General features: G+C 43.1%; 2 protein-coding genes across 6 annotated transcripts; one reads left to right on the top strand and one right to left on the bottom strand.

Annotated features, from left to right (window-relative positions):
* Positions 1-379: 379 nt before the first annotated feature.
* LOC141964681 (growth hormone secretagogue receptor type 1-like) lies at positions 380-6,845 on the top strand. 2 transcript variants are annotated; one of them, XM_074915361.1, is made up of 4 exons: positions 380-2,406; positions 3,817-4,558; positions 4,819-4,905; positions 6,705-6,845. In XM_074915361.1, exons 1-2 carry the CDS (start codon positions 1,650-1,652, stop codon positions 4,122-4,124), a joined length of 1,065 nt encoding a protein of 354 aa, XP_074771462.1. In that variant the 5' UTR covers positions 380-1,649; the 3' UTR covers positions 4,125-4,558; positions 4,819-4,905; positions 6,705-6,845. The 2 variants fall into 2 exon arrangements, with proteins under 2 accessions (XP_074771462.1, XP_074771461.1); XM_074915360.1 differs by having other exon boundaries at positions 3,817-4,905.
* Positions 4,945-55,174, bottom strand: LOC141964680 (fibronectin type-III domain-containing protein 3a-like). 4 transcript variants are annotated; one of them, XM_074915355.1, is made up of 27 exons: positions 55,097-55,174; positions 49,852-49,955; positions 36,561-36,699; positions 30,935-31,010; positions 29,647-29,723; positions 25,548-25,782; positions 24,002-24,274; positions 22,584-22,639; positions 21,248-21,402; positions 20,915-20,974; positions 19,098-19,236; positions 17,978-18,031; positions 17,136-17,257; positions 16,870-17,044; positions 16,546-16,632; positions 16,112-16,250; positions 15,487-15,555; positions 15,169-15,287; positions 14,959-15,064; positions 14,169-14,344; positions 13,309-13,422; positions 12,675-12,824; positions 12,031-12,311; positions 11,124-11,336; positions 9,597-9,763; positions 8,528-8,649; positions 4,945-7,511 (listed from the first exon to the last, which is right to left on the bottom strand). In XM_074915355.1, the coding sequence occupies exons 3-27, from the start codon at positions 36,654-36,656 to the stop codon at positions 7,194-7,196; spliced, it is 3,579 nt and encodes a 1,192-aa protein (XP_074771456.1). In that variant the 5' UTR covers positions 36,657-36,699; positions 49,852-49,955; positions 55,097-55,174; the 3' UTR covers positions 4,945-7,193. The 4 variants fall into 4 exon arrangements, with proteins under 4 accessions (XP_074771456.1, XP_074771457.1, XP_074771458.1 ...); XM_074915356.1 differs by having other exon boundaries at positions 36,561-36,696; XM_074915357.1 differs by lacking the exon at positions 49,852-49,955 and having other exon boundaries at positions 36,561-36,696; positions 55,097-55,161.
* Positions 55,175-60,948: the final 5,774 nt, after the last annotated feature.

The raw sequence follows: 60,948 nt of genomic DNA, 5'->3' as shown, positions 1-60,948 counted from the left end.
TCATTTACATGTTAAACATTGGGAATCTCTTCTTAGATGGGTTTTGTTGAGGTCTTTTAAGGTGCAGCGAAGCCCTGCCACACAGACTGCTTGTCTTTTTTCAAGGTGTTCAGGTGCTTAAATCTCTTGGAAAAAAAACCTCAAAAAGCAGTGCTTCTGCCTCTTGGAAATGGCAGCAGAAATCTCCCTAACGCTGGAACCAAGGCTCTGTCAACACAATGCAGCGACTGTGTTCAGTGCTGACCTTTTGAGCCCAAATCCCACACTCTTTGACTCCAAAAGCCTGTCTTTTGAATAATCCTTCAGACAGGAAAAACTGCGAAGAGCTCCGAAGAGACCGGGGGGCATGGTGTTTTATTTTGTATGGGGTACCCCGCTCTCTTCTGCCAGCACCTCACTTCGCAGGTGATGGAGGCGTTTCCGTGGCTGGACCATCCCTCGGGTGAACCGAGCGCCGCAGGCAGCCCCCCGCTGCCAAGCGTCCCCGCTCTCTCCTGCAGTTCACCTCCAGCTCCCCAGGGCTGAGTTTTATCCCCTGGTGCTGGCCCCTTTTCCCCTCGCCTCCCCCGCCATGGTGCTTTCCAGCTCGTCATCTCTGATCTTTTCTGAAGTGGAAAGTAAATCAGGGCGAAGTGTCAGACTGTCTCATTTTGAAGACTGATGGTCAAATGAAGGCTTTCCCGTCCTATCGCAATAATGGCATTAAAGCACCCGCGGTAGAAATTTCTCACTCGGTGGCATATGGTGGGGAGGAGCTCAAGGGGGAAAGGCCCTAAGTAAACACTGAATGATGGAAAATTATGTAACCAGCCCAAATGGGCTAATTAAATTTCCAGTATCGAAGAACTCTTCTACCCTCCTTGGTAACTACAGGCACTTTTTGCAGGCTAAGGAGAAAAGCAGAGTGTGGGGGGGTGGGTATTTAGTGCCCCATTAGCGGTGTGTAGGTGGAGGGAGGAAGATGGATGACCACAGAATGGGCAACGGCCCCAAAAACTCAAGCGGCCCCCGCCGATTAGCTCAGAAACCGCGGAACTCCAGCACCCCGGGGACCTCCGGCAAAACGTGGGGACCCGCCAGCCAGCCGCCCGCTCCTCGGCCGGGCCGCGCCCGGACACCGCTGCAGCCTCGAGGTTTCTCCTGGCAGCACCGGGCGGCTCCGAGAGGCTGTTCCCATCCTGCTCCCGTCGGGAGGAGGCGTCTCTTCGCGGGTCCTCCGTCGTCGGGCCGCATCCCGCGGCCAGACCTGGCTCCCTGCGCTTTGTGGGATCCACGGGACGCGAAAGGAAATGTGAAAAACGGCCCTTCTCCAAACACTGCGCAGCTGAGGGTAAATCTCAGCACGGCAAATATTTTATAACGGACAATATTTTTAAAAGCTTGTGCCTGGCGAATGCTGGATGTGTGACTCTCATACTCCTTTGCTTCTTGTAAAACAGACTCATCGGCGCTTGGGTATTTATCTTCATCGGCCACATGGGTATGAATGTTAATTTTTTAACTGATCCCATCAGAATTGTTGCGTAGATGGTCGGTGCTTGTGTGCTCGCGTCCAACGTGTCTCTCTCTCTCCCTCTCTCTTACCGTCACCTGGGTTTCTGTTGAGGTGGAAAACGAAGCCAGCCCTGCCCTTGCCTTTCAAACCAGACATGGGCTCCCGCTCGAATCACAGCTATTTCAGGAATGACACGGCCTCCTCTGAAGATCAGTCTTTTTCTCTGTTTGATGTCCATATTTTGGTGCCCGTGACTATAATTTCCATCGTCCTGTTTTTCATGGGGGTTTCGGGGAATTTGATAACGATCGTTATCTTCAGACGCTCGCAGGAGATGAGGACGACAGTGAACATGTACCTGTCCAGCATGGCACTGTCGGACACGCTCATTTTCCTTGGCCTGCCTTCGGACCTCTACCGCCTTTGGAAATACAAACCCTACATATTTGGGGATTTTCTCTGCAAATTCTTCATTTACCTGAGCGAAACGTGCACGTACTGCACCATCCTGCACATCACCACGGTCAGCGTGGAGAGGTACTTCGCCATCTGCTTTCCCCTGAAAGCCAAAGCCACCGTCACCAAATACCGGGTGAAACGGGTCATCCTGGCGCTGTGGGGCTGCTCCCTCCTCACCGCCGGGCCCATCCTCTTCCTCTTCGGGGTGGAACACCCCCAGGGCAGCGTGCCGCAGGAGAGCCGGGAGTGCAGGTCCATCGAGCGCGTGGCCCGCACGGGGCTGCTCGAGGCGATGACCTGGGTCTCCACCGTTTATTTCTTCCTGCCCGTGCTGTGCCTGACGCTGCTCTATGGACTCATCTGCAAGAGGCTCCGGCGGAGCGGGCAGCGGCTGCCGGGCTGCCAGGCCACGGGCAGGAGAAGGGCCCACACGCAGACTGTCAAAATGCTGGGTAAGGGTGGTTTTGAAACAACTACAACTCCCTGCCAGGAGGGGGCAGAGAGGGGGGGTGAGTCTCTGGAGCCAAGGCCCCAGCGCCAGGCCCCGAGGGAATGGCCTCAAGCTGCCCAGGGCAGGGTCAGGCTGGCTCTGAGGAAGGATTTCTGTGCAGAAGGGGCTGTTGGGCGTTGGAATGGGCTGCCCAGGGCAGGGGGGAGTCCCCGGGATCCCTGGAGGGGTTGAAGAGTCGGGCTGAGCCAGCGCTGAGGGATCTGGGGAAGTTGGGAAGGGTCAGGGGGAGGGTCATGGTTGGGCTGGAGGAGCTGCGAGGGCTTTTCCAACCCGGATGGTTCTGGGATTCTGTGAAACCCAACCTGAAGAGCTGCCACCCCCTTTAATCCCTCTCATGGGGCGTATGGCGACACGGGGGGCTGATGGAGAGGAGATGCAAAGCACGCAGGGTTACACCGATTTCAAATCAATGGGTTTACCCTTAATTTGTGTTCCTGGCTCTTTGTGGTAAGAAGGGGAGTCCCTGACTGCCGGCTCTTTGGGCAGGGAAGCAGCTCAGCGTGGCTTCTCATTGTTTTGAGATCACATTCCTCGTGTGTATCCCCCCATGCCCGACCCTTAAATCTCCAATTTAAAGAAACTGGAAAATTCCGTGACTTAAAACTAGGCACCTCCCCTGCTGCGGCAAGGAAAGGTTTTAAAGCAATTTCCCCTGCGAAATTTCTCAAGTTTAGTGACTATGGCTTCGTCTGGGATGGCAGCAACCCACCTGGGCTGGGCTTACCCAGCCATGACCTTCATCCCGTGCCAGGCTGTCTGCCTGAGTGCAGACACATGACCAGGCAGGTTTGGGTCACCCCCCTTCCTCCTCATCCCTCCGCCCGCTCCCTCCCAAACTGCCCCCCCCAAATCCTCAGCAGGGAAGCAGCAGCACCCACAACTGCAGATACCCACAGTAAAACATAGCACAGCTATCCCGGGCGTTTCCTGCTGTTTTACTTGCTTATCACATGCTCTGCTCTCCCCTCCTCTTCCTCAGTGCCTCCTCCCCTTCCCCTTGGCTCCCCTTTTCCTCCCCGATGCTGCAGGAGGCCGGTGGCAACGCAGATTTTCAGGGCAGTAAAATTGAAGCACAGGGCTACTTTGCCCCCACCTGATTTGATTCCTTTGTCTCTGCTGGAAAACGTGGGCTTAGAGAGCCCTATTTAATTGCAAATAATTAATTTTGTGTGCAACCTTAAATCCTCGTTGCTTGAGATTACCAGTAAGCACAGCATAAACGTAGCTGGGCAAGGCAGGAGGTTCTGTCCTCGCTGGGTTAAGCTTAACAAGCTCCTGCCTTGGCCCTTAAATAGTTTAGAGGCAGAATAAGCCTCTCGAGGTGACTGGGGTGTGTTTTCTCCCTCTTCAGCTGCCGTAGTCTTGGCCTTCGTGCTGTGTTGGCTCCCGTTCCACGTCGGCCGCATCCTCTTTGCGCAGAGCGAACTCCTCCTGTACGACCTGACGCAGTACTTCAACCTCGTCGCCATGCTGCTCTTCTACCTGGGCGCCTCCATAAACCCCATCCTTTACAACGTCATGTCACGCAAATACAGGCGAGCCATGAGCACCATCCTGCACCACGACCGAACTCGGCGCTGCAGGAGCCTGACCAGGAGGGAAAAAGTTTCTTCCGAAGGCACCGAACTCGGTTCTTTCACGTCAACCGCCCAGCGCTGACTCAGTTCTCACAACCCAGGTGTTTTGCCAGCTGTGGTGCGGATTAAAAACCCAGACTGACTCTGCGTGTGGAGACTGGAACAAGTTTTAAGCCTGGCCTTTTGGCTTTCCTCACACTCGGTTTCCTGAGATAGGTTTGAACCATTTTAGGACCATTTTAGGAGGGTTGGGGTCAATTCACATTAATCCCGCCCAGAGGGGCAGGCTGAGCTCTTCTCTTCAGTGAGCTCACCAACCCCGCTGTCAGGCTGAACCGTCCACAAGGCTCTGCTGAAGGGGTTTGTCTCCGTCTTTGAGGACTTTTGTGTTAATCGCAGACCTGTGAAATGGAACTCAAGTGACTTTCTTCCCCCAGAAGCCGAGAGCGCGCGAGCAGAGGGGAAAACCAGGCAGCTGTTTGCTCTCAGCCAGCGTTAAGAAACGCCGCCCGTGAGGTACTTGCAAGGAAAGCGATAAGCTGTGACTCACTGCGGGACTGCGAATGCGTTTTCCCTTCTTCCTCGAGGCCAATTTATCGCTCACAAAGTCCCTTCCCTCATTTCCCGCCCTTGTTTTTATTCAGTGCAGCAGCTGAGCCTGAGCCCTCCCCACCGGTCAGGAAAGGGCTCGGGGAACGGCTGACGCAGCTCTGGGGAAAGAGAAAGAGGAGGGTGTGTCAGGCACTGAGGTTCTCACAAAATAATTTTTCTTCCAGAAGGATTTTAAAACGGCTCTTACTGACCTGTAGTAACAAGGCTAAAGCACGTTCACCCAGAATTCCAGACCAAACGGCCGCTCGCCAGTAAGTAAAACCCACAAAAACCACACAACAGCCCCGTGGTCAAATTTGAATACATTTGTATTATTTATTGGCTGTATTAAATATATTATCTATTTGATAGTTACAATTTAGTAATACAATGCATGGCAGCTTTAACATAAGTTTGAGATACCTCAAAATTACAATACAAGGAAACTGCAGATACCTAAATACATTAATGCCACGAGGGTCTATCACTCTGGAATGGAGAACAGCTGCATTGCAGGGGGCTTGCCCGGATATTTGCTGGAAATGTGACTATTTTGTGGCGATTGCAAAAGACCTTTCACTTTTTAGGAGTCATGACTTGTTAGTATTTACTCTGCAATCCTAATTCATCTTTTAAAATTACCGGAAATATTATTGCCAGATAAACCTCTACAAAGTTCGTTCTAAGAGTTAAAGAAATAACCCTTTGGCAATAGAGATTTGCTGAAGGCAGTCTTATTTGCTAAAAGTAGACTAAGAAGAGAAATAAAAGACAGATTGTAAACTCTTCTGCAAACTAAAGACTAGTATCTGTATAAAACTCTTTCCAACACTGGAGGGAGACATTTCTATGATATAATAAATGATTAACTTAAAAGTTCTGCTACAAGTAGAACAATACATTCAAACATACATTTTTCCAGGACTTTTAATCAAAATAAATAGAGTACAAAATGAAGAGTACATTTTGAAAAGATTAATTTCAGATTGCACCATAAATCTACTTTTAAGAGTATTAAGAGATACTATGTCATAATTTAGGTTTTTCCACATCTGAAATACAACACAATGCCTCAAACTATAACGCAACATTATTCATCAACTGCCATAGGAGAAAGACCCTTAAAGTGATTAATTACTGGAAATACTTAGCCTGTAGCACTATCACATCCAACATTCCACGTACAAGTGCATTGCTCTGATGTAGATAAAGTGTAGCCATAGTCTTTGCAAAATACGCTAAATCTACCTTTCTGTGGCGTATTCCAAATGCTGTCGGGGCAGACCCGGTCTGAAACGCGTTTGAAATTTGTGAGTTCCAGCTTTCAAAACATTGGCTATAAAAGAGACAGCTGTCAGACTCATCTTCAGGTATTCACAAGCAGATTTTACAAGAACAGTCAAATGTAGTGCACAGTGTCCACAAAAAAACACCCTCCCCACCACCACCCTCCCCGGACAAACAGGACGAGTTTCAGAAAAGTTCCTGGCAGGCTGAACATTCCCATCTAGAAATCAACGGAATGTGAAGCTGCTACCCCTGGGATAGCAAGTCATTTAAAACATTGTATAAATGTTATCTAAAAAGAGTTCTTCCATGTACAATTTGATAATTCAGATTAAGTTAGAAGGGCATCCAAAAGCAGTCTGAATTTTTTTTTTATTATTTTTAGGTTAATAATAGTACAAAAACATTTGCTCAGTTTGAGCCAAATAGTGTAACATTTATCATAAATGCACTCTTTCTCCTTAAAGACACTACCTGTGCTTTCCTGAAAACAACTGCGAAGATTTCATCAGGAGCACAGGAAATTACTTTTCTCTCAGGCACTGAGAGTGAAATGTGGATTGGGCCGACAGCAGAAAGCATTTCATTCAGAAATGTACACTAGGAACGGGGCCTTTTCTGCCGTGTCACGTACGAGCGCCTCTGCCGTACGTACAGTCTGGATTAAAAGTCTAAAAACGCTGGCACCCTCTAACACTTGAAATGACTATTACTGAATCCGAAATATTAAAATAACTGTAAAGTAGTAATATCACTAAGTCAATATTCTGCTTTCCTCCTACAGTATAGTAAATGTGGTATGCTCTAGTAATGTTCTGCTCGAAGCGGAAGCGGTTGTGCTGCTGTATTTCCTGGATACCAAACTACAACAAATACCCGATGAAATCTGCGGATCGACTACCACTGCTCTGGTTGGACTTGAAGGGACTCGTCCCATCCACGCCTTCTCTCCCCCACTGCCCAGAGGGCCCCCGCTTTGAATGTGGGGGGAGGAAGAGTGTGCACACCCACCGGTGGGCACGGTAAGGCAGTTGTTTTTTGCTGTTTTATTAACAGCTAACCCTGATTACAGAGGACCCAGGATTACCCTTTCTACAAGAAATCTGTGTTCAGTATTTGGAAAGGATCTGCCAACCCAGCCTCACTGTTAGCCAGCAGCAAAAGTGGAAACGCACGTAACTATACGTTCCCAGCTAGGATTTTAATTAGAACTAACCATAAATACCCGAAATAGCTTCTGTACAAAAAGCTGAGGACTGAACCAGGCTCTCGTCTACTTGATTACAAAGTACTGGATAACGACAGCAAAGAGAATGGCCACCACGGCAAAGCCGCAGAGCAGAACGATGGCGATGAAGCGCTCCTCGCGCAGCGTCTTCCTCGTCTCCGCCAGCTCCGTCGTCAGGTCGGCGCAGGGTGGAACCAGCTCTTGCTTCTGAGATGAGAACACCGTGCTGGGACTGTAGGGTCCGTACAGTTCCGGGGAGCCAGCAGAGTCCTGGCACTGCCGGCCGGCGCAGACTCTGATCCGGTACTCACAGTTTGTCTGCAGGCTCGTGAGGCGGAAGGAGGTCTCTGGTCCCTTGTACACCTGGGTGGGGGGAGAGAACCAGCTTACGCAGGATTCCTCTCACAAACCGTGGGTGACCCTTCCCCTTCTGCTTTATGAACTCAACTCACAGAATCCCAGAACCATCCGGGTTGGAAAAGCCCTTGCAGCTCCTCCAGCCCAACCATGACCCTCCCCCTGACCGTTCCCAACTCCCCCAGATCCCTCAGCGCTGGCTCAGCCCGACTCTTCAACCCCTCCAGGGATCCCGGGGACTCCCCCCTGCCCTGGGCAGCCCATTCCAACGCCCAACAGCCCCTTCTGCACAGAAATCCTTCCTCAGAGCCAGCCTGACCCTGCCCTGGGCAGCTTGAGGCCGTTCCCTCGGGGCCTGGCACTGGGGCCTTGGCTCCAGAGACTCATCCCCCCTCTCTGCCCCCTCCTGGCAGGGAGTTGCAGAGGGTCTCTTCAAACCAACTTAATAAAAATCTCAGCTTTTAATTCTGAAGAATTTAGGATGTTGTTCTCCTGTCAATAAGCCCAAACCTTCCTGCCAAGCCCCACACTGACACACCTGGACTGTGAAGCTCAAAAAAAAAAAAAAATAAAAAAAAATCTGTGCAACTACAGTTCTGTACCGCTCCCCCCAAACGTGGGGCAAGCGCCATCTAAGACTTAACCAAAACCGTGCAATTTAAGAATCAGAAGAGCCCAGAGAAGAGATAAAGCAGCGTTACCCCACTTCTAGAGAACCCACTCCCCCCACAGCACAAGCAGAGGCTCAAGAGGGAACCCGAGCTCTGCGATCCTTCAGCCGGGGCCGCGCAGGGGTGGACCCTGCCCTGGGAAACGTAAAGTCTCACCGAGAGAAACTGCCCGAGGTGGAAAATGGACCACCCTGGCAGTCAGGATTGTCAATAGTCCCTTCCCCAAACAAACAGCACCCCTGGCACTATCACCACCAAACAGAACCTCAACCTTCAAGTAGAACCATCTTTTTGTGCAGTAATTTTTCTAAGCAAAAAGCCCTCGAGTTTATTTTGTGAAATAAAAGGTACCTGATCAAACTCTCTCCCAGCAGCGAGCTGAAGGATGTAAACAATGGAATCTCCTTTCATGGGTGGTAAAGGTTCCCATGTGATTTCATAAGTGTTTTCTTCCAGCTGGTTTGCTTTGGGTGCTGGGAAAAAAAAAAAAAAAAGTGATTTGTTGGTATTTTAGAAAAAGAGAACAATGGTCTCTACAAGTGGTGTTCTTTTTTCAATCAGAAGGTCCAAAATGGTCAATTATTACAGTGATTCATTTTCACAGTTAATGTGGCACAGGGGCACCGGTTTCAGTGACAAGGAAGTTCTCCTGCTCCGGCCTGAAGTACACTTTGTTTTTGCACTTTTTCCATTTAGAATGTTTCAGCCCCAATGCAAGTGCCTGGGCAGTAAATCAAAAAGCTTAAGGTTTTTCCAATGTATTGGTTAACAAGGTGGAGAAAAGTGTCATTCCTAGAGGTAACAGTCATTCCAATGATTTTAAGCAATTAAGGTTTGTTTCATTCTCCTTTTTCTTTGCTGTATTTCATGACATAAGCTTAAAAAAATGATCACTCTATTATTTGTAGGTTACACTTGTCTTTTCAAGCTGGCATCTAATGCTTGTACTGGTGAGCAAGCACTTTGAATCACTGCAGAAAACAGCATTTATGTCTGGGTATCTCCAGATTTTACAAGTGTTATAAACAATCAGTGAATTTTCCTGCAGGAAATCAGCATTCTGATCCGATCTTCAGAATGACTTTCCCTAATGGCAACCTTTAATGTTCGTATTAGAAACTGTGGGTCAGAGGAATGTATTTGTGTTTCTCATTTACCTACGGGCTGTTGTAACTGCTATCAAGTGATAGATAACCCTGAAAAATGACTTTCCAGTTGCAAGAGGGTAGAGGAAATCCCCCCTGCACGCTGGTCCTGCCCCAGCAGAGCCTCTTACACCCAGAGAAAGCCCCTCAGGGCTGGGTGCTGTTCCCCATCCCACAAAGGCCCGGGCAGGGCGCTGGGCTGGGGGGGCCAGGTCCCAGCGATGGCTGTAGCAGGGCAGGGGCTCGCAGCCGTCCCTGGCGCAGCGTGAACTCACCTTTCAGAGACGCGGGCGGAGACTTGGTTGTAGTGAAAGCGTAAACTTCAGAAAACCCTCCCTCTCCAGCATCGTTATACGCCTGGATTTTAAAATAGTACGTAGTGGATTCGCTGAGCCGCTGTACCTTGTATGTGTGACAAGGACCGTTATAAACAGTAACAAACCTGGAAGAAAAACACAGAGTACGCACAAATTACACATCTGTACGTCGCTACAAATCCTACACAGAACACTTTCACCTCTAACTCCAGAACAAAACACTGACGCTACGTGGCGGGTGCTCCAGGCTCCTCCACACGATGATTTTAGGTGGTTTGAGCTCTGCTGCAGTCATCAGCAGGTCAGGCCGTGCCCTCAGTCAGCACCACATGCACCTCACCCTGTGTGAGGCTTAATTCAGCCTCGGGAAGTGTTCGGAGGGCCTGGCTGGGCACTGAGCTACAGCCACAGGCAGGCTGCTGCTGACACGACTGCTCTCTTGATCTGAATCAAGAGAATAAACCTGGTACGTACCAAAGCAGTCGGAATTTCAAATTAAAAAACAGCCGTCAACCCCATGTTTTGTATCTGCAAACTGGACTTCGGTTTAGTTTCCAAAAAATAAAAAAATAGCCACAAAGGAAGATGGTAAGATATTACTATTTATTTAAATAGTATTTGCTGTTTACAAGCAAATACTAGTGCAACAGCATCAGGAGCATTTCTGGTTGAAAGACTGGATGCAAAAATATGAACCAAGGGGCAAATTTTGAGGTGCCCAAATGTCTTAGCTGGCTGAACAGGAGCCAGCAGTGTGCCCGGGTGGCCAAGGAGGCCAATGGCATCCTGGCTTGTGTCAGCACTGGCGTGGCCAGCAGGGACAGGGAAGGGATCTGAGCCCTGGGCTCGGCACTGGGGAGGCCGCCCCTCGGGGAGTGGGTTCAGTGTTGGGCCCCTCACCCCAAAAAGGCCATTGAATGACTCGAGCGTGGCCAGAGAAGGGCAACGGAGCTGGGGCAGGGTCTGGAGCACAGGTCTGCTGGGGAGCGGCTGGGGGAACTGGGGGGGTTCAGTCTGGAGAAGAGGAGGCTGAGGGGAGACCTCCTGGCCCTCTGCAACTCCCTGCCAGGAGGGGGCAGAGAGGGGGGATGAGTCTCTGGAGCCAAGGCCCCAGCGCCAGGCCCCGAGGGAATGGCCTCAAGCTGCCCAGGGCAGGGTCAGGCTGGCTCTGAGGAAGGATTTCTGTGCAGAAGGGGCTGTTGGGCGTTGGAATGGGCTGCCCAGGGCAGGGGGGAGTCCCCGGGATCCCTGGAGGGGTTGAAGAGTCGGGCTGAGCCAGCGCTGAGGGATCTGGGGGAGTTGGGAATGGTCAGGGGGAGGGTCATGGTTGGGCTGGAGGAGCTGCAGGGGCTTTTCCAACCCGGATGGTTCTGGGATTCTGTGAATTGCTAGTGCAAACAGAAGTATGAAGAATGCTGAAAACGTCTTAAAAAGCTGATACAAAATTGTAAAGCAACAACATCCTTCATGTTCTGATTATCTCACCTGCCAAACCTGTCCTCCATCTGCAAGTTGAATTGCGTCGGGTTGGTAATTAAAGCTCTGCTCGGACCTTCACCCCATTTAAGTTTAAGGCTCTGGTAGCTGAAGACCACACATTCAAGGTGAGGAGGGTCAGGAGGTAGTGGTTTCGTTTTGGCTTTAATGGAATGACTGAACGGCCCAACTCCAAAGCTGTTTATGGCCTGTATTCTGATCCTAGAAAAGGGAGGAGAGCAGCTACGTGGTTAACTTACCAAGGGCCGGAAAAACCGCGAGGTAATAAAGCGAGAGGTAAAATTTGTAAAGAATAATCTCCAAACAATAAAGCAATTAAAATGCAGTTAGGAATTAACTATAAGAATAATCTACTTCAAAACAAGTCAACATAATTACGTTGTTTTCAACATAATGAAGCTTTGGTGTTTCTCAGTATTGTTCAGGTTTATTCTGCTCAGTGAACAAGCTCCTCCACATCAACCCAAACCGTTTGCCTCCCACGGACGCTGCAGATCCATAATCTGAGCTCAGCTTAAACCAAGACTAAGCATCAACACTTGGACAGCTGCTCTACTCTCACCCCTCCAGTCACCCTCTTTTGGCAAGATACTGACCATCCTATTTCATGCATTGCTTCAGAATAAAAAAATTCTCAACTCAGAACATTTAGAATAAAGCGTTGGCTTTGAGACAGAAGTTAATCCTAACATAGCAATCTTAACTCTTGCCACTAAACCATCACAGTTTGATTCTGGATAGGATGATTTTATTTTGTTTTTTCGAAGCTGCAGAGTGAATTAGGCAAATAATCTGCAAGCTGAATGAAAAATTGCTCTAAAAAGGTAAAAGGCTACCCTCAAAGCTATTGAAAAACCTACAAATGTGGTTTCAGAATAAGATGATTAATTATTACCTGTACAGAGTGTCAGGCAGCAGGTTCTCAAGAACATGGCTTGTACTTCTTCCCACAGTGACGAGCTGCTTTTCTCCATATTCTATATTATATCCAGTGATCTCTGACCCATGACAACACGGTTCCTCCCACTGAATTGCAAGGCACGTTGATAAAGGAAGAGAAATTTCCATTTGATCTTCTTCAAGTAAATGCAGAACGGCCACTGCTGCAGGCACCGACGCGGGGGTCGTCACCACGCCGGTCTCACCGAACAACCCCGCTCCAGCCACGTTCACAGCCTGAGAGACACCACGGATTGTCTGCTGAGTCTATGTTTCAATAACCACGGTCACCACACCACATCGTGCGGCCTTCTACATGTTATTAAAGGCAGTTTGGAAGAGAAGGGAAAGCTTCCCACATAAAATGTAAATACGGCCAAAATGTCTGGTGTTTAACGCAGCGCTAGGTCTAGATTTCATTTCTAGAAACATGTAGTTAGGAGGGACGAGGGAGAGGGGAAAGACTTTTTACCAGTTACCTTCGATATTGCATTACTAGGTGACAGCAGGTAATTTTATTCATCTCTAGCTGAACTTTTTCTTCCAACTGTACGTAGTTGTTCCTTTGCTTAGGAACACGTGACCAATGGCTGTTCATACCTGGACTCTGCAGTAGTATGTGGTTGCAGGTGTCAGACCTTTTACTTCATAGCTCTGGCCCGGGCCGGTGTAAACGATGTGCATCGCTCCTTCCACCTGTCCCCAGTCCAGCCTGTACTCGCTGACCTCTGCGCCGTTGCAGGCCGGGCTCTGGGGGTTTAAGGGATAAATTTACCTTCAGCTACTGCACACAGGCACATCCACCACCCCGCTGTGATCTCCTGTCACACCCGACGGAGGCACTGGAGGAGAAGCACTGGGGCTGAAACCCGAGGTCTCCTCCCCCACAGCCAAGGGCAGGATTTTGAGTTCAGCTTGTTAAAAGGTTTCCATCTAGACACATGGCTGTAACACCGACCAGAATTCTGAATGACTCACCATCTCTTACCACTTGGATGAACTAAATATATGATAGTTACCATACCATGAGGAGGATTCAACGTCACTTTATTTAGTTAAAATGGAAATTCACAGCTGACAAAATTCACAAAACCAACGTAAACCCCTATAAAGAAATGGGCTTCAAATATTCCACCTCAGCATTTTTTATTTCTCCCATTTCTGTGTGTCATACACGTGTCGCTACAACTCCAAAATATTCATTTGCGTATTATTGAGAATCACGAGCACCTACCTCCCAGGAAACTACAGCACAAGTTGCACTTTTACAAGTTATCAGGGGTTTGCAACATTGATCAGGGGGTCCTGGAGCCGTGGAGATCTCTGCTTTGTCGGAGTGTGGGCCAAACTGCAAGAAAGTATAAAGCAAAAACTGATGTAGAAACTCACAAGGCTGAAGAAAACAAATTATTTTTAACTTGATAGAGAAATAAATAGAAGAGTTCAGCGCTTAGTTTCACAGCAGCATTTAAAATTCCTTTCAGGCAGTTTATAATCTGGCCCCGTGCCTACAGGATATCTGTAATCCTCCCACTGCTACGGTTTTGTAACTCCTCCTTCCCCTCTAGTCAGGATCTGGCTTCCAGAAGCAGCTGGGTACTGTTTCAGAACGACTTTTATGCAACCAACATTTATCCCAACCTTGTCCAAACCTGGCATTATTTGAACACACCCCTCTCTACACAATACCCTTCCCACACCACCCATCTGCAGAGGCTACGCCAATTGCAAAATGTAAGGCAATTTCTGGAGGCACAAACTTTTAAGTGGCTATTTCACAGCCAGAAATGGAGGGTTTAGACTGCAAAGAAATGACTAAAAGTAGTAAGAGAATGTCTAGCACTAACTTGGGACGAGTTACCTTAAGTACCAACAGTAATGACAACAGAAATGCAACGCACAGTGAACGTCCCCTTAGTCAGGGACATTCTGTCCTTCCTTCAGCCCTAATTTAATGAATCTTCTTCAAATTATCTTTTTTTATGCTGTAAGAAATTTTGTTCCTTCAACAGAACTAGGACAGGACACAGAAGCTACAAAATATCTTGTGTTAAAAAAAAAAAAAAGAATGGATCTTGTTAGCACCGTGGTTACCCCAACTCTGTTTGCTGCCCGTATCCAGAAGCAGTACGTCCTCCCTGGAAGCAGATTGGTTACTACACATTCAGATGCCGGACCCTGGTACACTTGTCTGCGTTCTTCTTGGTCAGAGTTTGCCATCTCTACAATATATTCTGTAATGTCAGAACCTCCATCTACAGCTGGTGGGCCTAGGAAATAAAAAGAGGTTTTGTTTTTTTTTTTTCCTCTACTTATTTCACGAAGCACTTTTTATGTTGACAGTCTCTAATAAACCTTCTCAAGCTAAAAGGTGAGTCAGATGGGTTCTGAAAGCTAAGAGTGCTGGCTTTTATCCTATGTCTGAGCAGAAACACTTTATGAAACTTGCTTTTTTCCCCCTCAGATACTGATAGATTAGTTTAAGATGGCATTCATCAGTTTTTTCCAGATATTTTTCACAAATTTCCTTCAAAGAACACTGTATCTTTGTTGGGTTTTTTTTTTCATTATCTCCCTTACCAAGATAAAAATAAGGAAAGGAGGGCTGATTCTTGAATTGCCAGACACGTGTCAGCAGTGAGGTCGCCACCAAGCTCTCACTGGAAGCCATTTATGTCTGCTTAGGTCTCACCACATGGTTGCACACGCGCATGTCACCGTATCAGGGTGGTTCACAAGCTTTAAAAACCCAAATCACTAAGGACACGGACTACATCTGCATGTTTTTATTTTTTTTCCCCTGTGGAGAGTTCTACAGATTTTTCATTTGTGTTACGACTTTGAAAATCAGAAAAGTCTTTTGCTCAGAAACGCTGGCACTTACCCCACTGTAAAGTGATTTCCTTGGGCTTGGCTTTGCCTGCCAGGCACGGAGCATGACATGGTCCAGGGGGAACAGCTGATGTTGTAACAGTCGTAACATCAGAAGCCTAGCAGCAACACACATTATTTTAGAGTAGAAACACAAACAATGTTTCACTCAAACATGAAGAGAAATGGTTGTCAGGAGCAGATTTATTCTCATGTTTCTCACCTGGCTTTCGCCTCCTTTAGTGACACAATAAACTCTCATTCTGTACGAGGTGCCGGGCTTGAGGTGATCACAGACGTGTTCTCTCTGTGAACCACTGTAAAGGGTGTCCCATTTACTTCCTGAGGGAAGGATGAAAATACGCTACAAAACTTTTGCAAAAATCAACTCTGAAAATTCTCTCACACAACTATTAATAGTCAAGGCACAGAATCTAATATCAAAGATTACCCAGGAACAGGCACAACCCAACAGACACACATGAAGGCACTGAATGAGCGAGCACACAAGCTGAGCGAGTACTTAGAGATGGCTGCTTACCAACCGATGTGTCCGAGATTTCCAGAAAGTATTTAGAAATGTCGGATCCTCCGTTATCTTTGGGTGGTTCTGAAAGAAATCAATGCCTTAAAAGAAATTCTAGGAGATTTAAAACCAATGCGTTATTCCGTTACGAGCTTTTTCACAGACCGTATTAATTCACTATAGAATACATCCAAGTAGAAAGCTCGATTCAAACAGGAACAGAAAACTGTGTACTTCTATGTTCACAATTTGTTTTCCAGAACACTATTTTTTTTCTATTGTTCATCATGATTATGTCAGGAAGAGTAACTAGGAAAGTACTGCCAGCTTCAGGCATCACCTCTCATTTTTTTTAAGAGCACAGGGGAATTCTTTAAGCATTGCAGTAAATCTAGAGGCCGTTACAACAGCCAATAGCACTGTCTGCTTCTCAAAAACAAATAAACTAAAACATAACTTTTGTACTACAGCCCCAAAACAAACCAAGCTGCAATTTTTTTTGGTAATGTTAAGTGTTTTTCCTGTGATAAGGACAGCTCATGAGCCTGAGCTCGCCTCCAGTTTCCAGCCTGCCCTGCTGAGCCCCTGCAGGTACACAGGGGTGTAAGGAGCACCCCAACACGGCGTAAAGGTAACCTACCCCACGTAACCTTCACGCTGTGCGAGTGGATCTTGCCCTTGACAGCCGGTTTACTCGGTGGCCCAGGTCTGTCAGGATTGGTGCTGTGCTCGACCACCTCACTAGGGCTGCTTTTTCCTTCACTGTTGTAGGCAAAGAGCTGGAATGAATGGAATAGGTAATAAACGTTTTGTTTCATGGCAAGTAATAGCATAGTGATTTACAAAATTCTTCTGTGAAAAAAAACAAAACAAAACTGCAAGACAAGACAACAATTTAAAAGAAAACAAAATTAGCTACTGCAAAAAAATCTGGTTTGGATGATGATTCCACCAAAACCTAATGTAACAACAAAAGTACTGCAGGTCATTCTCTGCTGTCTCCATAGAAAGCGTCTTAGCTGTATGAAAGCATATACAGTCAGAGTTAAGTTAGGAACAAAATATAGTACAAACCCTAAACTTATAGGATGTACTCCTCCTCAGGTTTCTTAAAGTGCATGAGAGTTCATCTCCATTGTACTGTGGTTGGAAACCATAACCCTGTAAAGGGGGAAAAGTAAGAACACACACAGTCACTAATTTTCCACAAGAAAACAGAAAACAGATCACATTTTTTTTTTTTTAGCTTGAACTTCATCTTTGTTGCATGAATACATGCAATACGTGCCAACTGTTGGGAGTATTTTGCAGCATTTTATTTGAAAGTAAAACACAGAGTTCATGTTTTATTTAAGCACTATCAGGCTTTTTGCAGAACTAAGAAAACCCAGCACTTACAGAACCTTCTTCTTCCACGTCTAAAGTGTAAGTGAGAGAGTCATCTGAAGACACCCCGTTTGGGGGGCTCCACTTCACCGACAGCCAGGTCACTCCTGCTTCAACCAGCACCGGGGGCGACGGGGCTGGTGGGACAATTCCTGCTGTATAGTAGGTCACCGTCTCGCTGAACCCACTGGAAAAGTTGGGGTTTTATTAAAAAATGTTAATGATGGCAGACATCGCCGATGAGAAAAATCAATGATACAACACACTGAGTTCATTACCTCATTCCAATATCATTTTTAGCAGCTAATCTGAGCGAATATTTTGTTGAAGGAGAGAGTTTGGTAAGTTTATACTGCTTCAAATGCCCGTAGTAGCACTCTTTGAAGGGTCCATTCTTCCCCTTTAAAAAAGTCAGAACAACTTGAGTCACTTTTTGCATGAGGACTGTATGCTCCCTGCTAAGGTCAACTTCTTCACTCTAAATTTTCCTAAATTTAACCTATTCCTATTTAACCTATTAAGCCTAAATTTAGCCATTTCACTAGTTTAGTAATAATTAAAAAAGAGTAAGCTGAAAGAATGTAAAAAGCTAATGTCACAATGGCCATACTGAGTATGCTGACGGTAATCCTGAGCATTCTCCATAGTAAAACCACATTTTGATTGAGACATCCATTTATTTTTTGGCACCACAGTATAATAAAATGGTGATAAATGACTGCAGTTGAAAGCAAACCACATTTCTGAAGGTTTTTTTTTCTTAATTTGGATTACATTTCAGTAAGAAGTTCAAAAGCTGAGTGACATTTGTGACAGCTACTGAAGACACAAGCCAAATGCTCGATTTAAAGAGAGCACAGGAATTAACGATGCTCTGAATGACAAGAGCCAAACGAGGGAGTTTTACACTGTCCTCTCAGAGGATCTGAACTGTCCACCTGAATTGCTGCAATAGTCGTCATCCGATTCAAGCTTTTTAATTGGCTTGTCCCTTTAAAACTGTCTGGACAGTTGCACTGAAAATAGCTGATGTACCTAAGCAAAAAGTATTTTTAAGTATAATTGGTCTACAGATGTCATTATGATTTTTTTTTTTTTTTTTCACTAGAAAAGGTCTTACCTCATCCCATTCTAAAAGAAAATTAGTTATTTTGGAACCATTGTCATTTGAGGACTGAAAATAAAGAAACAATGAAAAAAAGTTAAAATCAAAACAGTTGTACTTTTCATAAAGATTTTTGCAAGTTAAAAAAAAACCACCCCCAACATTTTAACAATGGAATATAATATACTCCAACTGCCTTTTAAAACAAAATATTTAGCGTAGAGGTGAAAGGAATCTGCAGCAGGTGTAGAGAACAGTCCTCCTCTTCCACAGACACACTTGGGATAATCCCAAACTCTCCTGTGGGCACAGATGCACGTGTCCAGTAAAGTGGGTTTAGAAAGGGTAAAAACTAGCAGGTATTTTGGTATTTTAACTAGTTTAATTCCTTGTTCCCGATGGCTCTCCAGGCTGCTGTACTACTGCTGTTAATTCTGACAGTTTATAGAGTATGAACTTATGAATAGTTTTATTTTATGAATAATGCCAATGGTATTCTTACAGCTTTTTCCTTGTGCCCTTGCACTGTGCGTTCACCAACTGCCTGAGCAACATCTGTGCTTGTTGCTGACGTATGGGTTGGGAACTGCGCTTTTGAAATACAGATTATACAAATAATTTAAAGTCATTAAGCTATAAACTGCTTTCCGAGTATAAGCACAGTCATAAGGAGAATGGGGAAAGACAAGGAAACAGTTACCAACGAGTCTTTGCAGATACTGTATATATTCAGAAGTCAGAATAAAAAACTCAGATCTACAAACTAGTCGAAGAAATTGACTTTGAATGGGTCAGAGTAACTAGAAGAACTCATATGAATTATTATATGAGTTATAATGTTAAGTTACATCTATTTATGATCCAGGAATGCCAAGCAAACCCAGAACCGCTCTACCCTTTCCCATGCTGCCAGCTCAGGAGAGAACTTTCCTGCTGTTACTTAGAGAGAGCTGCCAGCAACTCATACCACGCTGAAGCCGTACGTGAAAAACTAAGTAAACACTGAAAGAAAGAAGAAACGATCATGACTTCAATTCTCAGTCTTAACTAAGCAACTGAAAGCCAACACCTAAAGTACACGCTAAGCTACTGACAGCTGACTTCACAGACCACGTGAACACACCCGACCGCTCACCTTCCACTGCAGACTCAGGCTGTTCTTGGTTCTGTTAATCAGCTTCGGCGCAGCAGGACAGTCTGGCTCACAACTTTCTGTGGTGAAACTCACTAATTCTGAAATGGATTCTTTTATGGAACTGCTGGTTGCTGAAACTCTGAAGAGAGGACAATCAATTAATGTTGCTACTGCATTACCACCTGAATATTTAAGGAGAGAGTTGCCAGCTTTCACCACACATTTCATCACAAGTGGGTGGCTGCAACAAGCCCAGCCTGCTGATGTTAGAGGAGACAAGTGCCTGATCACTCTTCTTTCACATCACTGATTCTAAAAGACAATTCCAATGTCTTTTTGTTTAGGAAGAAATAACAAAAAGTGAGTCGATGCTGTCGCTCCAGGTTCTAGCAGGCGATGCCCAGGAGCACTGCTCCCCGCCCCGTGTTCAGGGATTCAGCAGCGTGACGGAGCTCACGTCAGTACTTACTGATCCTAAAGACTCCATCTGGCATCTTTCACTTACAATTACTACCGATCACAGCGGGGATATGGTAGTGATGAAATACAGGTGGGAGGCACAATGAAAACTACAGCAAGTGTTACCAAATGGTAGCAGAATACCTGCCTGAAAATTAACCTTTTGCTAAAAAGGCCTTGAGATTCAAATATGGACAATGCTTGTGCAAGAGCACAGATACTAAACCGGGCTAAATCAGCTCTTCAGGCAATTAAGTCACGTTTATCAGTGCAATTTTTTGAATGGGATAGAATCTCTACAACAGTCACGCTCAATTATGTTTGTTTTTGAAAAGCAATGACTTGACCGGACATGAGGAAAAAATGTTTCCCAGCAAGAGTGGTCAGAGAGTGGAACAGGCTGCCCAGGGAGGGGGAAGTCCCCATCCCTGGGGGGGTTTAAGGGTCATTTGGATGAGCTGTGGGGGATGTGGGGTAGGGGAGAACTTTGTAGAGTCGGGCTGAGGGTTGGACTCGCTGATCCCGAGGGGCTTTTCCAACCTGAGTGATTCTGTGACTCATTTTTCAGAAATCCTGTCTGGCCGAGTGAATTGTAGGTAAAAGTTGGCCTGTATGGAAAGCAAGACCACAAACCACACACTATGCTGCATGGTGCAAGCAGAGCTGTGCTGAGTATTTAACACACTCAGGGCTCTTTTGCAGTTTAAGAATAGGAATTTGCTTCAGTTTACTCAAAACTTGTGTCCTTCTGTGCCCAAGTGCTGAGGCTCTCCCTTCTGCTGCTGGATCACAATGTTCTCCTGGCTTGTTTAACCAGCTTGTCTTTTTCCTGGCCAGTTAAACACCCCCAGTAACCCTTGTTTACTCTGCGTGGCAATTCTTGAATGTCACGTCTCGTCCCCTCCTAACACAGCAGCTAACTTCTCCCCATTTCAACCAGTTTCCACCTCCCTTCTCGTACTGCTACAGAAGCCTGCAGCTTAGAGAAGCAGCTTTACAAATCAAGCTGATAAGTCAGACTTGCAAATCCATGTTCAAGGCTAAATTATTTTATTTACCACTGCCTTCAGCCTACAACAACCTCTTCCACTGAGTCCAATCTTGTTGCAAAAGTACCACAGGAAAACTTAAAAGTTTGTATTTGAGAAACATGGTAAGACAGAGAAGATAGTAGGGAAGAAAATGAGGTGACGTTTTAATGAAATTTGAAGATAAGTAGGAATTTAGATAGCAACAGTAGTGTCCGTAGTATGATATTTTCCCAGAACATCCCTCAAGTTGCTTTTTCGTGAAGCCACAATAATTTTGTAATTAACACATCAATAAAAGCATGAAGTATTTAACTCCCGGCAACATACCTGGCATGATAATCAGTTGCTGGTCTGAGATCAGGAATTGTAATTGTTAATTCTTCCCCACTGTGAAAAGGGGAAAAAAAAGAAAAAAAAAGAGTTACAGCTCTTCCTTACACTTTAAAGGATAAAAGCTTATTGAAAAGCAAAACCACGTAGTGCACATTTAATTTTCACGTTTTCCATTGTCCATGTAACTCTTAGTGATATTACTTAAAATTTATTTCATGTGAAGTAGGTAGGTCTGCAAGTCAACAAACAGCTCCTGATAGAGAGATTGCTGATTGGTTAATGGTTTTAAACATCGGTATTGTGCTTAAATGAAGAAACTAAACTTACACATAGACAGATTTAAATTTTCCATTTTTACCACTGTTGGATATTGCTACTTCAAATGTAAATGCTGCTGGACTATGACTATGGCTCTCTCCATTCTGTGAACTAACTGGGAGATTCCAGGACAGAACGGCTGATCTTGCTTGTATATCAGAAACCTATTAAAAGCATAAATAATGCAAGTAAGTTTGCTTTCTGTAATAAAAGGTTTATTAGTTAACAACATGGTGTCGCTAGTTTGCCTATGAAGTTCCTCACTGGAGGAATTCTTTACCTTTGTAGCGGAAATATCGAGTCATTATTTGAATTGAAATTATTTTCTCTTTTCATTTCTAAAAATACATTAAAGGATTTCCCTTCAAACACTACGCAAACATACAGACACATTACATTGTCTCAGTGTATGAAGAGAAAACTTCTATTTCACCTGCACTGTTTGCATCACGCATTTGGAGCAAATTTTCAGATTTGGAGTCTTCAACACTGACACCAGATCTCTATTTAGGCACAGATGGCCTAAATTTCTAACTCTATGACAGCTCCCTCACATGATGATCTTTATTTAACCACTAAGCTATAGGTGAGCAAGAGGCTCTGATTTTTAAGTGCTCATGACTAAAATTTTTAGTCTTAAGTTTTTTGCTGTTTCATTCCCATCCTCCAGATTTTCTCTGACAAAGTCAACAAAGCCTTCTGTTAGCATGAAGTACAGATGTCAGAAGCAACGGTGAAAACACACTACCGTGACAAACAACAGCTAGAAAGCTGGAGCAAAATAAGACCATGCTTACTGTACAGATAACGCAGAGGGTTTCATATTAAGCATGCCAAGATCAAAAATATCAGTGCAGTTTTAGCCTTTAGCCATTTAAATTAACGTCACCAGACTCCAACTTCCTAAATAAGCCTGTAAATACTCAAATATTTGCTCCAATTTCTAATCGTAACATAAAAAGATGATCTATTTCTGTAAATTTTATTCCCAATATTCTTAAATCCTCTATGCTGAATGAAGGGTGGTCAAGAGTGGACAGACTTCCATTAGTTTAGCAGGTTTGTGAGGAACTAAAGCCCTCACATACACGAGAAATGCAGCAGGGGGTATATTCTCAGCCTACAGACTGGGAAACTGAGGCAAGACAGACTGTTTCAGAAAGTTGAGAAATAGTGAGTTTCCATAACATGGTTGCCCTTTCCCAGCTATAAACTCTGACAACTAAATACATTTTCTCTATTAAAAAAACCAAACCATTAAGAAAAAGAAAGAGATCAATAAGATACGTTATTTTACAGAAAGTATATGCACAGAAAATAATGGTATTTTAAGGATAATACTTACGACTGGCTTGCCAATGCTCAAGTGAATATCACATTTCTTGGATTCTGTGTCAGATTCTGAAATTTCAAATACAAACCAGATTACTGTAACCCCCCCCCGAGTAAACGCGTCTGTTACAAAAAATGCCACCACAAGATGGAGTTCGCCTCATTAGGACTTTAACAATAGTACTTATTGTGCAAAGTTCATTTCCCCTGTTTGTTTTGGCTGCATGAGGGGTAGAAACATGAACTATCCAAAGCTAACAGTGTTACAAAAACCCTTTTAGTACATCCTGCACAAAGGGTGTATTTTCCTAATCTGAGCATAAATGGGTTTTCTGTGACAACACAAAAACATTCTTCCAAATATGAAAGGTGTTAAAGAAATGACAATAAGATTTTATCTCTCTGTTGTACGTGCTTTCCTTGAATTTCTATTGCAAAACTCTTAGTCTGGGCACAATCTGGAAGAAGCCTGATTAAAACTGCACGCTAAAAATACCTATCAGTACCAAAAGGGTTACACCTGAAAACTGAATCCTGTCTTTACAATTGTCCACGCCAAACAATTCAGGATATTATTCTGCCTGCAAATAAAAACATTTTTCCCCCCCTCCCATAAATCTGTATTAAGACAACTCTTTAATCAAGTGTATTTCTTGTCCTTGAAAGAAGCTGGAGAAAAGCTTTCCACCCCTTCTTACTTCCTCAGACAGAGAGTTCTTTTATTTCTCTAAGCAAAGCATCAAATACAACAGTGACAGAGATGAGGACTAGATCTTGCAGCTTAACAAGACCACTTGGATTTAAGACACACACAAAACACTAAACATTTAAGGAATCATGATAAGGAACCGTGCATTTCAGCGACACTGTTACAAACCAACAGGAAAGACAAAGATATCGGACACAGTGTATTTCAGTATGTGCAAGTAAATAGCCATAAGCCATTAAAAAGCTCATTTATTTGAGCAAAATAATGCACTGAACTGAAATTACAACAGCAACCTGTACAGTTGCTCCAACCTTCCTATTTCTTGGAAGTTTTAAGTAACTGCTAGTTTTCTGAAAAGTACCACAAAGAATGACACAAAGCTTTTATGTAAGTACCCACAGGTCGTTCTTACTTGGTATATTGATCAGTCCTGGGTCAGGAAAGGTAGAGAAGTAAACAAAAGGTTTAAAATTACATCTTCCCCAAAACCTTATTGGTAAATCTCAAATGAACAAACCTGACATTACTAAGATTTCTAGAGGGGAAAAAAAAAATAAATCTAAATATAATGAAAAGTATTTCAGGCTTTCTCTAACCCTGAACACGCAAAGAAATCTACAAATTAATTTTTTTCTGAAACTATTTTGCAATGAATTTATAGCGTCTTCTGTTAAAAAAAAATAAAACTAGGGTTTTTTTTTAACCCTTTCAACAGAACCTACCTCCCATCTCTGCATCTGGACTGCCCTTTGTTTTTCCTATCTGCTTCTGCTTTAGTGGTCCTCCTGCCCCTTGCTGTCCCTTTCCATTTCCATTTGGAATTGTTGCATTGGGAGAATTAACAACTTTATGTGGTGAAGATGGAGGACTGTTAAGTTTATTGTTAGTATGACCACTAGCTTGTCTGTCTTTTAGTCTTTTCTTCAGGTGTTCTTGCATTTTGAGACTCCTTTCATCTCGCTGAATGAAGTTTGTCCTTCCGTGAGAACGAGGTTCTATGAAGAAAGGAGAACTTATTCCATTAGTCAGTACAATTTAATTGACATCCGAGTTAGGAGAATAACTACAGTAACCACCACGCGCTGCACTGCTGACTGGTAGAGCTCCGTTAGACTTCAGGAACTTCACCCGACACAGTTTATGGACTGGGCTCTGATCAGTGTATGAGCACAAAGATCAGGTAGAAGAATGAACCTGGAGGTTTAATTCTTGTTTTGACACGTTGTCAATGCTAGTTAAATGCTAAGACATGCAAAATATCTGCAAGCAAATTTCCATTTTTCCTGTTTAACTCATATCTAACCTTGATTTTTTTTCTTTTTCTTAAACATTATTTTTGATCGCTTGCTGAGTTTAGGGTTTGGTAGCGCTTCTTTGGTTTGCTTGGTTTTTTTAAATTTAACTCTACAGACCTTTCTCTTTTGTTAGCTGCTCAAGATTATGCCTTACAATTGCCTTTCTTCCCTGATATAGCCAAACAGTCACATTTTCATAAGCAAATTTAGGACCCAAACTTCTTAAAACACAGCTTGGGTGCTACTGAATATTCTACCCTAAACATGAGCCGAAATAGCTTAATTACCAATTTAAGCTTGAGAGAGATAGCGAATGGCCTTACACAGTCTCATTTCTTTCTGTGTTAAATGCCTGTTTCCATAATAAGGCTTACGGCTTGGCTGAATTCAGCAGTGACCCGTCCTCCAGGGAAGTATTGCTTCATTCACATTTTACATATAGAGTGGATGTGCACTTCATTCTCCAACGTGGATTATTATGGGTTTTTTGGTTTATATAGATTTTTATTTTCTTCCCAGTCATATTTTGTCTCTGTCTAGTCAAAAAACCATATTTATCGTATTAAATGCATTTTCAAAAAACTTCGTGCCCAGGCTGTGACAAAACAGGAGTTTTGGCGAGCTCAATTTTAGAGAAAGGTCGAAGGAATCATTGTGGCTTTTACAGTAACAAAAGGAAGGATCCATGAAAAAATATAGAGTGTTAGAACACTGCTAAGTTACTGCTTTTTCATTAAATCCTTGAAAACAGAATAGCAGAAGACTGAAACTTTATACAATGATACTCTGTGCACGTAGAGAGCCTTCAGACCAGGCTCCACGATACCTTACACACAAGTGTATTTTAGGACACCCTGTAACACACGTAAGGCTCAAGGAGCCTAATAACTAGCACCAAAAAAATCACAGAAACGTGTCAAAGAGCTGCTGACAGAAGTCAGACAGGCCTTCTCGTCACCACCCAAGCTCTCACCTTGTTCTTGAAACACGTGTGGTGGTGGATGCTGGTGAAGGAACTGCGGCGGCAGCTCTCCCGTGCCAGGAACCGGGGGGTACACTGGGTGAGGGGGGTGGGGAAGCAACGCGTGGTGATGATGCATGTAATGTGGCACATGCGGAGGAGGAGGAGGAGGAGGATGCATGGAAGGATGGAATTCAGCTGAGTGTGGCAATACCACCACTTTACGAACGCCGTTTTCTTCCACCACCTGTCGTGCAATGGAAGAAACTGAAAGTTAGTACAATAACAATCTTATAAATATTGTATGCTTAATAAAGTATCTCTAAGGTTAAGTTTATACCCACAAGCTGGCAGTCAGGGATATACACAGCGAAATGAATTCCAGTGGAAACCCAGCATGTGTTACTGCAAGGAACTGGAGTCTGAGGCAGTCAGTTTCGCGAAGCTGCGCCTCACACGCCAAAGTGCTCAGCAATCTGTGTTTTATGAATAATGCATATATTCTTCTCAACTTTTCAACAAGGAACGTGAATTGATCGGGGTGTGATTCCCTGTCTGCTCGTAATTACAGTCAGAAGAGCTGCTTTAGACCACATCCTGAGTGACAGGGCGAGTGCACGCACAAGTCGCCGCCCGCGCCGCGGGTCTGCGTACGCCTTCCTCGCCCGTGGCAAGTACAAAGTACTACAAGTCAGCTCCGCTGGCCTGTGCTATGATCCAGCCCAACCCAAACGTCAAAATATTTCATGTTTGCCACAGGCTAAGAGAATTCAGACAAGGAACCTGTCTGCGTGTCTGAACACTAGGATAAAAAGATGCTAAGACGGCGCATGCATATGTATGCGCATGCAGACTTCGAAGCGTGTGTCCTAAACTGACAATATATAGGCTCCTTCTGGAGTCTACCTCTGCCAGTGAGAAATAAATTAATATCAAAATGTACTGCTTTTCCTACAGTAAATTTAAAGTACGTTAAGGTCTTATACAACAGCTCTTCTCTAAACCTTAAAACTGAGAAGAGACTTTGGACAGAACACAGGTTTTTCAAAGACAAGGTCAAAAAAAAAAAACCAACACCAGAGCAGGATTCACAAACAGACATGTTAAACAGTGATGACACTGAAGTAAAAAAATGCCCAGTTTAATCTCATCTTTAAGACACCCTGAACAGACAACCAGAGGCTGAGGTTTACAGGGTCCTTTCTCCAGGCAGAGTTCACAGCACAGACAGAGAACACCTGCACTGCCTTCTTGTCATTCTGGGGTTATAGCCCATTTTACTCATCTGAGGGATTAGGTTTTCAGCACCTACAGTTCTGATGGGGTCAAAGGCTTCTGAGTTGACTGTCAAAGAAATCATCTGGTCATATTCCAGTCTGCTGCTTCTGTTACAATACAGAAGTCCACTGGCATAAAATTCAGACTGTATCTAACAAGAATTCTGACTCAGAAGCAAACTAGACTGTATTAAATCCTATTTAAAGGCAGACAACAAATCAATTGCTTTCTCTTCTCCCTCACACAAAATATTAAAGAGGTACGAGCGGTGTAATCGAAAAAGAAAAATCAATGATAGAAAAATGTTCAATATTAAAGGCAAGCTGACACTTAAAAATTCATCAAGTCTCAGTAGGAAAACCAGGCATTTTTCTTAGATCGGTTTAAAATTAGTCTGCAGCTTCATGCTTCCTTCCTTCTGCATCAGTCATCTCCTCCGAGTTGCATTTAAAAATACAAATCACAAACGCTATTAGGCAGGGCCTTACAGTGCTTTGGTATTAACAGAGACGGATCATGTAGTCAGCAGAAAATATTATCCACGGATGCAAGCGGGGGGCACATCCCAGCTGCAGGCTGGCATACAAAATTGAGATGCAAATTTTTTTTTTTTTAATGCAGTCCATGAAGTAAATCATACAAACTAGAATGTGCTCTTAAAAGATTTCAACTTATTTATGTCACCTTCTGTTACTAAAAATATACACAATTTATATTTGCAGGCATTTAAAGAAAGCGTTTATGCAAAAGCAGGCCGTGTGTTTTATCCCGTTGGGTCCTTCAGGATCCTCTCTTAAAGCATATTTAGTTTGGCTATAAGAAAACACTGTAGCGTTTCCTAGTTGGCCAAGAAGGCATTACGGATGTTGAAAGACTGCTTATGCCAAAAGTACATTTTGAAAAGCTCCTCGGCAAAAGATAGAGCAAACTAATGAGAAATTATTCTGCTGAAGGGAAACAGAATGTGTCCACTCAGAAAGTGCTATGACAAAGTTCAGCTGTGAGGCGACCTCAGAGGCAGCCAGACTTTAAATAGAAGAAAAAAAAAAAATTACAAGAAGTCACTTAAGACTAAGCTTATGCTGAATACACTTTGTTCTAGAATCAACGTGGGGGGCTTTTTGGGTTCATCAAGGGAACTAAATACACCACTTGAACCACATTACATTGCATAACGTGCACACGCTATAACATACACAAGTCAAAACTCACAGCAAATTTGGATGGCTATGTTAACTCTTTTATGTGTATATTAAGCAAGAACACATGGCATAGTTTGGGGTAGACGGGATACATTAATACAGTGAGACTTTCACATGATTTCACAGTTGCTTACGTCCCCGTTATCCACTACTGAACCGTTTCATTCCACTTTGGCAGAAAGCAGCGTAACTATCCCTGGGCTCCTCCAGATTTGGGAACCGTAAGTCTCATCTACTGACAGGAACAGTGTAAGTAACCCAATCTCTGAATAAAGTTGATTTCAAACTTGTCTAACCCTGTCATAACGATCAAGGGAAAACAAAACAAAACACCGCCACCCCCCCCCCAGTTTTGTGTGACAACAAACACAGAACAAACGTATTTTTCAGTTTGTACACCTCAGCGTTTGCCAGTGCTGTGCACACTGTTTGCACTGAAGATTCAAGTTCGTATTGATGCATAAATTATTTGGGGAATCTTTCTTCAGGGTCTGCATGAAAGTACCTACTTATAATAGCAGAAGCACAGAACGCAGAGGCAGCTGTATGTGAAAAGACAACTGCTTGGGGAACTCAAGAACATACAGTTACAAGGTTTTTCAAGCCTACTCAGAAAACTCCCGATTTTGAACATCACTAGAAAATGAGAAACAGTCTGTCCTGTTTAAACATTTGGTTTTAATTAGTTTCCTTTAAAAATACATTAATTTAAAAGTAAATTGAACTGGTAACTTCAAATATCTCTAGTAACAGTTCAAAGAGCGCATGCAGGTCTGATCTGTTATGACTTAACAACACAGAGGGGTGGAAAAATCAGCGAGAATAGAAAAGTAAAGCTGGGAGGGAAGCCCAGAGTCCTGCTCATTTCATAGGCACATGTCAGCAGCATTAACACTCCTCTTCACACTTCTGCTAGAACAGTAGAGTGTTTTACTGAATGTTAAGGAGATCAGAGCTGGGAAAGAAAGGGGCATTGAAACTTTCATATAGTTATACTAGAATAGAAAAATCTGAATTATGAGAAGACATTAAAGAGAAGTATCTTACGCAGGCCAGGAACAAAACAAAAGACCTAAGGGATGAGAGAGTGATACTGGTGTATGACCCACATAACCTCAGTGTAAGAAACACGAGTCTCGTATCCACACTGTGCGTGAGACGACGTTCAATTGCGATGCTGCCCCCAGCTCTGTTCCCATCAGACTGTTTCTAGCAGAGCTAAGCACCCTCTGTACTCATCAGTCCTCTGACACTCAGCACGCTGCAGGCAACTGCGGCTGTTCGTATGACCCAGGCACCTACTTTCACCTTGGAAACAGGACTGAAGAAAAATCAAGACGTGGATCCTGTTAACGGAGCTTAAGCAACAGCCAATTCAGAGCCACTTACTGTCTTGCTGGAAGTAACCTCTTACTGCCTAGCAGTAGTGCTTAAAAAAATCCTGAAAATCAGATCAAATTTTACTAAGGGAACAGAAGGTGATTGAGCCTACAATAAATAGTTGATAAGTTCAATGGAAAAAATATTAGAAATGCTTTTAGCAGCTGTTCCAGCTAAAATAATCAATAGCCTTATTGTTAAAAAGCCACACCCACAAACATACTGAAATATAAGAATAAATTAAAGTTTACCTGAGATACATAACCGGGAGGCACAAATATAGGCGGCATAGAACCATTTGGTGACATCATAGGAACATGTGCTGGACCTGAGAAGTAACAAGGTGCCACTTTTTAACAAACAAGGCTTTTACAAACTCTCGAGACACCTTTTTTTCCCAAGGTGGTGGCTCACTTCGGTGCCTGAAAAGCCAGCAACTGCATCCAACTCTGTATTTACAGAACTACTTTTAGACAAGTGGATTTAGAAGCAAGGCTTAAACTATCCATTTAAGAAGTCAGTTTGGAGAGAAACTTCAATCCTCAGGATTGTGAGTTTAAAAAATAAAATGACTGTACCACGTTTCCATCAAGAAAAATCATGTAATTTATGTCACTGATGAATAACTCAGTTTCACACTCAAAATACATATTAAGTATGGTTTAATAACTTTCAGGAAGCATCCAGAATTTTAGATAATATTGCTGAATATAAGCATGGCTGTATATTTATTTGTCAAAAAACAATGAGATTTATCCCAACCACCATGCTTAGACAGCCAAAAGTATTTCTTTAATTGTACGAAAATCAGCATAGATAAATGTTAGTTCTTATTTTGTGACAGTTAAAAGTCTGTAGCAACGACATGGGCACCATAGTAATGCTGACAGCTGGGTCTATCAACTTTTTTTTTTTTTTTTTAAAGTAATAATATATTATTTTCCACATCAAGCTGAAAGAAAGTACTCCTGTCCGGGATTTGATGAAAGCAGAATAGACACATTTATATAATACAATTTGAAATAGTGAAAAACATTCCAAAAATGGAAGTACTGATAAATTCAACTTGACTTACAGGAGATATTTTGACCCGACTGAGATCTGCAGTTCTGTCACTTACCCAGAAGGTACAAAGTAGTTTGTAGCCACACACAGAGGGTAGCAACGCTTCCCACAGTATCAGCAGACTGCTAATGGCACTACCTTACAGTAAAGTGAGGTCACACAGCATCTATTAAAGTTGTTTAGATCAGTGTGGACTAAATCCCATGTAAATTCATGTGTTAGGATTCTGAGAAGACGTTTGAGATGCCCGCCTTTTATAAATCAGCAGCAAAGTCTGCAGAGGTGCGGGGAATCTTGGCAATTTCCCAGTGCTGTCTCTCATTTGTGCTTTAAGTACAAACTGAAAAATCTGATTTATTACATCGCAGAACATATAAAAACACATTTGACGTTACAAAAACAAATACTGGCCGTAATTCTGTGGTATTTGCAGAATCAAAATGTTTGGATTCAGTACTTCAGTTGTTCTTTTACCTTGAATACACTGAATGTGTCCATCTTCAGTTGTAATTGTAAATGTTTCACCTGGGTTTACCTGTACAAGAATAACCTGTAGAAAACAAAGCACAGAAGAGGTGTGATTTTTTTTTTTTTTTTTTTTTTAATTTTAGAAATTACCTGGGGGAAAACCCCCCATCTCTCCCTTATACCCACATGCTGGATTAAAACAATATGGTTTTGGCAACCTTAGAGAGTAAAAAAAGCAAGATGAGAAACACTGACAGGTACAATGACATTTCTTCATACTTTGGCATAAACCCATTAGTTTTGCATAATGGGTATTTTTCTCCGATTCCTACCAGAAGTGCTTTTTTCCCTTGATACACTCATTTAATTAAGCTTTTATTTTCAGTGTTTTCACACTGCTTTTTCTTCTTTTACTGAAGCAATAAATTATCTAAAATTCACCTTGCTTTCCAAGCTTTGCCTATGAGATTATTGCAGTTTCAGGGCTAAATTGGCAAATCAGGATGCAAATAAAAAAAAAAAAAAAAAAAAGGGGGATGAGAAACAAAGAAAAAACATGCTTTGCCCAAAACTCAGCCATGTCTTTTCACTGAAAGCATGCTGGTATGTATTTTGACAATATATTCTCTGATGCTATCGAGTAACTTAATAAAGCATATGCAGTCCCTTGAGGGTGGAAGGAGGGTAGAAGAGGTGGTGAAGCAGGTCACGGCTACCACCTCTGCTCTACAGCTCCTGAAAGATCAGGTGTATTTTCTCACACGTTTGTGTAATCCTGCAGCTAAAGAAATACAGCCAGCAGTGAGATTCCGCAGGTCAACGCGGACACGACCGTGTTCGCTGTCACACAAATCAACGTGGACATCTGCCAGAATTATTCCTTGGGCAGCCGACAGCACCGCTTCCCTTGTGCTGGGTAACACGAATGAGCACCCCCCGTTCTACCCCATTCCTACCACGTGTTTCAGTCGTATTGTAAAATACTGGCAGCTGTGCTTCAGTTTTATTGTAACATGGCAACATTACTCCAAGAATTTTGCAGTGAGATTCTACTATATTACATAGACACAGGTCTAATTCTTCAGTAAAATGACGGGTTTGGCCATGTAAGAACTCTACTTACATGGTCAAAATTCCACCTTGGTGACAGCTAGCACGTAAAGAAGAAAGACTGATGCAAAAATTGAAATAAAATATTTGTAAAATTAGCTATGAAACACAAGAAGTATAATTTTCTTTCATTCGATTTTTATAAAATATTTTTATACTATTCATGGAATGACATTTCTCTCAGGTAGATGGACCTCAAGAGCTCACCTAGTCGCCTAACTCCCAGTAAAAATGAACTACAAATGATGTTAATAAATGAGCCTGTCTGTTTTGTGCTGCTGCATCTCCAGCGATGGAGCTCCGTCAACTCCCCAGGCACCCGCACCAGTTTCACCACCCTCATCATTACAGATTTTATCATCCAACCTCAACATTCCCTGCTTCAGCCTGAACCCTTACTCCATGTCTTAACCACCAACGAATAAAGAATAAAGCACCAATAAAAGAAAGATTGTTTTCTGTGATTTAGATGACAAACACTGTACATAAATCCCTTTGGGGTTTGTATCTGCCTTTTTTTGGAAACGGTGCAACACTGATGACTTCCACTTGTAGTCTTTATTCATCCCTGTTTCGAAAGGATTGCTACTAAACCAGTCATTCCTTATGAGAAGCTGACTACCTAAACGCAGTACTTTGTACTTGCTGCTGATTTTCTAGATTATCTTGCTAGTAATTAAAATAATTTCAGGCTTCCAAGACGCCTGCAATTCCTCCCATTTCCTATCAGCTGCAGATTTAAGTACACCTCAATTCTATTATATTGGCCATTAATAAAAAGATCGTTGAAAAGAATGAGATTTAAAAAGATTGTGTCGTCCCTCATTCAAACTTTGCATTTTAACCAATTCCACTTACTCTTTTCCAAAGAATTTCCCACGTAGCTTTTGCTGGCATTAAGCAAAGCACGTTTCTCCAGCTAACATGTAAGAGAGTAAGTGCAAACATACCCACGTTTCCTGAAGTTACAGCTTACATCTCCCATTTCTCTCTCCCCCTACTCCCGGTTGCAACTTCAGCACAGAAAGGGGTTGAGGTTTGCACAGATCTCTTACATTTAAACTGCCGGGTGTGAAACAAAAACCAGCAGAGCCATAGATGTTGTCCAACGCTGATTCTGCAGCTTCTGCATGCTGCTGTATTAACCTTAGCTTTTCTTTTTTAACGAGGGATGTAGAAGCATATGTGAACACAGACCCTGCTCCAGTGAGTTCACAGTACAGGAGAACTTTAGGTAGATGAGTTGCTTCTTGACATAAGTAAAAGACCAAAACCCCCTGAGAAGGCCAACTCGCCAGTCAGCAATATTTATTAGGGTTCCATGAGAAGGACAGATGGGAGATAATACTTTTTAAAATGGCATCATTAAAACGCTGAAACTTAAGCAGATCTGTCATTTCAGTCTATAAGTAAACTTACGACTTCAATGCTACTGAACTTCTAGGAGTAAAGAGAGAGAAGCAATGTTAATTATTTAAAGAAAACTGGCAATAATGGGCTGGGGATTTGGCAGAGCACAAAGAAGCAGGGAAGAGGAGGGCTGCTGTGAAGAATCGTTGCTGGGGAAGGACACTAGCAGGGGACTGGGCTCCACAGGCACGTACTAAACCTCACAGCAAGTCTCATCTTCGAGGGCAAGAAAATTCAGAGGCAGAAAAGGGATCCTTTCAGAAACGCAGAGCCTCTGAACGTGTCAGATCTTCGGAACAGGTTTCAATTAACTGAAGTTCTCACAAACAGTTCAGGAAACTATTAAGTGAACTCAGCGAAAAGGATCATAAGTAAGCAGTGTAATCACAGGGCTGTAGGAGCAGTTCAGAGACTGGAATTTCAGGAATCCACGGGGCAATGTCTTAGAGGAATGACTCATTATAATTAATGAAGCAAATGCAGTTCCATCTACCTTCCACCAAGGAAAATTTCCAGGAAGCTTGAGTGTTTCTAATGAGTCAAACTGAGCCAAGTTAGACGACAGAGTAGTGCTAGGAGTCACAGATCTGTCAACACCTTCAGGTGTCCCACGCAACCACTGCAGAACTAGCGGGATCAACACAGTCTGAAAGCTCTTTCAAAGCACCGGTCAGTGTTTTGCTTTTACCCCTTACTCACACACTTTCCACTGCTGCAGTTTTTTGAGAAAAAGAAAGCCTTCCAGAAAAATTCCAACTTCATGTGAAATGAAACTAATGACCCGGGTGCTGCATCTGGCTGAAGCAATTGGCCAAACAGCCCAAGTTTTATTTCTGAAAAAAGAAAAACCAACCCACTGTATAATACTCTACAATTAGCTTATCCTCCATGGCACTGGCAGCAAAGTACTTAAAAATCATCTGCATTAATAAAGTTTCTAAGTCAATACTCTATTTAAAAGCAAACTTGCCAATGTGAGACTGTAGCTGGGAAGAATCTCTGGGGAAAAGTGCCACAAACAAGAGCAGCAAGTGTATTTGTTAGGTAACCAGAGGATGGCAACATAATGTGATTGTTTATATAAACACACCTTGGAGTAAGAAATATTGACACATTATCATGAAATCACATTCCTGGTCCCATGAAGATTTTCACTAGATAGACTTACTCATTATTTCCAATATAATTTAATTACAAGTCTTGGAGACCATCAGCTTTCAAGTCTACTCTTCAAATGCCATTTTCCCATGCATCTCCAAGGTACAACCATTTTTTGTGGGTTTTTGTTTGCCTTTTTTTTAAAAAAAAAAACCAAAACCCTCACCTAATTGCAGACAGTCTCCACCAGGTTCCAAAAACTTCAGTGACTGTCACCTTCTTTGGGGTCATTCAATACACACATCTATACAATTCTACATGCTATACAAATACAGCTACGGAGATGGTCACCAGTTAAATCTCCTTGACCTCTTTTCCTGGTGTAACATGAAACACTACCTACTGAATAGCCTCACCGCTGGGCAGCGTCTAAAATTTCACGTTGCTAACGCTGGAACCTCAGAACCAGCTTAGAGATCTATAGCTTTACTTATTTCAAAACACAGTCACGGTACTTTTATCTTGAGTCTGAGGTGAAAAAAGGCAGAGTAGACTTTTTTCTTTTTAAATAAAGGCTATTTTTCTAAGCAAATATACTACAGTCCCTTCGCATCTGTAACAACTACAAAGTGAAGGATATCTCATTTAAAACTTGCCAGCATTTGTGGTCTATTGGAGCCTAACCAAATCATGATTATTTTCTTGTACCTTGTTTCTCCACTGTACATTCAAACATGCCAAGGTCTTCACTGTTACCCTTCATAATCACTTTAGATTACACTTATCCTCTGGAAACTTTTACACAACCTTCCCTTCTGGATTAACCCCTTAATTACTATTTCAACTAGTGTCAGACCCTTGAAGTGACTGATCAGATTAAAAGTCCCCCAAAAAAGACTTTTGTCCCTTGCTTCAACAAAATGATGATTTAACTCATTTCACTAAAGCCTTCAAATTTATGTTTCATAATTGTAGAATCCTAGAACAGCCCAGGTTGGAAGGGACCTTGAGAGATCACCTGGTTCAACCTTTTCTGGGAAAGGGAGACTAAATGAGATTATCTAGCACCCTGTCCAGTCGCAGCCAGTCAACAAACAGCCCCGTAGCTATTTAAAACAAACAACCCAACCTTTCCTCTCCTACCAGGATCTGTCAGGTTTGTAGCTGCTAGGTCAGGGGGAAGATGCTTCTTAAATTAAGATCCAGTGCTAAAATGTCAGGATGCCTGTAGTATTCCTGAGTGCACTGAAAGTCTGTCTCCAAACGATGTGAAGATATCTCAGCATTTGTAGTACAAGACACTCAGCTTCTACTGCCAAAGAGTAATTTCACTTCAAGTTTACTGACAACTTACACAAGCTCGTGCTTCAAATTGTTTAGCTTTCACTTTTGTCTGTATTTCTAAGCATACTAGGTACTTCTGAAGGGTTGCATCCAATAGAATTCTAGAGTTTCAAGTATATATACTTCGGTTTCACCACTGCACTGTAATTATTAATGAAGATACTTAATATCAGGAAACCAAGGTCTTCCCTCTCAATTCCCTGCAATAGATTTCTTGGTTTAGAACACTGCAACCACTTGCTAATCTTTGTTATTTCACATGAGCTTTAAGAGCAGCTTTCAAACCCTTTGTGCTTTATTAAATCCATAGATTTTTCTTTTTATTCTTTTTTTTAGCTCAATTTTAAAGCACTTACATGCATATAACAAACATTCCTTTGAATCTGCAATCTTCCCACATTTCCGCTACATTAACGTTGATTTTCTTCCTCTCTATTTGCACTTTTACTGCTCATACATATCAGTGCTGAGAACCACATGCTTCTCTAACTCTGCAAATCAGTATTGGAGTTGCTTTATTTCAGGCCTCATCTTTCAGCCATCAGGTAAGTTGTACAACAAATAGTTTTTCTATGCTGTTTTCTACAGCATGTTTGAATACCAAACTCCCTACCACCACCACTGGCACAGTATTACATGACTTTTGTAAAAATGCAAAGGATTTCCTTGCCTGTTGTATGCTGTCCCCATTAACCATGTGAGGTAGAAGTGGCACTTCATTCAATATCGGAGTAGCTTCTAAGGGAGGCGGCTGGTCGGCCATCATGTCTGAAAACCATTCATTGACAACTGCTCACGTTAACCACCTGCTAAAACAAAAAGAAAGGGCCAATATTAGGTACGTCTCTCCTCCAAATAATTCTCTGCTTCGTTTGCCAAACTTGGTACCAGTGTTTCAGAAGAAAAATAAAGCAGTGCCTTCAGGACAGTGTGTGTTGTTTTTTTTTTTCTTCTCCACAAAACTAACACTTGCACTATGCTATTATTTGACTCCTTTAATGACAGCGATTCAAGAATATTTGAAAACCCAATAGGAAAATAGCATCAGACTTCAACACTCCACAACTCTCCCCCAAAGATTTTCAAATAAACTGACTTTAATTGGAGACAAAAGTTACCGTAAAACATCCACCTCTAGCTTCACTGCACACTTAAAAACTTGTGCAAACTGCCAGTCTTAGAAGTACGGAGGGTCACAGGTCATATACCCAAGTTCTTCCTAGAGGAGTACACCCAAGGAGCCCAACGCATTACCCCACTTTTAATTTTTAAGTACTGCATTTAAGCAATACATATCCTTCTTCCAAAAAATATGCTCTTTAAGTACGTACCACGCATATTCAACTCGACATGCCACAAGTGATGAAATCGTTCTGCAGGTGATGCAATCAGTAGCATAATTTACACTTAGGCAGCACTTTACTGTTAAATTTGTCGTTACAACTTCTAAATTGCTTGTACTCCAGAACCTAAGTTTTAGGCCAAATAATTCACATCCTATGCGTACCTTTCAGTCCCTGTGATGATCAAAAAACCCCCTCAAACCATGCAATTTCTCCAACGTTGTAAGATGTCATCAACGCAGAAGTCTGACACCGTGAAAATAAAGCTTAAGGCAACACAAGAGAGTACTTTGTCCAAAAGTCTTTAACTGAGCACTCTGGAGAACTGCATATGGAAAAGTGCTGCATAGTTTTGGGCTTCTAGTGAATAACCTATAATTACAGTAAGTCAAAACACAATCCAAATGTTAGTGAATTTTCAGAGCGTAGTTAATTCAGCATCCATAAAAAGCACAAGATAACAGGATGCAGGAAATGCTGACATTTCCTTCTCCCTTCCCATTACCTCCTATAAACCCAGACAGAAGACAAAATGCAGTTAGGAGACTCCAATTCATTAAATTAAAAATAAAAAGCTGAAGCAAACCAAAAAACATTTCCCACTCCCAAATCTGTGCATGAACCAAGTCAATCTATGTACAACTGCCAAACCCTTGTTCAGTTCTCTATAACCAGTATGGAAAGTACAGTGTGTGTGGGGGGGAAATAAATAATTTCTTTCGGCATTAACTCATTTTGTTCAGAAAGGGTGTGTAGTAAAAATTGAGATTACAAGGATTTCTCCTGTATTACCATTACAAGGTAAAGAGGCTGGTAGCATCCACTGGTACAAACCACATTCTTTCTTGTTTGCAAAAGCATGTCAAAAGAACTGATACAATCACAGCGCCACAAAACACAGCATAACAAAATACTCAAGACTGCCAAAGAAACCAGCTCATTCTGCATGCCAATTGTTTTCCAGGTCTGCTCCAGTAACAACTTTTAAAGAGGCCAAATATGACTGCACAGGTGCAAGGGCTAGACACACCCTCCAAAGTTTAGATCTGTATCAGGTTGGTCCTAAATATACTTAAAACATATTAGCACGTTATTTATTTCCTGAATAAACTAATCATCCATGCTATTTTTCAGATTTTGAATTACCCCTACCAAGGAAACAAATTCAACTGATTGTATATAGCTATTCCATTTAAAAATACCTGCATGGTAACGCAGGCAGTCAGCATGTTAAGATTAAGGCAGAAGTTTCTTCCACTCCACCTCTCCCATTTTTAGAGGTTTAGAGGTGAGATCTAAGTCTTAAAAGCTGTAGCAGGAATTCAGTATACACAGGCAGACTGAAAATACTTTTATATATGCATATCATCTCAATTTCTTTCATCTAACAAACTCAGAGACGACAGAAATTAGCACTTAAGATAGAGGGGAAAACCCTTTACCAAAAAATAACTACATCTGCATTCAAATGTTCAACTAACCAAAATAACCAGCTGTAGAAAAACGTGTTCTGAAACAAGTCCCAATGCCACCTGCAATTTTAAATAAACGTTCACAGTTTCTATCCTGGTCTCCTACACTGGCTGAAAATAATTCTCTGAGGCTTTGTCTACATTAGCGAGCAGCACAGTAACCTGGAGAGCACAGCAACACCATCCACGTGGTTTTCAGAATCCTTAATCTATTGTCTAATGACACAGGTGGTATTTACACCTATGCACACACAGAATCCCAGAACCATCCGGGTTGGAAAAGCCCCTGCAGCTCCTCCAGCCCAACCATGACCCTCCCCCTGACCGTTCCCAACTCCCCCAGATCCCTCAGCGCTGGCTCAGCCCGACTCTTCAACCCCTCCAGGGATCCCGGGGACTCCCCCCTGCCCTGGGCAGCCCATTCCAACGCCCAACAGCCCCTTCTGCACAGAAATCCTTCCTCAGAGCCAGCCTGACCCTGCCCTGGGCAGCTTGAGGCCATTCCCTCGGGGCCTGGCGCTGGGGCCTTGGCTCCAGAGACTCACCCCCCTCTCTGCCCCCTCCTGGCAGGGAGTTGCAGAGGGCCAGGAGGTCTCCCCTCAGCCTCCTCTGCTCCAGACTGAACAAGTTTTGCACATGTTCTACTTGTTTAGTGCTGCAACTTCTCATTTTTCAGAGGAAGAACTTAATACTTTGGAGTATGAGGAAACAAGTGTTCTTAATGTCAACCTTCAAAAACAGCAAGTACAATTTCATGTCTTGGTAGGAATCTCCATATGGTCAGAGAAAATGGAAGTACTAGCATAAATTAAACCACTTTACTAACTCTTGTGCGGTTTCACCGGGCTCAGAACACTAACATTTTACTGTAGAGCTGGGCTCAGAGGGCGGCAGAACACTAACGATAAAGGGGAACATCCCACTGCATAGTGATGGACTTTGCAAAAAGCCCAAGGTTTTTTGCTATTAGAGAACAGCTTCATTCCTTGAAAACACTGATAAGAGAGCCGCAAAAGCCACCACTGCTCTCAGAGGTATGACCTCTGCTGAGAACACGGGACTCAACCCCTCCCCAGTGTGACAGATAACATTTTTGCAAGGGAAAGAAAGCACTCCCACTGAACATGGTATCAACGGGTTCACCTCCCAAAGTCCCCTTTTTGTTCAAGGAACTAGGTGGTATTTGGGTAAATAAGAAGAGAATTCCTGAAAAATTATTACACACTCAGCACAATTTCCTGAAAAAACAAAACAAAGAAATGGAGCTCTATCTTGAAAAGCCATTACCTACACCCTCCTACTGCTAGTCTAGGAGCAAGGATTCCAGCCCTGCCTCGCCACAGAAGGCAGCAGCAGGGCAGGCAGAGATCTTTGGGAGATGCGAGGGTCCTGAACCCACCTCCATCCGCAACTCCCTCAGTCAAAGTCCTTCCCAAGCCTCACAGCTCCCCTCAAAAGCTGTCACCAATGCTGGGCATTCTCTGAACCCTCAGTTTTACCCCAAACCAAGCAGGCTTGGACAGGCAAATCCAACTAGTGAGCTGTGCACGGCCCAAAAAGGAATAACCTACCTATAGGCAGAACTGCACCAAAAATCTGCTCGGGTTCCATAAAGGTAGTTTACTTTCTCAAGTGCTTGGTAACAGAAGCTCAGGCTGCTATTTTCCAGGGTCTGTTCCTGGCAGCTGGGTGTTTTCGTCACTACTAACTATCCATCAGGGCAAAAAAAGAAGAAAAAAAGGGTTGGCACTAAGAATTCACAGGCTGCACTGACATTAAAGATAAACTAATACACAAAATTCTGAATTCTAGACTAAAACTAAACAAGAAAAGTCCCATCTGCAAGCCTTAAAGACTAAGCAAATGTTGTAGTTTTCAGAGGTGCCAAGGCATATACTGAGAATTAGTGAATCATCACACGCAAATGAAGAGCAGAATTTGCAGAGGCATCTTCTAAGAGCTTTGTCACTATGCACTGGCGATTTTTGAGTCAGTATGGAATTAAACAGATTAAGTTTTAGAAAGGTTATATTTTGCAATGGTACTTCTGGCCTGATTCATTTCTTTACAGTGGTTTCTATTAGACATCAGTTAAAGGTCGTTCCCAAACCTTGTTTGAGCTGAAGGATGAATTCAGCCCATACAGCATGACAGCCATTAAAAAAAGAATTGGGACTAACCATCACGGAAACAAACCATCCAAAGCACTCTTCTAGCAAAGCTGAAAGAAGCGGCAGTGGGTATTGCATTTTAAGTTATCAAAAATCTACACTGGAAATAGCTTGAGCTACTGCTTCAAAAGATTATTTGCTCAAGACACACGCATCTAAAAAGCTGAATTATTTTGTCATTTATTTCACAACGTCGAAAACGATTCATTATTTTAAACTAAATAAAACCAGATCATATTTTAAAAATGTACCCTGAAAAGTGTTCCCGAGTAATTCAACGCTGTGCTAATGTAATACGGTTAATCATGTTAACCATATTAAAAAGGCGGCAATATTTTCCACTGACAGTCTCACACTACAAAGGCTTCTAAGAAAAACAGAAAATCTTAATGACTAGCCTTCCAGAAAACAATTACAGTATACAGCGGCTGTGCCTGACCTCACTTCCTGACATAGTAAAAATGCCGAGACGCTGGAAGACTGAAACATTGGCCTTCCCTTTTCTCCAGCCCAAATTCTTCTCAACCAGTGCTGCAGTCATCCTGGACCCCGTCCAGCTCCCGAGGATTCGCACTGAACTCAGTGTTCATTGATTCAGGCCTGCTCCCGTCTGAAGTCAGCGCCTCCACCGAGAGAGCTGGGCTCTTATTTACATACAAAACGGCTATTATGCTCCCGACGCGGAATGAGCAAAGCAAAGGTTGCTAACTGAAGTCTCTGTGATACTTAGACCATCGTACCTAAGTCTGGAAAACATCACGGATTCTTCATGAGACGTTATGAAACTCAGATTTAAAATAGTCTAAACCAGTTTCAATCCGAAGCGAAATGAATACGCAATTCTAGTACACGCAGGGAGTTAGTAAGAAATGCCTACTAACACTACTAGAAACAATCCTTACTGCATTACAAAGCCTCCTTTAGCCAGTCGCCAACGGGCAGCTTGGAATAAGGTGCCACCTTCAACTCACAGTCACTTCCACTTGAATGACACAACAGAAACTTCAAAATCCTAACAGTAGTATCTCTAAGAAAAAGTACGACCAGAATAATTTTCTTGTGTGAACACATCAGTTCTGTTTTATCAAGAGCTCTGGAACAGTCACCAGTAAACACCAATAAAACATCAACAATTTTACAGACACAGTTTCTCTTTAGGCAGTAACAGTGAATTTGCAACTCTTTATGTGCAGGGAATGTAAAAACAAAGGAAACTTTGTGTGTTCATTAAATGTGTTTTATAGCACTATACAAAAATAAGACAGTTTTCATATACTGAGAAAATAACTTTTTCATTGGAATTATCTTTTAATCATATTAACAGAACATGAGATTATCTATTGCACAAACGTGTAGCAGTGCTGTGCACTGAGCAAGTCTTAAAAATCGTGTTCTCTCGTGTTGAAGTATTTTCTTAATATATTAAAAATTTCTTCTCCAGAAAGATATCACACAGAAACTATATGGGGGAGAACACTGTAGATAGAAATGAATCAGCTTCATTTCACTGTCCAGAGTAGAGGCTGAACAGATTTCATAAACAGTTAAAAAAAAAAGCAGTTTATAATCCCACACAGAAGCTATAACAAAGACTGTATTTTCATTATAGTAAGTGCTGGATTTAATATGAGAAAGTTCCTATTCCCAGGAGCTTATTTCTTAAATGGAGATTTTTTTTTTTTTTAAATACAGTATGCCTGAGTTAGAAAGAACAATGTATCCAGGACCAAAGAGGAAATCTGATGGAGCTAGAAATTTAGCTCAGACTTCCTGATTTCTAGGTTCAGTGCCTTATGCAACCTTTTAGCCCGATCATAAGTTTACATTTATTGCAGGAAGTAAACTCTTACAATATCGCTATTTATGAAAAGCAGTATTGTATAAAACCCTAAAGCTTTAATTATACCTTTTTATATTAATAGAATTACTAATTAGTATTATATATTTACTACACTTTTATATATTTTATATATATTTATTTTCTCTAAGTGGGGGGAAAAAAAAGCCAACAGTCTTTTTACAAGCAACATACTCAGTGTCTTTTACCTTTGGAAAAAAGTTAACACCTAGAACTGGGTTTGTGGACACATACATGTATGAACCTCATGTACTCTGATAAAGCAAACGTTGAGACACTCTTGCAAACTGAGACTTCTGAGTATTTTAAACACATTCTAACCTGTCAGTTCAATTTTGCCTTAGCCATCTGCTAAAAAGAACAACAGTGGACCCAAAAGTCATTCCCAGTAGCCTTGTCCAAAAAAATTAAATCTTACTTACGAATTCTAAAAAACTTTCCAGATTTGAAATTTATGCCCCACACAATTTTGAGGGAGGAAACATTTTGGAAAAAAAATGATACAGGCTACATTCTCCCACCCAAGTTTTTCAAATAAACAGTATTAACAAGGTGTTTAAGATATCATCCCGGTCCTAAAATAGTTCTCCTCTGCCACAGGACCACACATGAGATGTTCTAGATGGATTGGTTTACTTTTAGCAAGATTAAGGGAATGAGAGACTTAACAGAATCAGACTTAACAGAAGCTCAGTTACAACTTTAGCTCTGAAGAGACCACCATCACGCCATAACAGTCATCTGTTCAAAACTAAATATACGTTTTGATTAAAATTTTGGAAATCATTCCTAATGACACCCAAGTGAATTTGTCTGCATCATCTTGTATGAAGTTTGGCTTCTAGCCAGAAGGGCACCACAACTTTTGATACTGAAAATGTTCTTCATGACCTACCCAACAAATGTGCTCAGTCAAACATTTTTAATACTTGCAGCTGTGAAAAGGCCGATGTCATTTTAATCTAGGCATTGCTAGGATCTCACAATTTTGACCTAGGTGAGGTCTGCAACTCAAGTACAACAAAAAAACTCAACAAAATGCCCACTCCAACTCCACAGACACACAGCACAAGGTTTCCGCACTCTGCGCCAAGAGTTTTCTTCTAGAAGTGATTTTAAAATCTTTTTTCTCTTTTGACATCTAAAAAAGTCACAATTCCAAAACATTTCTCTGTGTTTTCCAAAAAGTTTAACTGTTACTTAAATGCTCATTGCAAAGTAGTGCTAATAGTTTCCATGGTAAAACATAAAAGTGACCACAAGCCTTTTATCACGGATAGTCCTTCTGCCCTCATAAAGACCATCTGGGGATCAAAGACATCAGGCCAGTGGCCAGAAGGACCTCTAGTAACTTCCTAAAAGCTGCAGAACGCTGGCTGGCTCCTGTGGCCACCGGCAAGAATGACCCACGGAGGGGGAAGTCAAGGCATAAATGCTCTGTAGGAGAGCAGGGGGAAAAAAAAGCCACCACTAAGTTGGAGGACACTTTTTTTTTCTTCCCCTGAAGGCGATTAAATTAAGTATTAATGCTCATCTCTCACGGTACTATGAGACCTGACTGTCCATAGAAATTCTCCCTGAAAGAAGAGATGCAAAGCCCTCATCTCACAGATACCAAAAAATCCTAAAAGGGCAGAGAAACAGCAGATACAACATAGTAAGACACATGGGAACTCTGACATAAGTCATAATATCAACTCTCATCCTCCCTTACCAATCTGGATCAGGTTCCTGATGTGACTGTGCCAGGAAAGCAATAAAAAAAAATCGCTCCCTCCACCCTCAAATAGAAACTGCACAAGCAACCGCCCACAGCACTTCAGAATTATCTTCTAGCCTGAAACTACATCCCTCAAGATCTGAGAGCTCTACTCCACGGGGACAAAAAAAGGCAAATGCATGGTCTGAAGGGTAGTGCTCACCCTACAGCGCCACACACATTTTCCCAGAGACTGCAGAACTCCCCACTGTTCTTCACTTGACAAACTCCTCTGTTAGGAACTGTGAGCTGGGAAGAAAGTATTCGTCAATGCCCAGAGTATACTAGATTTGATTTATTTGGGCTGTTATTAACAACATGTTCATTGGTCATATTAGGGCCAGGTCTGTCCTCTTAACTATTCATTTATGAGAGCTGTAAAGTTTGCATTAACAGTTTCCAGAAGGCAAATGTTACTTTAAGATAAATATTTTCCTTTATTGTTTTAGTTATTTTATGGTTTTACTCTTATTGACAGAAAAGCAGAGTCATATCCTAAGCACTTCTGTGCTGCTTCCTAAGTGACCAGCCCCAGAAAATGACACTTAGGGGCTCCCAAACGGTCCTACTCCTACTTCTAAAAGTGTTCAAAAGAACTGAACAACTCCAAGGACTGAGCTCTTAAAGTGTTTCATTCTTATTTCAACTTTAAAAAAGTAAAGGGATTAAGATATTTTCCAGCTGTATCGATGTTGTTAAAAGAAAAAAAGAAATCAAATTAAGTGCAAAACTGACTGCTTCTTTCCACTGGCTAGGAAGATGACATGTTCTGGTATAAGCCAAGTTGCTCATCTTAATATCCTAAAGCACAAAGCATGAAATTTTCAAGCTTGTATGAAAAAGCTTTTAATAAATGCAGTGTAACAATATATTTATTTAAAAGATTATTTTTTAAGTGTGAAACTTTTTCCCCCCTGAACTTCAAAACGTTGTTCTGGTTGTTGAGGCCTTGAAAGAAATCGGTTTATTTACACATTAACAACACACTACTGAACTTCTATACCTAAATGTCTACCCGAATCATTTAGAAATTATGGAAGTAACATACACCATGGTTCATTGAAAAACAAATCCAAAAAAACTTCTGACCAGAGTCACAAGAAGTAGCGCACACTGCCGAAAAAAAACCCAAAAAAAACCACAATAAAAAATGAGAAAGGAAAACCCTACAAAAAACAAAAGCAGGGACAATGTCCTCACAGGACACCTGGTGCAGTCATAATTAACAGTGGTAAAGAACAGCTGGAAAGCTAACAGTGTATTTCTTTGCAAATAAAATATAATACACAACTCTGTATTCTTAAGGGCTTAAGTCCTCTACAACATACCTGAAAATGTATCTTGGCAATAATACAGAAAGAGCCACAGAGAAGCCTTAACTGGTCAGCAAAAAGCTAGCTGGGGTTTACACCTTTCAGTAACTACAGACCTGAACAGATGAAACAAAATGTTTAAAACCATGCCAAGATTTACAAGATGGGAACTGCAAGTTTCTACAGGGAGCTGCACGTGCTTCGAGACTCTGAAATTCAGGTTAAGTATCTGGATAACTGAGTAGAATTCTTCCCTATGAGCCAAATTTGGTCTTGAAGTGGGACACAAAATTGAACCAGTTTTATGCTAATTCCCCCCCCCCCCCCCCCCCCTCAAAAAAAACCCAAGTTCTGTCCATTTTTTTACCAACCTTCAACAATTCCAGGGAAAAAACTTCTGTTTCAAAGACTCGGAACAACCCAAAGAAACAGCTATTGTATGTGCAAACAAGTCCACCCCAACAGGAACACGTATTCTACAGCCCCTTGTTCATCTGAGTTTCCTCCCTATAGCGAGGAATACCTACTTCACAGCAAGGAATAAATATCTAAGCATTTTTTAAAACTTTAAGCTGGCTGAGAAGCAGCCAGCAAAGTAGCACATTTAAACCAAGCTTGGCTGGTCTCCTTTGTCCTGGGCAATGTTACTTCCAGACACCAAACGTGCCACGCCGTGCGTTGCACACAGACATGGATGAAGGTTGCTGAGCTAATGACACCTCCTGGGATTATGCCAGGGAAGCACCAAAACTCAGACACCAAAACTCAGACTTTCTCCATGCCAGAGCTCGGTAATACCTGTCCTAAATTAAGCTAGGGAGTGTTATGGGATGGCAGACTTATGCATGAAGTTGGTACAGTTAGTATGATACAATCAAGATGTGATCCAAAAGTTGTTTTCCAAACGCTTGCATTCCAAATCTTGAACAACAATTTATTTACTTTAAACTTGACCTGAAGAGAGAACAATCACCCAGATTGTTAAAACCAACAGTAACAACACGAGTTCCAGGAAAGGCTCCCTACCATAAGACTGGTCAGAGCAGTCAGTTATCTAATCCAACAGAAGTAAAATCAGGACTTCACAAGATTAATGCAAACAGGAGTTTGCCTTCAGGTTTCTGTAGGCACTAAGGAAAGCAAATGCTGATTTTCCACCAGCTCTGATTCAATCTGCTTCTGTGAATCAGAAGCATGCTTCATGTATCCTGTCAGTGTGTTGACACAAACAAGCTTTTTAATTTAAGAACTCTTACACAACACGACTTCAAAAACAAGCATAAAAATACAGCAAAAGCAAAGGATTTCTTCAAACTGTAAGAGATTATGCAAACTTCAGGCAAGGAAGAATTATTTCGATACACAAACTGAAGGCTGTTTTCCTTGCGCAACATGAGAAGAGGTTCAGGCTGTAACGCTTTAGCTGCACGGTGGATCAAATTAGTCTAATTAAAACAGGTTATACTTAAACCAAAGGCTAAAACACACCAATAAATTACTTAAATTACCACATCTGAGCAGTCTCATGGTAACAGACCATGCGCATTTTTTTAGTTCATGGAAAATGCAGGGTAAAATACAAGTATGAGATCATACAGGAGGTTTAAGCAAGCTCACTTCACTCGGTGTTTGTGACAGACCAGAACACACATAAAACCCTTTATCACAGTACAGCTGAGGCATGGTAACACAATAAAATAATTTGCTTCTATAGCTGAGCTTTAAATGTTTACTGGTGCATCAGTTAACCTGCTACAAGTCTGAGGATGTAATCACGTATTTATGTAAGACCGTTAAGTGGAAATTATCACAGTTTTGAAGAATTTAAGGATGACAGTTTGTATATGTTTTTATAAAGTTTATATTTTAAGAAATCTAGGCATTAAAAAGCAAAATGACAGTTTACAACACACCAAACAGTTGTTTAGGTAATATCTTCCAAAACTGAATAATTCTTCTAAATAATTATCACTCCTGACATTTTGAAATGGACAAAAATATCTGCATTGGTAAGCAGATTAAACCTTCCGATGAAAACAGTCATTCCGCTCAATACTAACATGTACCATCTTGCAAGTACTTAAAGAGTACTAAAGCTACTTACATCCATGCAAACGTTAAAGGCTGCCTTTGTTCCTTCAAGTAACTGCAGTAGGACGAAGCCAGCTGAAGTCAGACGTTACAGTACAGACCACTAGTCTGGAACACTTTAATACTTCACATCAAACTGAAAGCAACCGATCCCCATTAAAGGGATATCAATGTGGGAGCTACTTAATAAAGGGCATTAAACAGCAGATAAAAATTCCTCATCTAAAGCCTGTATTTAACGTGGTTAAATGACTTTCCTCCCCAAACACCCATTCAACTTCAGGAGACTATAACACGGTTACCAATTTTTTTTTTTCTTCACATCTTGTAAGAAATCCATTCGCTGATTGAAGTTTTCCTTATGGGACACTTTCCACTTTTCTCCCCAAAGACTTGCTTTGTACTTATGTAGTTTCACATCACATTCTATTCTACATCAATTAGCTACCATTCAGTTCTTTATTTAATTTCTTCTGTTGCACTAGACACTGGTGAACCAAACATGAAAGGATTTGGGAAGATGGGTTAAATTGCTCCTCAAAGTCGAGACGAGCACGTCACACTTGAATTTTGATGCCTATTAATAACATGAAAACCAATTCATTAGGCGGGACCTAACCTCAGCAAAAATATATCCCTCATCATAGAAAAACTAAAATCTGCTTGGATGCCTTTCAATTCCATGAGCAGCACGTTAGCTGTGATGTAACACAAAACCAGGGTTTTATCCTGTAACCCAGCTGCTGTGAGCCTGCCTTCCTCAATGCAGAGTGGCGTTGGGCTAACGAGTACACTCGTGTAAGCTATGTGCAACACCACATGTACAGTGATCAAAAACTTGTCAAAGGACAGGGTTAATTAGGGGCTATGTAACAGTTGTGTAGTATAACGGAAACCCATTTTGAGCAGTATTAACAACAGGTCTTCTCTAATCTGTAGGTAGGTCATGAAACATGAATTCAAATAAATTAACTGGAAAGACTAGGCCTCCACCAATGCCACGGGTGGTTCTATACCTAAATGTTCTGTTTAGAAAAAGCTTGACAATGGTCTTCAGAACATACTCATGCCAACTCTTCAAAATCCAAAACCAACTACTTTGTATCTTTACATCAAAAAGGTGATTTCTGATTCACAAATACTTTACTGGATCTGCTTTTTCTCCTGCCGTGGAAAACACACTGTTCTAGCCACCAGCTTCTAACACTCATCTTCACCTTTGGCTTCTTGTATTTTTAGAATGCAATTGCCATGATTTCATAAGGGTCTTACAGTATGGTACATCAGAAGATAATTCACAGGAATCTTCCATTTGAAAAAAAAACCAGTTGGAGAGTTCTTGCTCTCAGAAGTCCCCTGCTGCAGCAATTTTCTGAGAGATTTCTTTCTGCTTTTCAAGCAGGTCAGTTCCATGACCTGATCAATTTGATGACTGAGGAACTCAATTCTGTAAACTCCAGCTAAAGCAACATATCTTGAGTAATGTCACCTAGTTGGTCACTTATCAGTATGTTACCACCCACTTAAGCCATTTTCTACACAGGAAATGCATTTTGCTAAAACCAGAATTTACTTTCTTTATCCAAAGGCCAATTATGCGAGTCTCTCAAAGACAACATTTCCAGTTAAGGATGGGAGGGGGGGCCAGAGAGAAAGTTATGTGAAAATAAAGATAAGGTTGCTACCTTATAAAATCAATAATGTTTATGTGGAAATACCAAACCTCTTCTTACCTCAAGAACTCTATCAGTTCTTCCTTCCTCAACTCATTTTTGCTATTTGATATTAAACTAACCAAAAATTTCTTCCAGGAAAAAAAAACAACAACCCGAGTCCTAAGTTTAGAAGTCTGTGAAATACTTTTATGTTATTTCACCTTAAAGTGTTACTTAGAGACTTAACAGGAAAAAATGCTTCAGAAAATCTGGGAGAATAGTAAGTTATGTCTAATTACCGTTGACACTCTCCTGACTTGAATTTGCTCCTGTTGATAAATGTTACACGGTCAGTGCCTGCTGTAGTAAGAGCAATGTGCTGTCCTGTCCCTCAGTCTTCTTTCTGCAGACAAGAAAAAAGTAACAGTAGTTTTCTTTTTAGTGACTTGGCAAGTATAAAGTCTTAAGAAAAAAAAGCTGCAGAGAACAACCTACATTCAGTAAGACAGCAAAAGACATCAGAGAACAGCCAGGGATTAAGTCAACTAGAACCAGCAAATAAAACTCCACTGGGGAAGAACCAGAAGACCTTACACATCCTTCTTGCATTTATTCAGTGTGTACAGGATGCAAAACCTGACAACTGCGTAAACACTGCGCATACATTTAACGCTGTATTAGCCAAAGACGCTCCGCTGCTTATCTGTGATCTAATTAGTGAAAGGTAACCTGAGCACTATGCAGATGGTTCTCATACAAAGCGAGTTCTGTAGTAATTGTCTTAAGTTATCTACTCAGTGCTCTATTCCTGTACACGACAATAATGATGGAAAAAATCCATTTCCAAAAGTATGTGAATATATCAAAATTTAAATTATCATGAATGTATCTGTCCTCTGACAGGGACCATCAAACAGACATAAACTGTACAATCTGGAAAATACAGTCAGAGTTTACTGTCACAGGGCAGCACAACTTTATTCTAGAAACCGTTTGGCTAAAGATGCTCCACCACAGGATGGTAATGAAGAGCCTCAGTAGTCACTGAAGCCATTCAAGGTGTTAAATTTAACGATGTAAAAACCATTATTTTTCTCTAGCTACTGGATCCAGTACCAAACTCCAGTTCCCAAACCGTTTGCACATTGAGGATTATGAATTGCATTGGTTTGGCTCTCCAAATTTAGGAAGTCTTTACAAATTTTACTCAATTCCCAGTATAGTTTTTCTAAAGGTATGTTCTGCGGTTTTACTGGGATGCTCCAGGAAATCATCGCCCACCAGGTAGGGTATAGACTAACTTTGCCCTGAGCCCGCCAGCAGAAGCTCACGGTTCCTCCAGCAAACACAGCAGATCCATTGTTAGGTTCACCAGAAAGGTGATACTGTCTTGAAGTCACAGATGTTTCTGAAGTCACAGCCTAATAAATGTTCCTCCTGAACTACTTTTAATAAGACATGGGCAAAAAAAAGATATAAAGCATCAGGCCCTGATGCCAGACAAGTGAATCTTCAGCAAACGGAGGCATTTTCCACATCAATCAAGATACCGGGAACAACAGCAGATTTACATTAAGATTGAAGCGGACTAAGGGCTCTGAGCCAGTGGTCTGTCTTTGCTGGTCAATACACAGAAAGGATTGTGTTAGCACCACTGAAAGAATAAATTATCGCTGCTTTTACAATAAGCTCTTCAAGAATGCAATAAAGAGTTCAGTGTGTGCTCCTCACTCAGGAATCCAAAACTTTTCAGTTAAGGTCTGGCTTGCAGCAAAGATAACAGCTGAAAACTAACCATCTTGACCTTGGTAAGCTTCGTGACAACTTGCTAAAAACAGGTGAAAAAAAAATGGAAAAGGTCAATTCCCTGATATTCACCAGCCTTGAAACCAGAGCAATGAGCAACCACAATTTTAAATACCGATAGCTCAGACCTGATCCCTTTGAGATACAGCAAAATTAGAAGTGACAAATGTAATTTTTTTCCTAAAGTCTCTTGACTGTTGCTGTATTACTAATACTGACGTCTTCTCATCTGCTTTCAGAGATAAATTTAAAATTCTTCTCCGATTAAATGAAATGACGACAGGAAATTAAGAAAATATGTAACTAGGGAGGGCATTCTTACAATATTTCATACCGGCTTATGACTTTGATGCAGAATATTGTAAGAATGCCTTCCCAGTTACATATTTTCTTAAAAGTTACAGGCTTACTTCTACAGCTTGACAAGAAGTCTTCCAAGCTGGGGAAACAGCAGGTCATCAAACAGAAGTGCCAGTTTCAGTCTCCCAAGTGTAAAACACCTATTTTGATTTGCTTGAAATTCACCCAAAGGAATTCCAGAACCTTTTTCAACAATGGGCATTCAAATGGGTCTACAAATACATATACAGTACTGCTCAAACGTACTGCATTCCCAGCGGGGTCTGCCAAGGCCAGGCACTCTCTCTTGCGAGCGGAATGCTGGAATTTTTACTGTTTGCATAGCACGTATGAAATCTTGTTTTTTGAGGACTCACCAAACCTTTCCTAAAAATAAACATAAAAGATGAAACATTGTTGGCATGGGTGTGACAACCCACACAAGTCAACAAACACGATGCAAATGCTAGCCTCCAAAAAAACCCAAACAAAAGACGGTTAAAAGTGCCATATAGAACATTTATAGTCATCTTTGTTGCAAATTCGGTTTCAGTACAACATCAAAGAAAGATGCAGTTTGTGATCAAGGGTTGTGGCAGGAAACGCATTCGTGCAGACAAAGTTATCTTTATTCTCTTTAAAGGTGTGTACGCTAGGAGTTATTGTTTTAAACTATTCTAACATCCCAATTCCTCAAAACCACTGGCAAGTAAAAACACCGTAGTAAAATTAAATACCAAATTTTAAAAAAGCTATCCTAATATAATAGGAACAGCCCGCAGCACGTATCTGTGCAGATACAAAGCCCAAGAAGTTGAAATTATTCCATTTCATTGTCGAAGTGCTGCTTAACTGCAGTTAAGGCCAAGTTTTTCAAAAACTTGCTGCAACAATAGTGAGCCTAGAACCAAGAGAACAACTTGTAATAGCTTGCTCCAGGAGACATTTAAGACAGTCAATACAAGTCCTGTTTATTCACAGACTGCTTGCTGTATTAAGAATCACAAACTAAGATCCAGGATACCAATGAACACGAAGTAGACTGCTTTCAAGTCAGCTTTATAGAATATTAGATTTATTTGATCCTAGCTAAGAACAAATTATTCCCAGATAACAACAGCATTCCAAAACTTTCAGAGAGTTGGAACACAGTAAGGTAAAAAGACCTAAAAGAGAGGACAGCGTAATAGCTGGCTGTTTTTCAACATGCATGATTACACACACAGAGCCTTGAGAAAGTCAACATCTCTCCTATTTTACCACCTTATCCTTTTTCACAGACAAATTACAAAAAAACAAGGAAAGGAATGCAAGTGTGGGAAGCAACTCGGGTTTTGCTTCTTAGCTCACAAAGATACTAAACAAAACACCAAGTGCTTTCTTCCACACTGGATATTAACTCCAAGGTCAATTTATTGGCTTAAAATACAGAGAGGATGCTTCCCTGGTTAAAATGCTAATCTGAGTCTCAGGAAATCTAGATTCAATTCCCTGCCTCACCACATACTTCCTGTGTGACCTTGGGCCATAAATATTTCGGTGCCTCAGTCTTTCCATCTGTGACTGAGATAGTATTTCCCTATTGAATCAAGTGTCATAAAGATAAATACATTAGAAGAACATTAGGAATCACAGATCACAGGCACTGGTCTAATTGAAGAACTTATCTGCAGCAGTACCGTGTGTCAATATTCACAATTAGGCATCAGGTAAAGCAAGGAAGGACGGCCAGTGGTAAAAACCCGGCTTCCACAGGACAGAAACGAGGTAAATTAGATGAAGACGAGGACAGAGACGAGGCAAATTAGATGAAGACTGGATAGAAATCGAAACCTCAAATTATAAAAATCAATTCGCTTTACAGCCAACGTCCACCGTTCCAACGAGAGGTCCGAGTAGCAAGTTTTAGACAGAAAGAAAACTCAGAAACCAGCTGAGAGCAAGCTGCTGAAGGAAGCAAATACACCTGCCAGCAAGCATTATTACCCTGTTTCCTGAGGTGACTGCCATGTGCCGCGCACCAAGAGCTTCAAGAAGAGGCAGCAGGGGGGCTGCTGAGGCTGGGGGGCCACGAAACCCCGGAGACTCGTGTCGTCGTCGTGTTTCCCCCCCCCCAGCCCTCCCTAGGAAAGGCACCCGCACGTTGCTTGAAGTCAAGAGCCTTTTGTAAGAGGCAGTAAAATAGGATTGCGCTGAAAAGCAGCCACAGTAGGGTCCCCACCTTTGCTGCTGCCCCCAAGGCAGAGGGGGACAAAGCAGGATGGGGGAGGGTAAGAGCTGGTCACCACCCAAACAGTGGATGACAGGACTGACCTCCCCCTGCCCCGACCCCAGGAGGAGCTGGGGGAGGTGTCTGGTACTCGAGCTGCTGATCAGCCAAGGGGAACAACCAGAAGGCTACGTGGCATTTGCAGGCAGCAGCTCCGGCTGCCGAGGAGGGAGAAAGGGAGGGGGGGGGGGCGGCAAGGGGGAAGCTGGGGGACACACACACACACGACTTCAGATCCTCCTCCCCCCCCCCTCCTCAACGAAAAAGGGGGGGGGGGGGGGGGGGGGAAGAGAGAGACGGAGAATTTGTGCGCTAAGGAAAGGAGCAGGAACGGGCGGAGGGAAGGGAGAGTCTGGGGAGACCGCTGGCACGAACCCCACCCGCGGGGGCGCAGCGGGGCTCGCTGAAACCCAAGCGAGACCCCCCCGCCCTGCGAGGGGAACCGCCGCAGCCCCGGCCCCCTCCGTCTCCTCAGCCCACCCCCCCCACCAGCGGGGCTGCCCCGTTAGGACCTCACCCCCCCCCCCCCCCGCCAGCCCCAGCACCCCAACTCCCCCGGTTCTCCCGGGGCAGATCCCCCGCGCCCACCCCTGCAGCCCCCCCCCGCACCCCAACAGCCCATCCTCTCCCACACGCCGCGCTGCCCCCACCTGCCCCCTGCGCCACGTCCACCCCCAAACCTGCTCACACCCCGGGCTCCCCCCTCCCAACACCCGGGGTCCCCCCGTCCCCCCACACGGCGGGCACCCCGCTGCCCCCCGCCCCGTCCCACACAGCGGGTCTCCCACTACCCCCCCCCCTCCCTCCCCCCCCCCCGTTTTCTCCCGGCCGTCGTCCCGCCACAGACGGGCCGGCACCCCCCCGCCTCCCTCCTCCTCCCCGGCCTCGGCGGGGCTCCGCTCCCCACCGCGGGGCTCCGCTCCGCGCCCCGCCGCCGGCGGGTCGAGCCGGCCGCCAGCTCCTGGCACTGCCCACCGCGCCTTGGGTGGGGAGCGCCGCTCTCCCCGGCCCGGCCCCGCCGCCCGCCGCCCTCCTCCCTCCCCCGCGCGGGAAACCGAGGGCAAAGGGAGCCCAGGGGAACGTGTGTGTCCCCCCACCCCGGTCCCGGTCCTCGGCGCGGCAGCACTGACCGTCCGCGGCGCCGCAGCCCCCGCCTCAAGCCCGGCGCTGCCGACCGCCAACCGACCGCTCCGCCATGATGGAATGCGGGCACTGCGCCTGCGCCGCCGGCCGGGGGCGGGCGGGCGCGCCAACCACAGCCCGGCCCGATCTTCGTCTTCCAACCACCCGCTCCCGCGAAAAGAGGCGCGGGGGGGCGAGCGGGGGAACCCGCAGGTGGCTGGAAGGCCCCGGCCGGGCGGGAGCTCCGGCCCGCGGGTGCCTGAGGGGGGAGGCAGGGCTGGGGGTGAGGGGGGAGACGAAGCTCTTCATGGCAGAGGTGGCACTGAGTGGAGACGAAGGTGCGACGGTGGCCGGCTGGCATCCACCATCCCGCCATGAGGGAGGCCTGGGCTGCGTCCGCTGAGGCGCCGCCGGGCCCTGCACCCCAGGCGGGCCCCGTCCCCCTGTCCCCGTCCCTCGGAGTTGGTGGCACCTGATGGCCCGTGTCCAGCCTGAGCGCCGCCCGGCGCCAGATGGCACAGCCCGCGCCGCTGCCTGTGCTCCGACTCTGGCCGGGAGCTCTTCGGCCTCCATCCCCCCGTCGTCGTGCCAAACCCAGGACAAGTGTGGTGATTTACACATTTTATAGCTTTCATTTCCCCCCGCCACGACTTAGGGGGATAGGTGGGTCACAGCACGTGCAGAGACCAAAGACTTGAACTCTAATACTGTGTAATAATATAAAAATCATTAATGCTGACGTCTATGAGAAGGGAGGGTGTTACGCCAAGTGGCCGAAGCAAAGAGGAAGGCAAGATTTCCTTACTGGCTTGTCAAAATGAGGAGCCAGGTATCACAGAACCATCCAGGTTGGAAAAGCCCAACCATGACCCTCACCCTGACCTTTCCCAAGCCCACCAGATCCCTCAGCGCTGGCTCAGCCCGACCTGATGTGCTGCTCCGTTCCTCACCTCCGCTCTTACCCATCGTCGGAGCATCCTGAACCCTTGGGGATGCCAAGCCCTGCTCCAAAAAGGATCAAGGGTAGGGGCTGAAAAAAACACAGCACAGGCTGAAGACACCCTCTAGCACATCCATTTTCTCTGGCAATTAATGCAGCAGTAAATTCTGCGCTCTTCAGCTTACTTCCACTGGACGGTTTGCACCGATCCGTTCCCATTTAACGTGTTTCAAGCAAGTCTGAGGCACGTTTTTTAAAGCGGTGATTTAAGGGATATTTTGCACGCACCATGGAAGTCAGCTTCTGTGTGGATGCAAAATAAATGTGACAGCTGTGCTGATATACAAGCTCCATGGAAATTGTGGATCACAGCAGTTTAGAAGAAAAAGGTCAAACTGGACATTTTTATGCAAGCTATATAATATATTTATCAACCAACTAACCTTTTAAGATGAATGGCCATGTGTTTATCCCTGGATTGATCTTAGATATATTTTTAATGAATATAGGAAATTTTATAATGAATAGAAGAGCTTGTTCCTTTATGTCAGAGAGTTTCTCTCTGGAGACCAGTGGAAGCGGTTGGTTTGCCATACCGAACAACCTGTGCTAAACAGGACCAAAATAAATTCCCATCCATCTTTTTAAATAAGCAAGCAGTGTTAAGAAAGGCCAGAGGTGGTGGTGTCCGCTGAATTTCTAGGTGACTGATAACTTACCTTTTTAAGTAAATGCCACAAAAACACCCAGTGTAACTTCACGATTGATTTTACTCATTTATGCATAAATGATTAAAATATTATCTTCAAATTGGTAGCAGACAGTGAAAGAACAGATAAAAGCACCCTCACATTGCGTATATGTTTGGCACTTGCTGAAGTGTTCTCCCTTTCTTCCCTTTTGTTGCATTTGATCATCTAGCTGTTACAGGACTTCACTATTGGTTTTGAATTTTACATCTGTTTTGGGGAGAAAAGAAGCAAACGCTATCATGCTTCATGGGAGGGCTGCTCTATGGGGCACAGGGAATCAAAATCTCTGAAAATGTACATTTGGTGCAGAATAACACTGTTGGTGCATTAAAAAATAGCTTTTGCAAGGAGCATGTTACCTTTTCACTCTCTGATCTCTACTGTCCTACTTACTTAAGCTTTTGCACACATATGGGAACTTCTTTGACTGAACAGCTCATTGGAATGTCCTCTGTGATCTGAAAAGTAAAATTTCGTAGCGGAATCAATGGCCAATTCCAGGTGAAGAAGGCAGGAGAAACCTTTTCCTCTTAACAAGGTAATTGGCAAAATTCCTGTCCTGGTCCCTGCACTAAAATTTCCTCTTCTTTCTGCCCCTTCCACAAGTTTTACTGCACACGTGTGACTACTGGCCTGATTCTGGTACAGAAAAGCAGCAGCTCTACTTTTGCCCTGTGGAATAGTGTGGATCAGTACATCATGTGTTTTATTATGGCTGATAACAAAGTAGTAATTCTTCACGCCTATAAAATAAATTGAAATCTCCAGGAAAGAATTCAGAGGAAAAATAGGCTGCTCCTCTGTCTCGAGTCACATCATACTTTTGTCACTAATACTTAGCTCTTCGTTTCACTGACAATTCTGAAATGAAATTCTGTAATTCCAGCTCAGATTTAAGGCTTGTGAACGTTTCAGAAAAGATAGAAGAACAAGACCAGCACAGGGCTCGGTGAAGGCAAACCTGCTTTCTGCATTATTGTGCTCTAGGAACAAAAGGTTGGTTAATCATTTCACCTTTGAGAGAATTCCTGGAATCTTCAGCACTCCATCTCAGGAATCTTATAACTCCACAGGCTCTAACTAATCTGCAGCGAAGCATATCTAGTGCCCTGGGGATTTAGTTTCTGAAGTGAAATATTTGTACTTAATTTGGGGGAGATCCTCTGAAACAGACCCATCAGGTTGTGATTTGGAAATCTGAAATACACTGCAGTAGATGAATGCTGCTGCTGAAGGCAGCAATTCAAGGCAATTCAAGGACTATTTTGACTTCGCGGGCTCAGTATTTATTCATTGCCAGCTAAACCTTAAAAGTTATGACTGGTGGTGTTGTGTGATACACGAAGGTCTGATTCATCGTCATGAGCATGCTGTGTCTGATATCCAGAATAAAGAAGGTTTTCGGGGGTGAATGCTGAGCATTCTTTGCACTGAAGGCTATTGGACCTCCCAGCTTTGATTATTACAAGAATTCCTTTGTAGGAAATAATGCAGTATTTTAGCAGTCAGAAAAATCCTTTTCTTTTCCCCCTGACCTTTCATGAAATCATTTTTTTCCCCCCCTTAATTTTCCATTCTAAATATACTTTATATCCTAACAAGGTATTCACTGGTAATTCGAGGAAATACGATGTCTGATGGAAAAGTTTACAGAGTCACAGTTAGTTGCTAGTGAGTCTTAGGATGAAAGATCTAAAACATTCCACAAGCTCCAGGGCTCCTTTAAAACTGAAATTGCTTCAAGGACGAGAACTAGATCCCACACCGTGGAAAATAAGTGACTGAATGTTTGCTGCCTGCATCCTACATTCAGATTGCTACGGGATGACAGTAAGGGAAAATTTTTTTTTCAGCTGAAACTGGAAACTGCACGGCCACTCAGTGAGGCTGAAGGCGCATAGATGGGCTGTTCCAGATGGCAAAGCTGTGCAGAAGAAATATCTGGTGTGAGTAGCACCGTAACCAAACTGCCTGGAAAGAAGGCCCTGGTTAGATGGGTCAGAAGTTACAGAACAGCACGGAACAAGTCTAAGGGCAGCTTTATATTTTGAAATTCCTGGAGAGCCATAAGGACTGTGCAAGGACAGCGCTGAAGCTGGGTTCCACGCACAAAGGCAGGCAATGCTTAGCTCGAATCCCTGGGTTAGAAAAAAGTTGGATTTTGAGGAAATGATTTCCCAGACTGTCCTTTCAGTCTAAAGAGGAAGAGAGTAGAGAGGCACACACACCGGTTGGGAGTGGATCCAGGCCTGGGAAGGAATTAAAAATAGCAGAATATAAGATCAGAGAGCATTTGGAGAAAGGAAAAGGAAAGAGAAGAGAAACAGCCAAAATGGGAAGTGGAAATGAGTCAGGAGGGAGGGAAGAGAGTACAAATGGGAAGAAATCTGGGGTTATAAAGGAAGGGCAGTCTCTGGAATGGAAAAGGAGAGTTAAGGAGAGTCTGTCTTAACAAAACAATGGCAAGAAACAGTGCCAAAAACATGCTCATTCTTCCATTAGAAAATTTTGAATTGCAATCTCTATTTTTTTCTTTGCTAATTCTACTGCTCTAGGTGTCAGAAAAAAAAAAAAGGGGGGGGGGGAAGAAAAATATGAAAGAAACAGAAAAGAAAAGCCTTTGACAAGAAAGGGGAGAAAAGAGAGATGAGAGGAATATTACAATTACAACAAATTCCAATCTGAACATGGTCAGGGGAGGTTGCTGTAAGGCTTGAAAAACAAAAAACTGCTGCTTGCAGCTGGACACAGTAAATACCTGGATGCATAAACACCCCTCCAAACTAACAGCCCACTTACCATGATGATTAGCAGCTGCTCTGGATTTCTGGTTCCAGCCCATAATAAAAACATTTTTTTTTTCCCCGTACTTGCATGGCCATAACAATGATGATTGTGGTTAGTTTAACTGCCCTCTAGCAAAGCCCCCCATCTCTTGAATGCGTTAGGCCCTGCGAACCACATTTTGGAACACATTCACTTCACTTTCTCTTATTATATACAAAATACTGTTGTGTACACTTTAGGAGGGACCGAGGCAAGGCAACCTGGCAAACAAACTTCTATCAAACAGCACTTTCTTGGAAGCATATGTGCTTAGATCCTCAAAAGTAAACAGTGTATGCTGGAGCAGATTTTTCCGCCAGTATGTATTGGCATTAGCTCCATCCACCCCAGTGGAATTAGGAGTGTTTTCTCCAGCTGAGGATCTGGTCCATGGAGAGCAAAACCAGCACGCTGTGCTGTATATTTTGAATGAAGCACAATGGGAAAAGCCTGTAGGGCATCAGGAGCAGGAGTTTCCCTCGCAGGTAGCTGAAAGGCGCCTGCTGTTCTGCACGTACAGGTGCACTCATCCCTGTCGCAGAAAATTTGCTGTTTGTTTGCAACTGAACCCCCAAAGCCAGTCATCATCAGCAGAAATGATTTAACGGTAATCAACACTCTCTAAGAAAATAGGTGATACCATCAGAGGCACGGGATTATACCAGCACACCGCCCCATGCTCTGTGTGGTTTTGTCCACTATGTCGTTAAAAAAATAATGCCATTTTAAGTGAAGAAATGAAACCAAGTTTGGAGATTTTCTTTTGAGTCCCGTAACATTTACAGTACTTTCTGCCTCTCTCAGTGGACACAGGCGTTTACGTTCCTGGTACAACTAGAACTGGTAGTATTGTTATAGAAAAAAAAAAGAGAGTCATCTTGAGAAGACAGATTCTTGGCATCAGCGTGGGCAGGCCAGAATGGATTGGCAGAGAAGTTTGGCCGGTGATGGAGAGGCAGATGGACATCACATTTTGCTGTCTGCACCTTCTTTTTCTGAGCAGGACCCAGAGCCCTCCTGTGAACCCACCACTCCAGACCAGCAACTCCTGACGTGGAAGTTCTCACGTAAAATCTCACACGAAGTCACTAAATGTCATCACTGGCTCCACGATGCTGTTGGGACAAAGCGGTGATAAAGGTGCAAAACAAAAGCCCTCCGCAACCCACAATAAACATACCTCGTGTTTATGGCTGTTGTAAGTGGCAAGGGATGAAGTTCAGTGCCTGGGCAATCTGTACTTTGCACAGAACATCTGTTTTACGATTCTTTCTCTCGCTTATGATCCGGCGCAGCCTGTGTGCAAACACCGTGTGTCCTGACCTAGAGCTGCACCCGCGTC

This window comes from Athene noctua, chromosome 11 (assembly GCF_965140245.1).
Source record: "Athene noctua chromosome 11, bAthNoc1.hap1.1, whole genome shotgun sequence".
Taxonomy (NCBI): domain Eukaryota; kingdom Metazoa; phylum Chordata; class Aves; order Strigiformes; family Strigidae; genus Athene; species Athene noctua.
This window is presented reverse-complemented; position numbering and strand designations above follow the sequence as displayed.

Coding starts and splice junctions, on each gene's coding strand:
- LOC141964680 (XM_074915355.1), bottom strand. CDS start 36,656: ATGATGGCCGACCAGCCGCCTCCCTTAGAAGCTACTCCGATATTGAAT. Junction 12,825..13,308: donor GTGCTGTAGTTTCCTGGGAG/GTAGGTGCTCGT, acceptor TTAAACCCCCAG/AGCCCGGCCTGCAACGGCGC. Junction 9,764..11,123: donor ATGGAGGACAGGTTTGGCAG/GTGAGATAATCA, acceptor TTTTTCTTCCAG/GTTTGTTACTGTTTATAACG.
- LOC141964681 (XM_074915361.1), top strand. CDS start 1,650: ATGGGCTCCCGCTCGAATCACAGCTATTTCAGGAATGACACGGCCTCC. Junction 2,407..3,816: donor GCAGACTGTCAAAATGCTGG/GTAAGGGTGGTT, acceptor CTCCCTCTTCAG/CTGCCGTAGTCTTGGCCTTC.